Source organism: Oncorhynchus mykiss, chromosome 19 (assembly GCF_013265735.2).
Source record: "Oncorhynchus mykiss isolate Arlee chromosome 19, USDA_OmykA_1.1, whole genome shotgun sequence".
Classification (NCBI taxonomy): domain Eukaryota; kingdom Metazoa; phylum Chordata; class Actinopteri; order Salmoniformes; family Salmonidae; genus Oncorhynchus; species Oncorhynchus mykiss.
Window position 1 is genome coordinate 25645118 of NC_048583.1, and position 72089 is coordinate 25717206.

Here is a 72089-nt window from a genome sequence, read left to right on the forward strand (position 1 = left end):
ACAAACAATTTTGTTTACATATTTTATTACATTATAGCCATTGTACGTTGTAGGTACTAGATGTTGTACATACCATCTAAGTTGTAATTTTCTAGTACTTCTATTGTACAGAATGATCATATGGTTTATCACTGTATTTCATGAAGAAAAATCCATAACTGTTAACTGACATGAAGAAAGACTTTGAAGCATTGAGAACATACACATATTTTGTAAAGAAAGGAGAAAAACTGTTAGGCTAGAGATCTAATCGCAGATGTTTTTAAGTCGCATGAATATTTGACCACTTGAGGTGTCAATCAAATACAAGACGCCCAATCTTAAATGTACCAAGGCTTTCTTGTTCTTCTGGGTTATTTTAGTGTTATTTATATTTTGAAAAAATAAAGAGAAGCTATATTAAAGAAGAGTATAACGGATGGATGCGGAGACGCAGTTCCGACAACCTCCTGAAACCCAGTGTGATTCTTACCTCCAGGTCTGGACACTAACAATCATGTCAAATCATTCGCTTTTCATATTTGTTTTATATATTTTTGAATATAGTTTCCATATGTTTTTTGTATTTTTTTCACCCTGATTTATAATTCCCTTTAATTTATGAATATGTCCAGATTGTTCATGATCATTGACACTTTGATTTTTCTGTCATCTTTTGTTTCATTTTTTTGTTGTTGTTGAGGATTTAGATATCATTTTCTATGAGTTTTCATATTTTTTTCATACCCCCCCCCCCCCCCCCCCCAGGAATTGCATTGCAATAAAATGTTCTTCCCAAACGTGTTTTCAAGTCACTGCTTTTGAACTCTCTCGTTTTACCTCTCGAGGCCAAGTGTTAAGCTAAATGAGTAAGCTCAATAAATATGTGTGTACATTAGGGCTATGTTAGAGAGTTGGGACAATACATATTAGGGACCTTCTCCGTTCTTCTCATAAAACCTCATGTAACCCAAGAGGCCTTAGTCAGTTCTGTGTTTGTCAATTATAATTTAGTGTATCTACATTTCCTTTGTCTTAAATGCTGATTTGGGATTTTCAGGATACTACACCATCCCCCACAATGGAGTACACGTGTTACTGTTACAGTAATATTCCTAACCTCATACCATAATATACTGTTACCCAGGCATAACAAAAGTCAACTTTGAGGGGTATCTTATCTAATACTGGTTGAGTCATTTCGGGTTCCCTTTTAGCTCTTTGTAAACTTTGAAATCTGTCTGCCAGGAAGATTAGCACTTTGTACAGCGATTGATATTTCGAGTGATATTTCCCTAAAGCTATACAGTGCAGCAGCCTTGCTCCCATTTGTTTGTTCGCAGTTAACCCAAACTGGGATTGACGTCCGAGACACTTGATTTACATCCCAGACCTGATGTACGGTGTGTGCCAACAGTGAGAAATACCACTTGCCCTCCACGGGATTCTCAGACATGAATGGCCTTTTACTGTCTGTCTAGACCACTGCACCGAGAGAGAGAGAGAAAGAGAGTACTCTCAATTTCCTGTCTAAAGCTGATATACAGTATTTTATGACTCCTGGAGTAACTTTATCAGCGAATTGAGACTAAAGAGGGGCTCAATTTTTCAGAAATGCCTGTTATTCATTCAGTCCTTGGTGTGGGAATGACATTATGTTATGTGATGTACTTTTTCCCCTTACTCGCCTCACAGTATTACAGAGTTTAATATTGTGATTGGGTTGGGTTTTTCTCACTGATACCTTTGGTCCTTCCTTTAGAAGTTTCCAACAACATAAACTAGGGATTGATTTGGCACTAGATAGGGGTGACCACTTTCCATGTTACCTTATCCTACCTGATGTCAGTGATGTAAAGTACTTACGTAAAAATACTTTAAAGTACTACTTCAGTAGTTTTTGGGGTATCTGTACTCTACTATTTATATGTTTGACTATATTTACTTCACTACATTCCTAAAGAAAATTATGTATTTTTTTATGCCAAACATTTCCCTTGACACCCAAAAGTACGAGTTACAATTTGAATGCTTAGCAGTACAGGAAAAATGTCAAATTCACACTTATCAAGAGAGCGTCCTTGGTCATCTCTACTGCCTCTGATCTGGACTCACTAAACATAAATGCTTCCTTTGTAAATTATGTCTGAGTGTTGGAGTTGCCCCTAGCAGTCAAAAAAAAGTTAGAAAAAAAGAAATTGTGCTGTCTGGTTTGCTAAATATAAGGAATTTGATGTATAGCATTTACTTTTACTTTGTACTTTTACTCAAGTATGACAATTGAGTACCTTTTCCACCACTGTACTTACGTACATTTAAAATCTGATACCTTACACTTTTACTCAAGTAGTAATTTACTGGATTACTTTCACTTTTACTTGAGTCATTTTATATTAAGGTATCTTTACTTTTACTCAAGTATGACAATTGAGTACTTCTTCCATCTCTGTCTGATGTGAACTATCCTGGCTGTAACAACAACAAAGAAAGCATCAAAGTTGGGACAGAGAGACTGATAAACAGCTTCTATCTCCAGGCCATCAGACTGTTAAAGAGACATTACCAGCCGGCCTCTGCCCAGTACCCTGCCCTGAACCTTAGACACTGTCCCTAGCCTGCTACCACACGGTACTCTACCCTTCATCTTAGAGACTGCTGCCCTATGCACATAGAGTCATTGAACATTGGTAATTAAAAAAATGTTTACATACTGTTTTACTCACTTCATATGTATATACTGTATTCTAGTCATGGCTCATACTATATAACTACTGCTGTACACACCTTTTCTATTCACATACTGTCCATACTGTCTATACACACCATTCACATTCTTATATATTTATTTATATTCCGGACTCCGACATTGCTCATTCTGATATGTCTTAATTTATTGTTCTTTCTTTTAAAACTTTTTTTATGTATGTACACTGGGCAAAAGGGTTCCATGTCAGGGGATATCTTTACATGACATATTTTTGACATTCTACAGAATGCAGACCATTTCCAATGCATATTTGGGAGTTTTGTGGATTTGCACCATATCCTGACAGTCTGAATCCAGATGTGTCTTTTAGACATACAGTATATGATATTGGGATTACTCCGCATATCACACATGGACATTTCCTATGGACTCATTCAATGTCCTGAGATATGTGACATCCTATGTTCTCTCTTCATGTTGACAAATACTGACTGTATACAACAAATATCTGTGTTTTCTCAGCACATTCAAGATACTAAGCTATATTGATTCCAGATATGCTTCTTATGACTGAGGTACATATCTGGATCTTGATATGCTTTTTAATATGCTGAAAATAAGGACAATTTCTGAGGCATTTCTGAGTTTTCAGCACATGCTCAATAATTTGACAAATATGAAAAACATTTTTATTTCATGCACAATTCATTTTTTGGATTCCCTCCGGATATCATACATGGTATGGCCGGATATTGCCTCATTAGATATCCTGAGATAGGCATATGTGGACATCTTATTTTCTCTATATGATGACAAATATTAACAGCGTATATTATAGTATATTTTCACAGCACGTACAATGCATATGCTCTTGACTGAGGTTCATATCAGGATCTTGATATGCTAAATCAGGACCATTTCTGGAGCTTATTTGAGTACAATCTCAATCATTTGACAAATATGAAATCCATTTCATTCTTCAGACACTAGCTATTGTATTCTATGCAAGCTATAAGCACTGTAACTGGTAGCCTAGCAACAAGAATCACGTCTTTTCAGCTGTGGAGTTCCAACTGTCATTTTTTAATTTTGCACCGCAAATGAGTGTGTATATGTGTGGAGAAACAAAGAAGTGGGAAGCTGTGCAGAAAATACGTAAAAGAAGTTAACTCTAAAGTGAGTAGCTAGTTTGCAAAGTTTTATTTATCTTATTAACCAGACTCAAGCATGTTAGCTAATTTAGTTAGCAGCCAGTAAGGCTAGCTAGCTAGCTGGGCTTGATACGGGGTAAAAGCTAACTGGTAGCCTAGCCAGCTAACAAATAATTGCCTTCCCTTCAGGGAAAATCATTTTTTCCCCTTATCAAGCCTCAGGGTGACAGCTAACCTTTTGAAATGTTTAGTCGTATTTCGTATTACTGGTTAATATAAGGTATCTAGCTAACAAACTTAGCTAGCTAACTAACAACTTGGATAGCTAGCTAGCTTGTTCCAGTTAGTATTGTTGTCATGAATGAAGCAGGTAGAGTAACTATCTTGTGGTATGGTTATGTGAAATGACAATATTTTCTTGCAATATCAACACAATTTTGATAAATTACTTATGTATTTACAGTTTGAAGTGGATCACAGACCAACCACCGCCACATTGGGTCTGAACAGCAGCGGGTCCGCAACTGACGACCTGCATCCATCGTCAAGCACAAACAGGGCAGGCAGGGGAATTGAGGGTGTGCAACTTACATTTTCTATTCAATAAATAAAATACATTTTTAGCAAAGATTGGCCTACTTTTGCATCTTTACAGAAAACTTGTTTTGATTGGAGCTCTGGATTTGCTATGCTGCATTTTTTTAAACAGAAATATGTGCTTTGGAAATAGCAATTTGGATTAAATATGCATTGTTTTGCCTACTACTCAATATGGTACAAATGTATGCTCAGATTTTCCAACTTCATGTGAAGAAGCACAATGATTTTTGGCACTGGATATTTCATGATTTGGATTTAGCCCATTTTCGATCAGACATACACAGACCAAAGTATGTGGAGTGTGGACACCTGCTCATTGAACATCCCATTCCAAAATCATGGGCATTAATATGGAGTTGGTTCCCCCTTTGCTGCTATAACAGCCTCCACTCTTCTGGGAAGGCTTTCCACTACATGTTGGAACATTGCTGCGGGGACTGGCTTCCATTCAGCCACAAGAGCATTAGTGAGGTCGGGCACTGATGATGCACGATTAGGCCTGGCTTGCAGTTGGCGTTCCAAACAATCCCAAAAGTGTTCAATGGGGTTGAGTTCAGGGCTCTGTGCAGGCCAGTCAAGTTCTTCCACAACGATCACAACAAACCATTTCAGTATGGACCTCACTTTGTGCACAGGGCCACAAAGTTGGAAGCACAGAATTTTCTAGAATGTCATTGTATGCTGTAGTGTTATGATTTCCCTTCACTGGAACTAAGGGGCTTAGCCTGAACCATGAAAAACAGCCCCAAACAATTATTCCTTCTCCACCAAACTTTACAGTTGGCACTACGCATTGGGGCAGATGGCGTTCTCTTGGCATCCGCCAAACCCAGATTCCATCAGACTGCCAGATGGTGAAGCGTAATTCATCACTCCAGAGAACACGTTTCCACTGCTCCAATGATGGTGAGCTTTACACCACTCCAGCCGACGCTTGGCATTGCACATTGTGATCTTGGGCTTCCGAAGAACAGTTTAACATTGCTTCCAGTTTGGAACTCGGTAGTGAGCGTTGCAACCGAGAACGCGCTACACACTTCAGCACTCGGCAGTCCCATTCTGTGAGCTTGTGTGGCCTACCACTTCACAGCTGACGTTTCCACTTCACAATAACAGCACTTACAGCTGACCTTGGCAGCTCTAGCAGGGCAAAAATTATACAAATTGACCTGTTAGAAAGGTGGCTTCCTATGATGGTGCCACATTGAAAGTCACTGAGCTCTTCAGTAAGGCCATTCTACTGCCAATGTTTGTCTATAAGGATTGCATGACCGTGTGCTTGATTTTATACACCTGTCAGCAACTGTTATGGCTGAAATAGCCAAATCCACAAATTTGAAGGGGTGTTCACATACTTTTGTATGAAATGTTCTACCTTTCCCTGACTCAGTCTGTTATACATACATGTTTCAAGCAGACCATCATAATCCCTGTTCCTAAGAACGCCAAGGTGCTCATCACTTAGCGCACGACCCTGGGACTGAACACCTACCTATGCAACTGGATCCTGGAATTCCTGACGAGCCGCTCCCAGGTGGTGAGGGTGGGCAACAACACATCCACCACTCTGACCCTTAACACGGGCCCCTCAGGGGTTTGTGCTTAGTCCCCTCCTGTACTCCCTGTTCACCCACGACTGCATGGCAGCGCACAACTCCAACACCATCATTAAGTTCGCTAACGACACAACAGTGGTTGTCCTGATCACTGACGACAATGAGCCTATAGTGGAGCGTGTCGAAAGCTTCAAGTTCCTCTGTGTCCACATCACTAAGGTGTTATCATGGTCCACACACACCAACACAGTCGTGAAGAAGGCAGGAGGCTGAAATGACTCGGAATGGGCCCTCAAATCCTTAAAAAGTTCTACAGCTGCATTCCTTGTATTATTATTTTTCTTTTATTTCTCTTTGTTTCTCTCTGCATCATTGGGAAGATCCCATAAGTAGGCATTTCACTGTTAGTCTACACCTGTTGTTTAAGAAGCATGTGACAAATACAATTTCATTTGATTTTGATCAGAGAGGAAGTGGGAAATACTGATAGATTCGAAAGATGTCCCTAATATAAAGATATTTGTGAACGTATTTCTGTAGAGAGAGACACCTGTTTGCTTTAAGTGGGAGTCTTGATTAAAATGGAGAGGGTGTGTAGGAGCAGAGGAGGGGGTGAAAGAAAGGGTCACACGCTAGTCTTCAAACCCATTTTTCTTAAGACTCAGTGAAGCGTCAGAAAGACGCTCATTCTCCAAATGAGATGTCATTTTTTGTAGGTGCACATTCTGCTCTGACGTTAACATGAAAGCGAGGTAAGATTTACTCCTCCACACTGGCAGAGATGTTGACTGAGACAATGTCAACTCACAGAAGTCGTGCTGTGGCTTTTCTATAACTCTGTTGGTGTTTGTCAGTGTGTGTCGATGGACGTGTTTAACTTTTCTTGTGGTGACCAGAAGTCCCCACAAGAATACTAAACAAACAAACATTTGACCAACTGGGGACATTTTGTTGGTCCCCACAAGGTCAAATGCTATTTCTATGGGCTTAAGGTTAGTGGTAGTGTTAGGTTTAGAATTATGTTAAGGGTTAAGGCTAGGTTTTAGGGTTAAGGTTAGAGTAAGACGACGTGTTAAGTTTAGGGGTTAGGGAAAATAGGATTTTGAATGGGACTGAATTGTGTGTCCCCACAAGGTTAGCTGTAAAAGACTGTGTGTGTGTGTATTTGTGTGTGTGTAGGTTGCCAGGGATCCTGTGACAATGGTTACATTAGTCATTGCCTAAGCAGTAACTGTTTTCTAAAGCTTGATGTACAGATGAAGCCTTATTTTTCCAAGCTGATGAAATGCTCATAAAATACCGGAGAACAGGAGTGATTTTTTTGCAGGTATCTACATGCAAATGACCCATAACTTACTTGTACAATACACTTCCTTTTCAGCCCGCATTACCAGGTATTGACTAGGAATCTGTACACTAGTACAACAATGCTCATATTTTTCCTCACTAGGATCAATGGATTGATAGTATTTTCTTTTATTCAAAAGCTACCTACATTAGAAACGATCTAACAGACTCAAATCATCCATGTTCACTTTGCTTTTGCTTTCTCTTAAGGGAATGTGCTTTTACTGCAATCATATATACAGGTTCGAGTCGTCCCCTGTATCTCATTTTGTGAACACAGAGTATTGGCATTGAATGTCTTTCCAGTCATTCTCAATAGCGTCCCAATCTTTGCGAACACTCTAAGTAAAAATGTCTGTTATTTGGTTTACAACCATTACACCCATCCATTCTGGAACATGGGAGAGAGGGCTTAGCGGGAATCTCATGGGTGTGAATGTCAGTTACTGAATTGTTACGGTTACATGAGCCTGGCTCCGAGTCTATTCCGATAGGAACTGCGTTCCACATAATGACACCAATTTTTTTTCAAATGACTGCTGTAAATTGCCCATGTGCAATTGTAACTTGCAGTTTATTCCAACTTAAAATCAGGTCCCTCGCAGTGTGGGGTAAAACCTAAGCAATTCTATTAGTAGTCTCCTCTTTTTTGAAGAGCTATTGAGATGAAACTACAATGGTGAAATAACGATAACACTTTCATACTTTCGGACAGTCTTTCATAAGTCACCCTGGTTAGGGGAAATCTACTGTACAAAGTGTGTTGGGTTAGTGCTCTCTCACTCTTTCTCTCTATATCTCGCTCACACTCTCTCGCTCTCTTTCTCTCCAGGTATAAAGAGCAGAGGATTTCAAATTACATGGATGTTATTACATGGATGGCTGCCTTATTGAGCACCATTGACCGAGGGAAGGAGGGAGGCCTTTTCACAGGTGGAGACAAAGTTCATTAAAATTCCTCCAAGGCTGAGAATTCAATAATCCCCCTACCAGCTCCCGATGAGCTCGCTTGATTATGAACATTCATTAGAGTGTATTATCTCCCTCTCTTTTTCTCCATCTCTGGCTTTGTTTAGGGCTTTCTAGGCTTGGAGTAACCATCTTATCAGACACGTTGAAGGTTTTAGATGTGAAATCACAATACAGTATGCAGAATAAATTAATTTACAATCCTTTCCTTATAGTTACAGTATCTCTTGGGGTACGTTGAAGAGTGTTACATATAACCTACCTACATAGGCCATAGCCTGAACCTATGTTACCTTACATACATACCCAGAATTCTTTCTTTGGATGATCTGCCATTCATAACCATTGCTCACCAGCAATCCCTTGCAGAATGTACTTAGCAGTCAATTACTAGTCTATTACTGTGTAATTACAGAGGTTATGCCAATGAAATGTACTCTGCTGTCGGACCATACTGGGGAGGGCTGGATACACAGGTGGGGTCCATGGTGTGTAAAGAACAGATTTTGACACACTAACTGTGTCCAAATACCTGCACTTGCGTTCCAAATATTAGGCTTTGGATATGCAAAAATATTATGTTTTATAGTATGCAAAATTGTTATAATTGAGTAAGATGTTTCATCTGGTAGAATTTGCTGCATACTATTGAGGTACAGAATCTTCTTTTCAGGCAAACGTGCTTTTGACAACAGCTGATAATCAGGTAAGGCTGTACCAAAATGAAGGAATGGCGGGAAACAACGCATTGTTCATTATATGATGCATTCTCAGTATGGTTGGGCCTAGTATGTTAATATTGCTTAGTGCATACATTTTAATGATGGGGTGTGGTGCCGTCTGTAGATTATGAAGTGTGCCCAGCACTGGGATTGAACCTACGATGCTCAGCCGTAGCGCACGGTTTAGGCCTGTCCTCAACTCCATCCCCAACACCTTAGCTCAGTGGTTTCCAAACCTTTTTTGGTTACTGTACCACCTACTGAATTTTACTCTGCCCGGAGTACCCCTGAAGTTCCCACTCGTGCATTTTACCAGGAAGCCTATGGTCTCATGAGTCTTCTCAAGTATGCCTTGTGCGTAGGCCAAGTACCTCCAGGGGTCCTAGTATCCCTGGTTGGGAACCCCTGCCCTAGCTCATCACGAGCCTACTAGATCAGTGGTTCCCAACCAGGGGTACTAGGACCCCTGGGGGTACTATCTAAAGTGGATACTTGAGAAGACTCGAGATCATCTGGAAGCTAAAATGCACATGAGGGGGTTCTTCAGTTGTACTCCGAGCAGAGCAAAATTCTATTGGTGGTACAGTAACCAAAAAGGTTGGGAAACACTGTACTAGATGGTCAAAGGCACTCGCATTGCCCCTGGTGGACAGTTGGAAATTACCATGGAAAGAAAATGCCACAACTTCACCGTTACAAAATGTCTGGACAGCACATGAGGTTGGGTTTACTTCACTGTTCCATCCAGCCAATGCTGACTTGTTCACTGATGGCTGTTAATAATATGATTACAACAACACAGCAATTGCCCTGAGAGTAAGCAGAAATGCAAGTTGATTTGACACTCTATTGAAAGGAATTATGTATTTTGCTAGCTCATTTAAACTTGTCACACACATGGGTGCCACCACCCACCCACCACCACTTGCCAGGCAGATTGTGACAAATGCTTTTTTCCCCAGAGGAAATCATTTAAATCATGCAGAGACCAAGCACATCAACAACAACACAACAGCATGTCAACGCTGTAATGGTAATTAAATAGATTGGAAACATTAGATGTGCTCGTCTAGTGGGGTAAGACAAACGACTCTGACTTGTCAGGAAAGGCTGAGGAGCAATAATCACTCACACACATTTACACACACATACACAATCAATCAGTGTCATAATGACTCCCCAACTTGCAGTAAGTCGCTCTGGACTTGTCACTGAGTAAGTGTGGTACCGCATTGTAACAGTTATAGCCTAATAAGGTATAACATGTCATAGTTACCATTTGGCCCACATAAAAAAATATATTCCTTTAAAATTCAAGTATGCAAACATATAGTTAAAATAAACTATGTCTAAACAACTCAATGTTATATGCCCACTTTAAATTTTGAGTTTATATCCAATTAAATGAACCATTTAATTTATCAGTGCCTTGAATTTGTCCTCTGATGTGACATTACAATTCATGATAATATAAAGGTTTAATGATTGCCAAACAGACAATTATTGAGTTAAATCAGTAAGAATTTTCGGCATTTTCAAATAAGCGCAATAGAGATTGCATCGTCTGTGGATCTGTTGGTGCGGTATGCAAATTGGAGTGGGTCTAGGTTTTCTGGGATAATGGTGTTGATGTGAGCCATGACCAGCCTTTCAAAGCACTTCATGGCTATGGGTCAGTAGTCATTTAAGCAGGTTACCTTAGTGTTCTTGGGCACAGGTACTATAGTGGTCAGCTAAAAAAATGTGTTGTTATTACTGACTCAGACAGGGAAAACATGTTGGTATTACTCAGAAGTGAAGACACTTGGTCAGTGGTGTAGTACAATTTGATCTTAGTCCTGTATTGACGCTTTTCCTGTTTGATGGTTCGTCGGAGGACATAGCAGGATTTCTTATAAGCTTCTGGGTTAGTGTCCAGCTCCTTGAGAGCGGCAGCTCTAGCCTTTAGCTCAGTGCGGATGTTGCCTGTAATCCATGTCTTCTGGTTGGGGTATGTACGTACAGTCACTGTGGGGATGACTTCGATTGGTCAGCGCATGTTCACTGTACACGTCCTGGTAATCCGTCTGGCCCCACGGCCTTGTGAATGTTGACCTGTTTAAAGGTATTACTCACATCGGCTGCGGAGAGCGTGATCACACAGTCTCCCGGAACAGCTGCGGCTCTCATGCATGTTTCAGTGTTATTTGCCTCGAAGCAAGCATAGAAGTAGTTTAGCTCGTCTAGTAGGCTCGGGTCACTGGGCAGCTCTCGGCTGTGCTTCCCTTTGTCATCTGTAATGGTTTGCAAGCCCTGCCACATCTGACGAGCATCAAAGCCGTTGTAGTACAATTCGATCTTAGTCCTGTATTGACGCTTTTCCTGTTTGATGGTTCGTCGGAGGGCATAGCAGGATTTCTTATAAAATTCTGGGTTAGTGTGCCGCTCCTTGAAAGCGGCAGCTCTAGCTTTTAGCTCAGTGGGGATGTTGCCTGTAAATCCATGTCTTCTGGTTGGGGTATGTACGTACAGTCACTGTGGGGATGACTTCATCGATGCACTTATTGATGAAGCCAATGACTGATGTGGTACTCCTCAATGCCATCGGAGGAATATTCCAGTCTGTGCTAGCAAAACAGTCCTGTAGTTTAGCATCTGCTTCATCTGACCACTTTTAGTCACTAGTCACTGGTGCCTTCTACTTACATTTTTGCTTGTATAATCAGGAATAAGGAGGATAGAATTATGATCAGATTTGCCAAATGGAGGACGAGAGAGCTTTGTATGCACCTCTGTGTGTGGAGTAAAGGTGGTCCAGAGTTTTTTTCCCTCTGGTTGCACATTTAACATGCTGATAGAAATTTGGTAAAATGGATTTAAGTTTCCCTGCATTAAATTCTCTGGCTACTAGGATCACCGCCTCTGGGTGAGTGTTTTCATGTTTGCTTATGGCGGAATGCAGCTCCTTCAATGCTGTCTTAGTGCCATTCTCTGACTGGTGGTATGTAAACAGCTACAAACAATACAGATGAAAACTCTCTTGGTAGATAGTGTGGTCTACAGCTTATCATGAGATATTCCACCTCAGACGAGCAATAGTTCAAGACTTCCTTAGATATTGTGCACCAGCTGGGTTATTCGATCACCTACGAATTCTCAGAAGGCAGCCTGCCCTCTGGCCCCTTTTTCTCTGCCTCCTCTTCAAGCAAATCATGGGGATCTGGGCCTGTTCCTGAGAAAGCAGTATATAATTCGCGTTGGGCTCGTCAGACTCGTTACAGGAAAAAAGGGATTCTGCCAGTCCGTGGTGAGTAATCGCAGTCCTGAAGTCCAGAACTTTTTTTTCGGTCATAAGAGACGGTAGCGGCAACAAAAAAATTAATTACAAACACCGCAAATAAACAAACACGTAAAACGTCAGCCTTCTTCTCCGGCGCCATTGGGTAAGATTCATAGTCATTTCCCTAAACCTAAATAAAAATAAACTATTTTTCATATTATATAATCAGGAGTTGGAACCGGTTCAGGAAAAAGAACCGAAACAGAACCAAAAACCGTAACAGATTTTTTTTCAAGGTACAGAAACGGAACAGAGAAGGTAAGTGAACCACACTGTTCCAGAACAGAACCGTTATTTTAAAAGTATAGGATTCGGTTAATAACATTATTTTACATTCCAGGCATTTTTCTAGTCCTACAAAAAAATTCAACAAATCGCCTATGCTGAAAGTCCTCAAAGCCCTCATTCTGTCACTCAGAAACCTATTCCAGTGTCTGCCTGCAAGCTGAAAATCTTTACCAGTGTGTATGTGGTTAGGCTACCTGCCCCTCCCCCTTGCAAAGCAGAGGCTACTGTACTAACAATACTAGCTTGAGTCAGAAGATACGGAAACAGAGTTTTAAATTGGCTAGAGAAGAATGGATTAACTTTTAATACTAGTTAAGGATACTATAGGCCTAGTTTCACATTGGATTTATTAACTACAAAAGGTAAGAGATGTTTTTTAATTTTGGTGCCACTCTGCACACACAAGCTTGTTAGCTAGCTATCTCAAAGGACATTCCAAGTTCTTCCATAGAAACCATTCCTCCTAGGTATAATTCTGTGGACCTAATTCAGATTATACATGTCATAACAAGATGCCCAGTGCTTCAAGCCTCCTCCTCAACCCTCTCTTGTTTTCTCTCCACCCGCAAAATTTAAGTCGCATTTTGCGCCATAGGCTACACTTGTCTGTCCATCATGTATGTAAACAACTAGCTTGCCTGCTCCATCCGCACTGATTGGTGAAGTCATTTAATGAGCTAAATGTAAAAACCTGTTGTTGTCACGGGTTAAAACATTTGCAGAAAGGAGCTATATAAACCGTTACTTTTGGGGGGGTTCGAACTGGCTCAAAACCTTATTTTGCTGGTCAGAATAGTGGATTGGAATGCAAAGTGTATTCTTTTTTTCAAGGAACAGAAATGGAACAGGGAACGTAAGTGAACCATACTGTTCCACAACAGAACCGTTATTTTCTAAGCAATAGGATCCATTTAATAACGTTATTTTACGGCATTTTTTCTAGTCCTACAAAAAAAAGCAACAAAGCGTCTATGCAAAGCCCTCATTCTGTCACTCAGAAACCTATTCCAGTGTCTGCCTGCAAGCTGAAAATATTTGCCAGTGTGTGTGTGTTTAGGCTACCTGCCCCACAGTTATCCAAGTAACATTGGAGCAATCATTGAAACCATAAAATATTTAATGAGTCATTCACAGTTTCATTGTGCCAACCATGTGTACCAAGACTTGCATGGCTTAATCTTTGGGACTAGAATATGGCAGGATCAACCAGGTAGAGCAGGGGGGAACAGTCTCCAAAAGAAGCACGACTGATGAGGGCCCCTCCAACGAGTGAAACTGGTAGGGCAGACAGAGAGGGACCAAGGGGATGGATGGTCTAATGCACAGCCCCTTCTCATAATCTGCCTGCACCATCACTAGAGCCAGATAATAGAACCAGAACCTCCCCAGGCGGCAGAAACAGACCTAGAGGTCACTGGCGGAATGGTCATCTGCAAGGAGTGAGAACCAAGCGTGGTAGAATAAATAAATATTGCACTCAGAATCACTTAAAAGGATAAAAATTGCAACAGGATACAAATTGGTCTAATGCAAATGAGTTATTTGATTAAAAATAAAAAGTTCATTATAGAAGTTTATTAATTGGTTACGTTCCCCAGAGTGACAGCTATTTTCTCTTGTGTGACTCCATCTTAATTTCACACCAAGGTAACAAAGCTGTCTCCCCATTGGAAATCTCAAGCTGTATGGCCCATGTTGAACCTTATTGTCAACAGTAAGCCTTCCATATGTTTTCACCACTACATTGCTTTTTATACTTCAATTGTCAAAAAAACATTTATTATTTTCATATATACATTCAAAAGGTGTCCCACCAAAAGACTAAGAAACTGACCCATGGTTGGGCAATGGCAGAGAAGTGAAACATTTTGATAAATATTTCTGATACTTCCAATCTGATCAGGTCATGTGTTCCAGCCATGGCTCCTGTACTTCCTCATTGCAAGAGAACTCTTCACAGACTTTTGTCACACCAAGTTTGTTATTGCTTTTAGGGACAAAATGTAATCAATCAGAACTTTGGAAATGTAATGAATGGACTTGGGGACTATTGTTTCTTGAAATAAACTTCTGTGTTATTATTAAACGAGTAGGTGAAGGGAATTGTCTTCGATTTTTCATGAATTTTATTCAAGTCCAAAGTTCCACGACCTTACCTGGGACAGTCCGACATTGGACAATTGTCACGTTCGGTTCGAAATTGTAAGAAAACAAATGATACACTGCATGAATTTACTTATGGTCCAAGTTAAGAAACTAAGCTTTTGGTATTATATCACAATTTTAGCTCATTTAAGTTAAAGTTACATTTGTGTTTGCCATCATGGACAAAAAAAAATGGACGTCACGTCAACTACCCACAATCAGCTGTTTTAATGACTGCTCATGTATGATATGCATCTTGATGTATGACGTTGCAGAGGTATGAATGGAATTTTGGTCAAGAGAAGCTTTTGGCTGTTTGTTATGTTACATGTAATTTAGTAGGATAGGCTATGACATGAGTTCTCCATTGACCATGACCAAAACACAGAGAACCCATATAAACTCATTGTTATGACCTTATTATGACGTACAGGTCTTCAGTTTCATGACCACACAAATACAGAGAACCCGTTGATTATTATGAAAGTATTTACTTCATTAGGATAGCCAATTTGTATCCTGGATGCAGTTTATCACAGTGCCATCCGTTTTGTTACTAAAGCACCTTATACCACCCACCACTGCGACCTGTATGCTCTAGTCGGCTGGCCCTCGCTACATGTTCGTCGCCAGACTCACTGGCTCAAGGTCATCTACAAGTCTATGCTAGGTAAAGCTCTGCCTTATCTCAGTTCACTGGTCACGATGGCAACACCCACCCGTAGCACACGCTCCAGCAGGTGTAACTCACTGATCATCCCTAAAGCCAAAACCTAATTTGGCCGCCTTTCCTTCCAGTTCTCTGCTGCCTGCAACTGGAACGAATTGCAAAAATCTCTGAAGTTGGAGACTTTTATCTCCCTCACCAACTTTAAACATCTGCTATCTGAGCAGCTAACCGATCGCTGCAGCTGTACATAGTCCATTGGTATATAGCCCCAACCCCATACTGTTTTTATTTTATTTACTTTTCTGCTCTTTTGCACACCGGTGTCTCTACCTGCACATGTTCATCTGATCATTTATCACTCCAGTGTTAATCTGCTAAATTTTAATTATTCACTCCTATGGCCTATTTATTGCCTACCTCCTCATGCCCTTTGCACACAATGTATATACAGTGGGGCAAAAAAGTATTTAGTCAGCCACCAATTGTGCAAGTTCTCCCACTTAAAAAGATGAGAGAGGCCTGTCATTTTCATCATAGGTACACTTCAACTATGACAGACAAAATGAGAAAAAAAATCCAGAAAATCACATTGTAGGATTTTTAATGAATTTATTTGCAAATTATGGTGGAAAATAAGTATTTGGTCACCTACAAACAAGCAATATTTGTGGCTTTCACAGTCCTGTAACTTCTTCTTTAAGAGGCTCCTCTGTCCTCCACTCGTTACCTGTATTAATGGCAGCTGTTTGAACTTGTTATCAGTATAAAAGGCACCTGTCCACAACCTCAAACAGTTACACTCCAAACTCCACTATGGCCAAGACCAAAGAGCTGTCAAAGGACACCAGAAACAAAATTGTAGACCTGCACCAGGCTGGGAAGACTGAATCTGCAATAGGTAAGCAGCTTGGTTTGAAGAAATCAACTGTGGGAGCAGTTGAGATCTCAACCCCATAGAAAATCTTTGGAGGGAGTTGAAAGTCCGTGTTGCCCAGCAACAGCCCCAAAACATCACTGCTCTAGAGGAGATCTGCATGGAGGAATGGGCCAAAATACCAGCAACAGTGTGTGAAAACCTTGTGAGGGACTTACAGAAAACGTTTGACCTCTGTCATTGCCAACAAAGGGAAAATAACAAAGTATTGAGAAACTTTTGTTATTGACCAAATACTTATTTTCCAACATAATTTGCAAATAAATTCATTAAAAATCCTACAATGTAATTTTCTGATTTTTTTTTCTCATTTTGTCTGTCATAGTTGAAGTGTACCTATGATGAACATTACAGACCTCTCTCATCTTTTTAAGTGGGAAAACTTGCACAATTGGTGGCTGACTAAATACTTTTTTGCCCCACTGTAGATTCCTTTTTTTCCCTACTATGTTTTTGACTTGTTTATTGTTTACTCCATGTGTAACTCTGTGTTGTCTGTTCACACTGCTATGCTTTATCTTGGCCAGGTCGCAGTTGGAAATGAGAACTTGTTCTCAACTAGCCTACCTGGTTAAATAAAGGTGAAATAAAAACGTAAAAAATAAAACAGCCTTGGAAGCCCAGGCTTCTTACTTTTCCGTTTTAAAAGCCAGGGTATGGCAGAGTCAGGATGGAAACTAGTAAAACGCTGCCACTTAACAAATAAATCAAGTGTTTCACATGAAAGGAGTTCCAAAGAGAAGTTAGGCTACAAAAACTTTGTCCAACATGGTAGGCAAAAAGACATGAACAAAACAAGGAAAAAAACGAAACTGAAACGGAACAAAATCCCTCTCCTGAGGGGAAACGTCAAACGCGAGCCACCGTTTGCATTCTAACTTGAAATCAAAACTTGACGTTTGCCAGATTTCCAATTGTCGAGCAAACGACAGGATTTTGGAAGGCTGGCCACGCAAAACTGTTGTTAGGAAGACAGGAATACAATCATAGAAGTACTGTGGGAAATGCTTGCCTAGATATGGAGCAGGCTCTGAGTATATCCTGGGAGAGCAAGGGCCTGATAAAATATCTGCTTCATTATTTATACTGGAGATCAGCTGCTATTTCACCGGAATAATAACACACCACTGTCTCAGGCTGTGTGTGTGCGTGAGTATGTGTGCACTCCCTGTTCTGTCCTGTCTACATAATGAACCACACCATAGACACATCCTGTGAATCCAGCCCTCCCAGTGGTTTCCTAACCATCTCGTCTTGAAGCACCAAAACCCCCTGATTCAAGACACCAATCAGCACCTACATCCCTGAAAGACCCAACCAACCTATCAGCTTTCTACAACCTCTGGGAGCTCAGTTTGCTCAGTATGAGTGAAATTCAATAATTAGTTGGCAAACACATAAAAAATTATCATTGTTCAGGCAGACAATGTTGTTTGCTTTTTCTGCTGTTTCGCGAAGTACAAGATTGGAAGAACCTCCGGAAGCGCAGGAATATCATATGAAGTTACAGAGCAGCCCAGACAAGGCTAATTGATTAGCTTTCTCTGCAGAAAATCTATAGTCTCTATAATTGAAAAGTTAATCTGACATGGTACCATTAGCATCACAATGGACACACAGGTGTTTATTAGAGCTAGCTTATTAGCAATGGTTATCAATAGTGTAGATCATTATCAAGCCAGTCTAATAGAAAAACAAGGATGTTTTTCACGGTTTAGGACAATAGGCCTATATGTACTTAGGCCTGAATTCTAACTTAAAATGAATGTGTAATGTTTGTCATGGGAATTTGGCTTTTGGAATTCAAGTCTAAATGTATGTACAGTGCCTTCAGAAAGTATTTACACCCCTTGACCTTTTCCACATTTTCTTGTGTTGCTGCCTGAATTTAAAATGGGTTAAATTGAGATTGTGTCACTGGACTAAACACAATACGACATAATGTAAAAGTGGAATTGTGCTTTTATAAATATTTACTGTACAAATTTGAAAAACGTTTAAAGCTGAAAAGTCTTGGGTGAATAAATATTCAACCCCTTTGTTATGGCAAGCTTAAATACATTCAGGAGTAAAAGTCTGCTTATGTCACCATTGGCCTCATGGTGAAATCTCTGAGCAGTTTTCTTGCTCTCCGGCAACGGAGTTAGGAAATACGTCTGAATCTGTCTAGTGACTGGGTTTATTCATACGCCATCCAACTTGTAATTAATAACATGCTCAAAGGGTTATTCAATGTCTGCTTTTTATATTTTTACCCATCTACCAATAGGTGCACTTCTTTGTGGTTGAATCTGTGTTTTAATTCACTGCTCAACTGAGGGACCTTTCAGATAATTGTATGTATGGGGTACAGAGATCAGGTAGTCATTCAAAAATCATGTTAAACACTATTATTGCACACAGTGTGACGCCATGCAATTTATTATGTGACTTGTTCAAACCTCTTAGAGCTACCCCCCTACTTTTTTCAATTTCCGCCTGAAGACATACCCAAATCGACTGCCTGGAGCTCAGGCACAGAAAACACTCTGAAGTTTGTGTAAATGTGAATTGAATGTAGGAGAATATAATATAATAGATCTGGTTTAGATAATACAATGAAAAAAAAACATATGTTTTTTTTTTATTGTTGTATCATCATCTTTAAAATGAACAAGATAAAACAAACATTCAGATAGGACGATGGGGACAATTTCAGTGAAAAACATAAGAGGGCAACATGAGTGTGCTACATGACATTTATCATGAAGTCACAAAGGTGTTCCACACAAGTAGCCCAAATGTACCCAAGAGGCCAAATTGGTGAAGTTATACATTTTGAATGGAATAACTATATACAAAATACCAAAATGGTATTCTAACACCCCCCCCCCCCCAAAAGAACATTGAGAAAAAACATGAAAAGAAATATATACACATTTACAAAATAACACTTTCAATATTTGGAAGACCCTCAGTCCTCTTCACAATATTATGCTGCTGATGCCAGGTGCCATAGCACATCCATGCCTGCAGAAATACATTTAGGCAGGTGAACACCACTTGTGGCAGGAGCTGGATGAACCAGCTTCAGTGGGGGATGGACACCTTGGCACTGGGGGCTCCCATTCGGAGTCAGTGTCACTGTGAAAGAAAATGTTCAGTTAGAATAGTTTCACATATGAGCCCTGTATCAACAGGCATAATAAACAGATATATATATATATATATATATACAGTGCCTTGCAAAAGTATTCGGCCCCCTTGAACTTTGCGACCTTTTGCCACATTTCAGGCTTCAAACATAAAGATATAAAACTGTATTTTTTTGTGAAGAATCAACAACAAGTGGGACACAATCATGAAGTGGAACGACATTTATTGGATATTTCAAACTTTTTTAACAAATAAAAAACTGAAAAATTGGGCGTGCAAAATTATTCAGCCCCTTTACTTTCAGTGCAGCAAACTCTCTCCAGAAGTTCAGTGAGGATCTCTGAATGATCCAATGTTGACCTAAATGACTAATGATGATAAATACAATCCACCTGTGTGTAATCAAGTCTCCGTATAAATGCACCTGTACTGTGATAGTCTCAGAGGTCCGTTAAAAGCGCAGAGAGCATCATGAAGAACAAGGAACACACCAGGCAGGTTCGAGATACTGTTGTGAAGAAGTTTAAAGCCGGATTTGGATACAAAAAGATTTCCCAAGCTTTAAACATCCCAAGGAGCACTGTGCAAGCGATAATATTGAAATGGAAGGAGTATCAGACCACTGCAAATCTACCAAGACCTGGCCGTCCCTCTAAACTTTCAGCTCATACAAGGAGAAGACTGATCAGAGATGCAGCCAAGAGGCCCATGATCACTCTGGATGAACTGCAGAGATCTACAGCAGAGGTGGGAGACTCTGTCCATAGGACAACAATCAGTCGTATATTGCACAAATCTGGCCTTTAAGGAAGAGTGGCAAGAAGAAAGCCATTTCTTAAAGATATCCATAAAAAGTGTTGTTTAAAGTTTTCCACAAGCCACCTGGGAGACACACCAAACATGTGGAAGAAGGTGCTCTGGTCAGATGAAACCAAAATTGAACTTTTTGGCAACAATGCAAAACGTTATGTTTGGCGTAAAAGCAACACAGCTGAACACACCATCCCCACTGTCATGGTGGTGGCAGCATCATGGTTTGGGCCTGCTTTTCTTCAGCAGGGACAGGGAAGATGGTTACAATTGATGGGAAGATGGATGGAGCCAAATACAGGACCATTCTGGAAGAAAACCTGATGGAGTCTGCAAAAGACCTGAGACTGGGACGGAGATATGTCTTCCAACAAGACAATGATCCAAAACATAAAGCAAAATCTACAATGGAATGGTTCAAAAATAAACATATCCAGGTGTTAGAATGGCCAAGTCAAAGTCCAGACCTGAATCCAATCGAGAATCTGTGGAAAGAACTGAAAACTGCTGTTCACAAATGCTCTCCATCCAACCTCACTGAGCTCGAGCTGTTTTGCAAGGAGGAATGGGAAAAAAATTCAGTATCTCGATGTGCAAAACTGATAGAGACATACCCCAAGCGACTTACAGCTGTAATCGCAGCAAAAGGTGGCGCTACAAAGTATTAACTTAAGGGGGCTGAATAATTTTGCACGCCCAATTTTTCAGTTTTTGATTTGTTAAAAAAGTTTGAAATATCCAATAAATGTCGTTCCACCTCATGATTGTGTCCCACTTGTTGCTGATTCTTCATAAAAAAATACAGTTTTATATCTTTATGTTTGAAGCCTGAAATGTGGCAAAAGGTCACAAAGTTCAAGGAGGCCGAATACTTTCGCAAGGCACTGTAAATACAATATAGCAAGTAAAACACTGGAATAGTAGATTTGCAGTGGAAGAATGTGCAAAGTAGAAATAGAAATAATGGGGTGCAAAGGAGCAAAATAAATAAATACAGTAGTGGAAGAGGTAGTTGTTTGGGCTAAATTATAGATGGGCTATGTACAGGTGCAGTAATCTGTGATTCAGCCAGGCAGGTTTGGGACTCAGAGTCACAACTACATCTCTCTGCTTTAATTATTAGAGACATAAAAAATATACATTTGGACTCCATTTAACCTTGGGTTGCCCTGAATTCTAAAAGCAGAGTTACGTATTGACAATGCTATCTATGCATCATAAATACACAGAGATGTCCTCAACATCTGAAAAAGTAATGATTACAGTCTTCTTCTCAGGTTCAGCCTCAGGATTCTTTTCAATTGGCCCTCATTTGTTAAATCATCAATCAGAGTGTATCGTGTACACACCCTGGCACATTTTCTTTAACCTTGAGCATTTAAATACACATTTGGGCCAAATGGTGAAAACACAACCTGAGGCTGAACCATTACTACAGTATGTCTGTTCCTGAATGAGCACACAACACCCTCTAGCATCCTGTGTGTGAACTGCATGTCTGGGTGTAGAGGAGCTGGATCTGGAATGCAGGACATCTGTTGGACTTGGCAGTACTGTGGGAACTTGGAGCAGGAGAGTGCCAAAGACTGACTCACATACCCTCTGTCACGCACATACTGTATGCCTGCATGCAAGCATGCACGTGTGCAGACACACTTGCATTTAGGCATACACTGTATACACACACACACACACACACACACACACACACACACACACACACACACACACACACACACACACACACACACACACACACACACACACACACACACACAAACAAGTTTGTCCATTCGTCCGTCCGTCTGTCTGTCCTGTCTGTCGGTGGATTATTAAGCAGCATAGATCTCACTGTGTCTAGCAATCATTCCCCCATTCCCATCATCTTTCAGGCATAGACAGTCATTCAGAGAGTTTGAAAACGTATGGGACACAGACCAGAACACAATCTGCAGCATGCAGGGAGTACCTGCTCCAGTGTCCTTTCAATGATCTGGGTGAATGATACATTTATATACACTACTCGGGTGACAGATGTGAATTACATCTGTAACTCCTAACTCCATCATTTGTACTGTAATAACTCGCATTCCCAACTCCTCTGTTGACACCCATCCACTTACACACACAACCACATCCACACGCATGCACGCACACACACACACACACACACACACACACACACACACACACACACACACACACACACACACACACACACACACACACACACACACACCAGCATACACACACATAAACACATTGTGAGAATGCAAGCATACACACATGCAAAATGCTGCAGGCAGGGAGTACCTGCTTCAGTGTTCTTTCAATAAGTTAGAATACTATTAGAATAATAGTGAAGACATCAAAACTGTGAAATAACACACATAGAATCATGTAGTAACCAAAAAAGTGTTAAACAAATCAAAATATATTTTATATATAAGATTCTTCAACGTAGTCACCCGTTGCCTTGATGACAGCTTTGCACATTCTTGACATTCTCTCAACCAGCTTCCTGAGTTAGTCACCTGGAATGCATTTTTATTCGGTGTGCCTTGTTAAAAGTAAATTTGTGGAATTTCTTTCCTTCTTAATGCGCTTGAGCCAATCAGTTGTGTTGTGACGAGGCAGGGGTGGTATACAGATAGCCCTACTTGGTAAAAGACCAAGTTCATATTATGGTGAGAACAGCTCAAATAAGCAAAGAGAAACAACAGTCCATCATTATTTTAAGACATGAAGGTCAGTCAATGCGGATCATTTCAAGAACTTTCTTCAAGCACAGTCTCAAAAACCTTCAAATGCTATGTTGAAACTGGTTCTCATGAGGACCACCACTGTAAAGGAAGATCCAGAGTTACCTCTGCTGCAGAGGATAAGTTCATTAGAGTTACCAGCCTCAGACATTACAGCTCAAATAAATGCTTCACAGAGTTCAAGTAACAGACACATCTCAACATCAACTGTTCAGAAGAGACTGCATGAATCAGGCCTTTATGGTCGAATTGCTACAAAGAAACCACTCCTAAAAGACACCAATAAGAAGAGACTTGCTTGGGCCAAGAAACACGAGCAATGGACATTAGACCGGTGGAAATCTGTCCTTTGGTCTGATGAGTAAAAAAAAAAGTTTGATTCCAACCGCCGTGTCTGTGATTTGACGCATAGTTGGTGAACGGATGATCTCCGCATGTGTGGTTCCCTCTGTGAAGCATGTAGGAGAAGGTGTGATGGTGTGGGGGTGTTTTTCTGGTGATACTGTCAGTGATGTATTTAAAATTCAAGGCACACTTAACCAGCATGGCTACCAGAGCATTCTGCAGTGATACGCCATCCCATCGGATTTGCGCTTAGTGGGACAATCACTTGTTTTTCAACCGGACAATGACCCAACACACCTCCATGCTGTGTAAGGGCTATTTGACCAAGAAGGAGAGTGATGGAGCCCTGCATCAGATGACCTGGCCTTCACAATCACCCGACCTCAACCCAATTGAGATGGTTCGGGATGAGTGAAGGAAAATCAGCCAACAAGTGCTCAGCATACAGTATGTGGGAACCCCGTCAAGACTGATGGAAAAGCATTCCAGGTGAAGCTGGTTTGAGAGAATGCCAAGAGTGTGCAAAGCTGTCATCAACGCAAAGGGTGGCTACTTTGAAGAATCTGAAATCTAAAATATATTTAGATTTGTTTACACTTTTTTGGTATTTAAATGATTCGACATGTGTTGATGTCTTCACTATTATTCTACAATGTAGAAAATAGTAAAAAAAAAAAAAACATGAATGATTAGGTGTGTCCAAACTTTTGACTGGTACTGTATAAACATTTTTTTTTTTTTAATTGCACACACCTCTGACTAACTACAAAACTTTATAAGATAAGTCCCACTCTCCATTCAGACATGAAGACAAAGGAATTTTACCGAACATCCCAACTGTGTTTTTTATTGAATACATTCTATAGGTCGTTATCAATAAAATGTCAAACTGTGTATAGGTATTTATCAATAAACGTCACAATAAGGTACAGAGCACTCGATTGGCTTGTTGAGTGACAAGTGAGTGCAGTTTTCAAGGGATTGTTAAATAAATGTTAACTATCACCTCTTTAAGAGCATAGTCAGAACATAGTCAGAACATAGTCAGAACAACACATTGCAGAACAACACATAGCAGACTATTCCATGCCAAACAATTGCACACATGTAGCTCTATCATCAGAGTTATACAACAAGAAACTGCATGCTTTTCATGATCAGTAGACGTCAATTGTTCATGTCATTTCAGATACGTGATGGTAGCCTCACGATATCTCAGAATATTGGCCAACATTAATATGATATTTGCGTGATAGGCCTTATAAAATACAAGTGAACTATACTTGACAAGGATGAGAGAATTAGCTGAATTTCCCATCCTTTGTGGGCTCTGACTGTCAAGCAGCAGAAGGGAGCATTTGCTGATGTCCTGTCATCTGATCATGTTTACTTTGCAAGCTACCAGTAGAAACTTTGTACCGTTGGCTAAAAATAGTGGTAAGTAGACCTAACGTAGGCATATTTTTTTCTGCAACCAACATTAGTTGGTTAGTTAACATGATCCCCTTTTTGACAGTTGTTTTTAAGTGTGTTTAATCACGATTGCTGTGGACAGACATAGTAGGCCACATTGATTGATGTACCACATCAAATTGGCTAGCTAGACAATAACAGATCAAGTCAATATGGCTAGTCAACAAGCTAACTTTCAGGGGATAAACCTAAATGGCTATATACAAATATTGTTTGATTTGCTTGCCATCAAAAGTGGTGATGACAGCAGGCCGACTGACAACTGTTGTTGCTAATTGACTTTCCTGGTTAAATAGAGGTTAAATAAAATAATATCGTATAGGGAGAAGAGCAACATAATATTTGGTGTCTTTTTACATTCCAATTAAACACAGACTGACTTAAAGAACTAACTGTTCTCTATGTTTTTCCTTGTGAAACCGTTTAAAAGTAATTTTATGTTTTGACATTAATCATTGTGACAGTTATAGTGTTGTCTGTCAAGGGCTGGGCATGTTGCCGACTTAGCTCTGACTAGACAATGGGTTTCTATTGCCAGCTCTGGACAGACATGAATCAGCCTGAATCAAGGTTACTGTATCAATGCCAATGAAATTTAAACTTGTGTAATGTTTTTTTTATTTTAGCACTGTAGTTGGACATGGGGAAAATCAGAGGGGATACAGGCAGGAGAAAGATACAGGTTGAAGGGTTGGAGCAGTGATTAAACCCTGGTCTTTGGTAGGGAGAGGAGTATACAGGTTTCTAACCCGGGAGCATTACCACTAGATGACGGGCTCTGCACAAGCTTGTGTGGTCTTGGCCTAAATTCCAAAACACTAATTCCAAATGGACCAAATTGTCCTTATGAGTGTTCAGTGTCTGTCTGTCTGACATACATACAATTCATAAATGCTAAAATAATATTAATCATAAGTAACATGCAGCATAAATAATAAAATACATTTATGAATTCCCGGGACCCCCCACACATACAGTGCCTTCAAAAAGTATTCAGACCCCTTGACTTTTCCCAGATTTTGTTAGATTACAGCCTTATTCTAAAATTGATTTAATTGTTTTTTCCCCTCATCAATCCACACACAATACCTCATAATGACAAAACATAAGCAGGATTTTAGAGATGTTTGCTAATTTATCAGAAATAAAAAACTGAAATATCACCTTTACCACTTATTTTGGGGTGTCAGGTAGCCTAGTGGTTAGAGCGTTGGGCCAGTAACCTAAAGGTTGCTAGATTGAATCCCCGAGCTGACAAGAAAACATTTGTCGTTCTACCCCTGAACAAGGCAGTTAACCCACTGTTCCTAGGGCGTCATTGTAAATAAGAATTAGTTCTTAACTGACTTGCCTAGTTAAATAATACAAGTATTCAGACACTTTACTCTGTATTTTATTGAAGCGATTACAGCCTCAAGTCTTCTTGGGTACGACGCTACAAGCTTGGCACACTTGTATTTGGGGAGTTTCTCCCATTCTTTTCTGCAGATCTGTCAAGCTCTGTCTGGTTGGCGTCACTGCACAGCTAGTTTCAGGTCTCTCCAGAGATGTTCGATCAGGTTCAAGTCCGGGCTCTGGCTGTGAATTAGACATTCAGAAAGACATTCAGAGACTTGTTCCAAAGCCACTCCTGCGTTGTCTTGGCTGTGTGCTTAGGGTCGGTGTCCTGCTGGAAGGTGAACTTTCGCCCCAATCTGATGTCCTGAGCTTTCTGGAGCTGGTTTTCATTAAGGATTTCTCTGTACTTTGCTCCGTACATCTTTCCCTCGATCCTGAAAAGTCTCCCACTCCCTGTCGCTGAAAAACATCCCCACAGCATGATGCTTCCACCACCATGCTTCACCCGTAAAGATGGTGCCAGGTTTCCTCCAGACATGAAGCTTGGCATTCAGGTCAAAGAGTTCAATCTTGGTTTCATCAGATCAGAGAATGTTGTTTCTCATGGTCTGAGAGTCTTTAGATGCCTTTTGGCAAACTCCAAGCGGGCTGTCATGTGCCTTTTACTGACAGGTGTGTGCCTTTCCAGATCATGTCTAATCAATTTAATTTACCATAGGTGGACTCCAATCAAGTTGTAGAAACATCTCAAGGATGATCAATGGAAGCAGGATGCACCTGAGCTCAATTTAGAGTCTCATAGCAAAGGGTCTGAATACTTATGTCAATAAGGTAATTCTGTTTTTGCTTTGTCATTATGGTGTATTGTGTGTAGATTGTTGAATATTTTTTTTATTTAATCCATTTCAGATAAGGCTATAAAGTAACAAAATGTGGAAAAGGTCAAGGGGTATGAATACTTTCCGAAGGCACTGTAAAATGTTAATCTGTAGCTCAGTTGGTAGAGCATGGTGCTTGCAATGCCATGATAGTGTGTTCAATTCCTGGAACCACCCATATGTAAAATGCATGCACGCATTACTGTAAGAGATTTTGGATAAAAGTGTCTGCTAAACGGCATGTGTTATATTAAATTGTATGCATGTATGACTTACTGTAAGTCGCTTTGGATAAAAGCGGCTAGTAAATGGAATATATTATTATACATACATTTGAAATCTATGTCATCTAGATCTGAATTCCAAAACACAAATGTACGACCACATTGTCCTTATTTGTGTACAGTATGATAGTCACGTGATAAGTATAGCCAGGATGTCACTAGCGGTCCTCGTTTTTCCTCTAAGTCAGTCCTGACACTTACATACAGCTCTTAAATTACCACTGGACACCTTTACTGACTAAGGGCCGAGTTGCACCTGTTAATCTTTGAAGGTAGGTAATGAAGACATAAGAAAGCTATATCTATCTACGGAATACTTTTATCTCCACACTACTTCATGTCTTTTGCCTTTTGTGCTAGTCTAAAAAATAGCAGGTGCTAACGTTGCATCATTGCACAATAATCATTCAGGACCACGTCAAGCCTCTAACCCTGAATAAAGCCCCATTTATATCTGCCTCTTACATAAGTCCTTCATCCTGATCTTGTTCTGATCTTGCCCGTTTACACTTAAAAGATCTGATTAAAATCAGTTCACAATGCGTCTTTTAATCATCTACAACTGTCTAAAAATCTGGGCACAATCAGAATGAGGGCGAGACCAGACGTGGCTCCAATCTGCCATTCACTTATACAACATTTTCTGTAGCTAGTCTCTCTAGATATCCGGGTTGCCTCCCACAATTTTGAACACGTCTGTACTTAATACAACGTCAGTTGGGCATTGAGAAGTTGTCTGTCTGAAAAAGACCAACCCCAGATTTGTTTTTTTCTTATCAAAGTTGCCAAGAGTCCATCAAACCCTACTGTAGTCACTGCTGTTGCCTATGGTTGAGTTTACATGACTAAGATGTAGCTAGAGAAGTTAAAGTGTCCCTGAATGTTAGCCAGGTCGGGGAAAAAACAATGGTTTCAGTCCACTTGAATGACTCTCGTGTTCCAATGTCACGTGACACCATAAACACCGACTTGGCCCAGTAAAGGATAAATAGTGGGAAAGATTAGAGTTTCGATGATGATAAGAACCTCATACTGGTTACAGTGCCATTGGGGGGAAAAACATTTGTTACAGGTCTTAAAGTGGGCCATGAGGAAACTGCATGATTGGCTTTAGCTGAGTGTGTGTGTGTGTTTGTTTGTGTGTTTGTGTGTGTGTGCGCGCTTGCATGTGTGTGTGCATGTTTATGGAGAACGAAAAGCTTTAACTGAAAGAGAAAGGAATAGGGTCATGGGGAGATAATGGCACCATGCAGAGGTCTGCTCCTGTTTCCTCGCTCTCTGTCATGGAAATGAAGTTTTGGAGGTTTTCTGGCAGACCACCGTGTCCACTACGTACCCTCTTTAACCAGCCAACAACACACAACACACTACCTCGTTGTGCTGCCAGTTACAAAACCAGATCCCAGTCTATTGATGTTAAAAGTAGTTCAATGGCAGAGAAAGAACGTGTGATAAAACAAGGGACAAGCACAAGGTCCCATAGTGGAATGAGAAACCCAGTCTCCTTCCAAAGACGGACTCTATCCACTGTCCTAATGAGAATATCTATATTGGAGAAGAGCCTATGGGGTAAATAATCTAGGGTCATGACAAAAGCAAGACAACAATGGTGGGTCAAATGTATTACTTGTATTTTACAGATGCTCTTATTCAGATTGACTTACAGGAGCAATTAGGGTTAAGTGCCTTGTTTAGGGACACATGGAAGTTTTCAACTTGTCAGCTCAGGATTCGAACAAGCAATCTTTCAGTTGCTGGCCCAACGTGCTTATCCACTAGTGCCTGTCACGTTGACAATACAATGACTTACTACTATGACTCTAGGACGGTACGCTCTTATTTAAGAAATGTGGAATGAGCTAGGCTTCCGTTCTGGGACATTATTGCAAATTATTATTAAGGTAAGTGTTACGTTCCCCAGTTTCTGTGTTGTGGTTTGTGTATTTGTATGTATTTCAGGAAATGGCTTCCTGGAATCCCCCAAGCAGCTGATTGGTGGACTCCATGGCTAATTGGAGCTGACCCCGCCCCCTCGTCAGGATACAGCTGATTTCCATTAGACTCCTTCTCCAGCTACAAAAGCCAGTGTTCTGTTGTTCAGAAGGGGAGATGATTGCTGAGAGAAGAGGGTGTAACCAGTGTTGGTTGATGTTAGGAGATTAGGAAGATGAGTGTGTTGTTGGTGGTCTGTATAATTTGTTGGTGGTCTGTATAATTGTTGTGAAGTATTTTGTAGCGGTCCTGAGGAGGTATGTTTATGTCCAAAGGACTGTTTTGATTATTGACACTGTTTTGTTATTCTGTTTTTGTTCCCAGGGGGGAAGGAGAAGGTACCTTGGGAGTGCTTAGGCAAGAGGCCTGTGGGCATACATATACCCATAGTATATACTCTGTCTATGCACACTAGGCAAGACCTGGGTGGACCTTCCCCTGTATTTTGGTTAGTGCACCAGGTGGTGCTAGTTAGGTAAGGTAGGAGAGGGGGCTTTGATATTTACTTTATTTGCTTTGGTTTCGTCCAGCCCCTTTTCCCCAAAATTACCATGTGACGGAATAAATTCCCTGTAAACGGTAATTCTCTGCCTTTTGTCATCCTTCCTAGCACCTACAGTCCCATACCTTTTTCACTCCACAGGGAGTTGAGTTGTAGCAGGGTGTTGCGTTCCCTCTTCCTAGAGGCGTACGTAACTGTCATTCAGATACTGCAGTTTATGATTTGCGCTTTGATCCACAACCATGCAGGGTTGTGTCCTTCATGTTGACAATACGATTGACTACTTTACTGCAATTACGACAAATCAGGCCAGTTTGCGAGGGTTATTAAGGGAAGTGGTTCCCAGCACCTGTACGTGTTTATAATTTCAGGTTTGGTCCATAACCATTCAAGGTAGTGCCCTTCATGTTGACTTACTGATTTAATATTATTACGTCAAATCGAGTCAAGCTTCTTAGACCATAGATACAAGAAGCTTCTGTCCAAAACCGGTCTCCTGGTTGGCCTGAGCTGGGTTTCTGTACAGGATGTATACAAGGGTTGTTAAGGTTAGTTATTCAAGTAGTTCAAGGTATGTATGTGTTATATTTTTGATATGAGGTTTGGTTTAAAGGGGCAATCTGCGATTCAAAAAAAACAAAGCAGGCACCCCACCTGTTTTGGTAATAGCTGAGGGATAGGGCTGGAGAAGTGTAAACACTCTCAAACTCATAGACAGAGCAATGTATGCAAGGAGACCCCCAAAAACTCTAGTAATAACCATTTTTGGAGCTTAACTGTTTGTTACAATGAAACAAAACAGGCTTATTTTTTAAAAAATTTTATGGGTTACGACAGTTGAACTAAGCTACTGAGGCATTTCTAACTTATACTCTTCAACAGTCCATGGCTGTATACTGTAATTCATTTTAAAGATGAAAAAGAATTCACCAATCCTGGATTGCCCCTTTAAAATCAGATTTTTAAGGGGATTAGCGTCAAAAATACTCAGTGGTCACTCCACTAGGGGCCGTCTTGCTTTACACCCTATGGGTCAGGCCATTGGGTGATAGGCACGCGTGGGTTTAAATTATATTTTAAATCTTTCAAACACTTTGTTTTAGTTGGCCTGGCGTGCGGGTTTCCACTTTTGCTATTTCCTGCCAATAAGCTATTGGTTCCATTGTGCCAGACAAGACCAATCAAGTCCAACTAGACCACTGAATTGATTTCAAATATAATTTGAACCCAGGTCTTGCCAGGCCACGGTACTTTGTCCTATGACAATCGGTTGAGTGCAGGGATGCCTGACCGTATACACTCACTCAAAATGAAGGGAAGAATGTAAGAGGATTGTGATCCTGAATCATTAGAGAAAAGTGATGGCCATTTCTGACCATTCACACTCATTGTGACATTAACAGGTTCCCAAATCAGCTTGAATGTGTGTGCGTGTGTATCAGGATAATGAGGGGACCAGTTAAAGAGCAGTGCTGCTTTGGGTGTCTTGTATAAACCCAGTACACACACACACACACTCCAATGTGTTCTGCTCAGAGGGCCCTCATCCCGATGACCACAGCAACAGGTCCTGTTTCACACCACAGCAATGGACCAGCTGAAAACATACTCCCTCTTTCTTTCATTACTTCTCATTTTCCCCTTCCTCCATTCTCCTTTACCTCCTATTTTCTCCCCTCTTCCTCTTTACCTCTTCTCCTAGCCTCCTCTACATCTTTCCCCATTTCCTAACCTCCATTTCCTCCTCTGCCCTACCCCCCCCTTTCCCTTCCCTCTCTATCCACCTCTTCCTGATGTCTGTGCTATTCTGTGCAGTATTTGGCAGGCTAGCCAGACCACAGGTTCAGCCAGGAGGCTTGGTTTCACTCGAGCCCTACGGCCACGAGTAAACACATGTTATAACCTGTCATAGAGAGTGTGTTGAGAGTCACGCTCCTCTCGGAAATGAAAACACAGGCGCTCAGTCTCCAACACGTCTGTGGCTTCGCTATTGTGGACCATAACCAACGCTGTCGTGTTTGAGGTGTCTTTCACCCACTGTATGTGTGTCTCTTTGTTTTGCTTCGAGAAGGGTCGTCGGGTGCACAGGCACGCACATGCACGTTCACACGTACCGAGGGCGTTTTATATACACATCTCATTCCGAAATCATGGAGTTGGACCCCCCCTTTTGCTGCTATAACAGCATCCACTCTTCTGGGAAGGCTTTCCACTAGATGTTGGAACATTGCTGTGGGGACTTGCTTCCATTATGTCCACAAGAGCATTAGCGAGGTCGGGTACTGATGTTGGGCGATTAGGCCTGGCTCGCAGTCGTGTTCCAATTCACCCCAAAGGTGCTTGATGGGATTGAGGTCAGTGTTCTGTGCAGGCTAGTCAAGTTCTTCCATACCAATCTGAACAAACCATTTCTGTATGGACCTCACTTTGTGCACGGGGGCATTGTCATGCTGAAACAGGAAAGGGCCTTCCCCAAACTGTTGCCACAAAGTTGGAAGCACAGAATCGTCTAGAATGTATGCTGTAATTGTACCAGAGGCAGTTTGGAACTCAGTAGTGAGTGTTGCAACCGAGGTGAGACAATTTTTACGCGCTTCAGCACTCAGCGGTCCCGTTCTGTGAGCTTGTGTGGCCTACCACTTCACGGCTGAGCCGTTGTTGCTCCTAGATGTTTCCACTTCACAATAACAGCACTTACAGTTGACCAGGACAGCTCTAGCAGGGCAGAAATTTGACGAACTGACTTGTTGGAAAGTTGGCATCCTATGATGGTGCCATGTGGAAATTCAGAGCTCTTCTACTGCCAATGTTTGTCTATGGATATTGCATGGCTGTGTGCTCGATTTTATACACCTGTTAGCAACAGAAATCCAATAACAGCTCATTTTGAGTTTTCCCCTCCCCACTCAGACCAATCTTAGAAAGTCTTTGCAAAATTCTTGATTGAGAAATTGCTATTTGCTAAGAAGCTATTTTTGTTTCTTTTTGAAATGTTGAATTGAAAACACAGTAAGGTACTTAATTGTTACCCAGAAAGGATTTGATACTGAGATAAAAAAAAACAGCTGCATTGGACTTTTAAACTCCCTGAACAGTTCTTTCAGCGCCTCTCTCTCTCTCTCTCTCTCGCTCTCACCTACACTCCATCAGCACTCACACAGACAGAAATCACAGAGTAGCAAATCACAGTCAGCAGCAACAACTTTATTTGACTTTCCGTCCCTCCTCTACTCTCCTGTATTTTTTGAAAAGCAGCACTACACAGGATTGAGTATATGGATGAAGACGGGGGGGGGGGGGGGGGGGGGGGGATCAGTTTATGGACCGCTCCTAGAAATTGTTTGTGAATGTTGGATGGCTTGATGATGTTAAAAGACGTGTTGGTTTGAGTCTACGCCAGGGAGGTGAGGTCTGTCATCCGACCACAAACAGAGTCAGTAACCCTTTAGTCAGTGGTTTTCATTCTCACACCAGCCCCGTCTCGACCCAAACCAAATGTCTGTCTGCCTGTCTTTCAGTCACGTCACACCATACAGCTGACACACACCCCTTCCGAAACACCTTCTTAAGCCATCTAGACACCACCTGTCCTTATCGTGTCTCAACTCCTGCCACACACCTTAGAGCTCAGTGTACCACAACTTCATGGTGGACGAGGCACTTTGTTTATCTTGACAACTCAACCATGAGAGCACCAATTGTAAATGCAATGTTTGATGGTCTACACGTGGCACAAGTCTGGGCCGTCAAGATAAAATCAGTAACTCGTTAGCCATAAAGCTTTCGGGAAACTCACCTCAAGTCTTGGAGACATGGTCATCTCCCTCAACCCATTACATCTCCGTACACCCCTGCCTTATCGCTAACCAACATCGCTAACACAAACCCTCAACAGCAAATAGCCCTGGGATTACAGCTAGCTAGCTACGTATCCTTGGTAATAACTACAGGACACATTGCCGCCGTTTCTGGCTAACATGCTGTTGATGCTGTGCTTTGTTCTCCAGTTCACTTTCCTCCCTCTCTCCTTCTCTACCTCTCGCATCACCTGTCAGTTTTAAATCGACAACATGGAGGAGATCGATACGGCGCTAACCTCTGTTTTCTAGGTGGTGTGGTAACATGAAAGATGTACCAGGAAGTGTCTGAGTCTAGGTGGTTCTAAGCAGTCTACTCTACGTTGTTATGAATGGTGTTGTAACACCCCCTCATACACACAAAATGGGAGTATGACACAATGTCTTCTTAAATAAAAAGCGTTACATGTGCATCGGCATACAAAATATTACAAAACAAACATTAAAAACCATATAAATAAATTAATATCATATTTTATATATTTATATATCGTTGGGTACTTTTGCTTTCTACTCTGTTCAGTAATTTGGTTTTCATTTTGAAAGGTGCCAGGTTAGAAGTTAATGTGGACTGTAACTAGAGAACTTGTTCATGATTAGCAAACGGGGATGAAGGCATTGATAAAGCGTGTCAGCGGTTAACCTTTTCCAGTCTCTTCTTTCAGGCAACTTAGGTAGCAGAGCATCAGTCCATGCTCTTAAGTCTATTGGTTCTGTTCTGTTGTTTTCTACTGGAAAGTTGGTCTCCTTCCAGAAAGGAAGTTCATGAGATTTGGAACTTTGGAACCTTAGAACCTGTAACATGTTCTGTTCTGAGTGTTGACAGTCCAGTTTTGAAAGCACCTCACCTTCCTTTTATTCTCCTTTTATACAAAAATAAACATTCTTGTCCTCTTTTCCAGACGCGTTTAGTTGGTCATCTCTTCCTGTCTATCTGGTCCTATCTCTTGCCGTAGCTCTGTTCCAGATACTGCCTCACATCCTTCAGGTTGTAGAAAAAGGGTCCCTTCCCTCCAAGGTAGGCGATCTTCCTCCTCTGCACGATGCACACCCTCTCGTTGGACACACCGTAGGCCACGTTAGCATTGTTGTCCATGCAGTCGGCCACCAGCTGGCACTGAGATGGCAGACTGAAGGACTCAATCAGCTTCTTGGCCGCCACCACCCTTTCTTCCAGTGATCGGTGCTTCCTGACCTCGAAGGAGCGCGGGCCCATGGCGGGCGCCACCCACCCGTCCGAGGGGTGTGCCTCGTCGATGTAGACCAGCAGGAAGTCGGCCACGTCTGAGAACTCCTCCACCAGCCGCCGGAAGGCGGGCAGGTGGCTGATGAAGGGGGGTCAGGTGGCCGAGCCGAAGTTCACCACAAGAGGGCGGTCCGACGACTCGAAGTCCAGCAGGCGGCACTCGTCCCCGAGATGAGGGCCCGTGGTGCTGGTCAAGCTGCTTCGCCGCCGGATGCTACCAGGAACCTTGACCACTTTGGAGTTGGGTGCCTCAAAACCCAGTTTAACCTGCATGGGAGAGGAGGGAGGAAGAGAGAAAGAGAGGTTGGTTAGCAACTGTTTGTATTGAGATGAACAGTCTTTCTAAAATAATAGAAAGGCTTGGTTTTGACTGTCAATGTGTAGACCAGGCACAATAATATATACTGTACATTCATACATACACACACACTCGTACACACATGTACACACATGCCCACAACCATGCACACCCACACACACACCCACAAAACACTAAATAATGCTTGACATGTTGTGAGGTGTCAAGTGCTAGACAGGACGTAATGGAAACTTGCACATTGAACTCACTGAGAATAACAAGCGCACAAAGCTGTCAATCAGGGCGAGCCTCAAGAATGAGTGTGTGTGTGTGTTAGTTGTGCGTGGGTCAGCTGTTTGTTCACCTGCACCCTTTAAATTATTGCATCTGAGCTCCTAGAGTGTGAGGCTTTTCTTTTTCAAGTGTTCACCTGCACCCGCCCGCAATTGCTAATTACCCATCCGCAACCGCCTGACTAAGCCTTCAGAAAGTTTTCACACCCCTTGACTTTTTCCACAATTTGTTTTGTTACAAGGTGGGATTAAAATGGATTTAATTGTACATTTTTGTCAATGATCTACACAAAATACTCTGTAATGTCAAAGTGGGAAAAAAATTCTAACATTTGTAAAAGAAAGAACATGAAAAATAAAACACTAATGTATCTCGATTACATAAGCATTCAACCCTCTAGAATCACGTTTGGCAGCAATTACAGCTGTGCGTCTTTCTGGGTAACTCTCTAAGAGCTTTTCAAACCTGGATTGTACAATATTTGCATATTATTCTTCTTCAATCTCCAAGCAGTTGACCGTTGCTAGACAGCATTTTAAAGTCTTGCCATCAATTTTAAAGGCTATTTAAGTCAAAACTGTAATTAAGTCAGGAACATACAATGTCATCATAGTAATCAACTCCAGTGTATTTTTGGCTTTGTGTTTTAGGCTATTATCCCGCTGAAAGGATTCATTTGTCTCCAAGTGTCTGTTGGAAATTCCTCTAGGATTTTGAATGTGTTTTCTGGGAAGATTTCAGTTCGGCTTGGATGCATATTTTATGTGTTTGAAATACTATCAGCTTTTATGATGCTGATAAATATAGCACCAATACAGACGGTATCCAACGGTACATTTGCATTCTGTCAAGATGCTGAAAGAAAGAAATAATATTTCTCCACCCCTCTTCTCGAGTGAAAATGTTGCCTACATTTGGTGTATAATTTAACTGCAAGAAATGCTTGAGATTATATTCAGGCTATATGAGAGGTTATAGACCTACAGTCAGTGTCCAGATTTCAGTTCCCATTTAACCCATCTGAACAGTAGGCTAAAGTACACTTGACGTGCCATGGGCCTATTTGAAGTCCCCATCTTGTGACGGTTGAATTCGTATCGCGCCTCACAATCACTGCCATCAGCTTTTACAACTTCACCAAATCTTTCCCAAAGATGACTTTTCTGACCCTCCCTTCTCTTTTACTTTCAGCTCCATCTCAAAGCTTTTCTCTTATTGAACTAAACTCTGACATTGTCCTTTTTCCCTCCTTGGATGGACATTAACATTTTCTGCCTTTCCCCAAAAGCATTTAGTGATTGGCGTGTAGGCTATGCTGACTGCAACGGGCACGCGCGTGCGTATGTGTGCGTCCATCCGCCCCAGACACAATCAGGACACGCAGGTTGGAAGATCATAACCAACTTTGAACCATTAAGTTGGGTTGCAGGTCAAAACATATTTAAAACATTCACGGGCATTTAGCTAGCTGACTTGCTGTTGCTCGCTATTTTGTCTTGGGATATTAACACTGGGTTGTTATTTTACAGGATATGTACAAGGTCCTTTTTTTTTGATGGATCTTTGTCGAATTTCGACCCATTTTGAGTCACAGAAATTCTGTTGTTCTTTACTCCGACAATTAATGCACAGATAAAAGGGGAAGCCTAGTTCATTTCTAGAAATCTCTCCTTGTTCAGTCTTCTTCTCTGGATTTGATATAATGGTTGACAACCAACTTTCAAGTGCATTATCGCAGTGTGTGTGTGTGTGTGTGTGTGTGTGTGTGTGTGTGTGTGTGTGTGTGTGTGTGTGTGTGTGTGTGTGTGTGTGTGTGTGTGTGTGTGTGTGTGTGTGTGTGTGTGTGTGTGTGTGTGTGTGTGTGTGTGTGTGTGTGTGTGTGTGTGTGTGTGTGTGTGTGTGTGTGTGTGTGTGTGTGTGTGTGTGTGTGTGTGTGTACATTATCCAAGCCAAGAGTCATTCATCAAAGTGAAATGGCGAGTGCTGGACAGAAGTGCTTGCCTCCCCATGATCTCAATCCCCACTCGAACACCGCAAACTTGCCTCCCCATGACAGCTCTAGAACATTGTAAATCTTCCTAAATGTTTTTCGTAGGTCATTGTGGAGCCAACGTCCGTTCTAGGTATTTTACATCAGTAAGTGATTAGATGTATTGAATTGACCAGTACACATGATAAGACTTCCCCAAGTCCCTTTCATACCTGGTCAGTCAGCAGCCTAAGAGTTGAAAAGAGTGTGAGTGCTGTTGTGGTAAGAGCCTTTTGACACTAACATTGTAATACTCTGTAACAGCCCCGACGCTGATTAGGCATGACTCATGAGAGTTCAGGAAAAGGTAGAACAGTTCAGTGTTTAGTAGGAGTTGGTGACGTAGACACAGCACAACAGGAGAGAGAGGGAAGAAGGGGAGAGAGAGAGAAGGAGAGGAGGAAGAGAGGTGGAAACATAGAGGAGAGAGAGGGATGCCAGAGTAAGAAAGAGCCAGGGACTGAACGACAGAGGCAGGGAGAAGGGAAGAAAGAGGGCAATGAGAGAGGGAAAACCCACCCACATATCTGCGGGGACTGCGGGTTATGTGTCAACTTGTGTGCATGCGCGTGTGTGTGTGCGTGCGTGCATTAACCATGCCAAGAGTCATTCATCAAATTGGTTATAGAGAGTGCTGTCCAGAAATGCTTGCCTCCCCATCTCAATCCCCACTAGAACACAGCAAACTTTCCTCCCCATGACAGATTTTCTTAGGTCATTGTGGAGGCAACGTCCGTTCTAGGTATTTTACATCAGTAAGTGATTAGATGTAATGAATCGACCAGTACACATGATAAGACTTCCCCAAGTCCCTTTCATACCTCGGTCAGTCAGTTGAAAAGAGTGTGAGTGCTGTTGTGGTAAGAGCCTTTTGACACTAACATTGTAATACTCTGTAACAGCCCCGACGCTGATTAGGCATGACTCATGAGAGTTCAGGAAAAGGTAGAACAGTTCAGTGTTTAGTAGGAGTTGGTGACGTAGACACAGCACAACAGGAGAGAGAGGGAAGAAGGGGAGAGAGAGAGAAGGAAAGGAGGAAGAGAGGTGGAAACATAGAGGAGAGAGAGGGATGCCAGAGTAAGAAAGAGCCAGGGACTGAATGACAGAGGCAGGGAGAAGGGGAAGAAAGAGGGCATGAGAAAGGGGAAAAGAAGGAGTGAGAGAGAGAGAGGCTGGAAGAAAGGAGAAAGGAGGGAGAAAAAGAGAGGAGGAACATAACAATAATACAACAGAGGATCAAATTATCAAGAAGGGGGCAGAAGGGAGAGGTGGGGGAATCCTCTACCAAATTACCCAAAACTAGACGACCGCATTCTTCAGTAACTAACTTCATGCACGTGTTTCATGCATATAAAACGTGTAAATCCATACTGTACTACCTGGCTAGCAAAATGCCTATGTGTCAGATGATCTGTGTTAAAGTTTACATGTGCACCTGGCTACCTGCCTGATGCCTAGTGTCTGGTTAGGACTGACACAACGATGTCTGTTTGGCTTGAGAGTTAAAATGTAACATTTAGGAGAAGCCAGACCTCTGAATTTCCAAGTAACTGAGGGTGAATGGCCCTCTGGGTTTTGACTGTCTGGGGGCCAAAGTTCATCACTTTTTAGATCAGATAACCTACATTTGATTTGATATTAACATGCTGATTTAAACAAGGTGACCCATGGACATGGTCTCAGATGGCAAGATAAGAATTCAGCAATGCAGAAATAGTATAATTGTCCTTTCAGAATGAATGAATGAATGAATGAATGAATAAAACAATAATATACACTGCTTTTGAAATGGCAAGAGTTACAGAGAAGCATGCCTAGCTAGATCGTTTTTTGTGCTGCAGCCTGGTTTCATAGACTAGGCATAACATAGTAAATATAAATCCTTGACACTGAAATTTGTATGATATGTTATGTTTGGCATGGTTACATAAGACTGATGGTTACTTAAGACAAAAATTAAAGTAAGGTGGTTGGTCAGGGTGGAGGGGTGGGCTCGTAATGTGAACATCTAGGAACCTAATGGTTGCTAGTTTGAATCTCATCATAGACAACTTTAGCATTTTAGACAATTAGCTACTTTTCAACTACTTACTACTTTTTAGCTACTTTGCAACTACTTAGCTTGTTAGCTAACACCTACTCTAACCATAACCATTTAACCTAACTCCTAAACTTGACACTAACCTTAACCCTAACCACTAACCCTTAGCATGGCTAACATTAGACAGCAAGCTAACATTAGCCACCTAGCTGGAATTCGTAACATATATACTAAGTTTTGCAAATTCGTAACATATTGTACGTTAAGCAAATTTGTAACATATTGTATCTTTGACTGACTTTTCTAGTTAAATAAAGGTTAAATAAAAAAATTGAATAGAACTGGGTGATGGACATCCACAAATTAATACCATACAAAACGTGACATATACTGAAATAAGTTTTGACAGATTTACATACAGAATTATACAAAATGCTCTGAGACCAGGTTGTGTGCTGTTGTGGTTTTGAACAACTTTTATGCATGATGCCATTCTGACTCTTTTAGAGAACACTATTTTGCCGCCACACTGCCCAAGACCTGTGGGTGTGTTGTGCACAGGTATACCACAATACAACTTCCTACAACTCATAGTAAAACCACAAACTCTAACTAAAACGTAGCCTGCAGTGACTTTATATATATGACAATACAACATGGTTCATTACCTGTTTATATGCATCCAGCAGGAAGCTGTTCCATATGGACCGGAGCCCTGCCGAGGTCAGCATGCGCTGCCACTCTCCCCCGCCGCTGCCCGAGCAGCTCAGTAAGGACACTAGGCGCTTCACCAGCACCACCGAGTCGTAGAGCGCGAGGAACAAACAGTTGGAGAAGAAACCGGGCAGGATCTGGAGAGTGACCAGTAGGTCCACGCTGCCAGCGCCCATTTTATTTTAGGTTTCTGTCCCCAGACTAAAAGCGACTCCAGAGGCAGCGCAGCTCTGTCTCGGTTTTAGCTGCCTTTCAAACACATTCCGCGCCGGCTGGTGTGCTCCTCTGCTGTCCCCTGCTCGCTTTCTAACCGGTTCACACACTTGCATAAATATGTCTCTGTCCCGTCTATGGAAGGTGCGCGGTCTTTATTATGATGCTCGCATTTCAATGGAGTGCGATCTGACTTGACTTGGACCGCACAAATGAATTGACACACGGGGATAAAGAGAGACAGGAGAGGGGCTCAAGGAGCGTATCTGAGGGTTGAGAGCTGGGCTCCGCTGGTGCCAAAAGTGCTATAAGGGTTATTTCTTCGCCCTTTGCAATTGCTTCTGTGCTCCGACGAGAATCCCTCTCCGATGTAACAGTCTTTTTTTTATACCGTAAACCATTCGCCTCCGTGATATAGCTCCAGGCTTATCTTGTGGCAAGATCATGACGTCACGACGATGGCTCTCCATCTCTCGTGCGCGCGTCGGGGATAGCACTTCGGGGTAATATAACACGTGGAAACGGAGACGGTTGGCCAACCCTACAAGGAACTTTTCCAAAACAATCATACAGAAAATTGTCTTCTTTAGATGTAATGACTTTCCATCCTAGACTTGAGCATGCAAAATAAATGGTTTATGTAGTCATCAAATCAAACGTGATACAGTATAAAGCACATTTCTTAAAACAAAATGCAGTTCAAAGTGGTTAAGTTTATTTATAAAGCACATTTCTTACAAAAAATAATGCAGTTCAAAGTGTTCAGTTTATTTATAAAGCACATTTCTTACAAAAAATAATGCAGTTCAAAGTGGTTCAGTTTATTAATAAAGCACATTTCTTACAAAAAAGAATGCAGTTCAAAGTGGTTCAGTTTATTTATGAAGCACATTTCTTACAAAAAATAATGCAGTTCAAAGTGGTTGTAACTAGCAGTGCAGTCATAACGTGATTTTTATATATTTTATATTTCCACACTATGAGGTTGGAATAATACTGTGAAATGGTGAAAATTATGATAATGCCTTTTTAGTGTATGAGATGTTAGAACTGGAATAATACTGTGAAATGGTGAAAATTATGATAATGCCTTTTTAGTGTATGAGATGTTAGAACTGGAATAATACTGTGAAATTGTGAAAATTATGATAATGCCTTTTTAGTGTGTGAGATGTTTGAAAAGACACCTGAAATATCAGTCTCTTTTGGTGGAATGGAGTTTTGGCCTTCTATGGTGACATCACCATGCAGTAAATTAGAAAGAAAGAGACAGAAATAGAGTTCCAAGCCTTTCTGCCAATAACAGCAAACGTTCACTTTTCCCTTCCCTACTCGGACCAGATCTCTATGTGAGTGGAGTTGAGCTGTTGGAAATCCCACACATTGTTTACAGAGTGGTCTTTGCACACTGCTCTGGCTCAACATCTCCCCCCCCCCCCCCCCCCCCCCTCCACTAAACATCTCTCAGGGCTCACATCATAGGATGTAGGCTGTTAAACAAGGACCTAGTGATCATGTGCGGCTAATGTGTTAAAAAAAACAAATAGCTTTTTCTCTAATCTCTTGATGATCAGATACTTCCCTTACTTCACTGACTCTAATTGCCTCACCTTTTACAGTCGATAGACAACTTCAGCACTGCCGCAAATTTAGACTCCTCTTTTTTAACAAAATATTTTCGAATCCGCTCCACACTCCAGACAAATTAAGCATGCTCAGCTCCTTGCCCCAGCCCAGATCAGCTCCACTTAGCTCACATCCTCTGACTCAGACCATTCCCAGACAGTCCGAGCAAAATTCTTGCTCGACAAATTGTCTTCTTAGCAAATTGTCTTTGCTAAGAAGCTATTTTTGTTTATTTTTGACCATTTTAATTCAAAACAATCACAGTAAAGTACTTAAAGGGGCAATCATCTGTTGCTACATCCATTTTTCAGACGTATATGTACCCATTGATTCTTGAAGAATATAACTTATAAATGCCTCATGAGCTTAGTTCAACTATCATATCACATTAGAACCAAACATGTTAAACTTGTTAAATTCAATATTTGTAAACAAAGAAAATGTAAATGAACACTATATATCTTCATAACATGGTTAACACTATGAGTTTGATTCACACTCCAACACTCAGACATAATTTACAAACGAAGCATGTGTGTTTAGTGAGTCCGCCGATCAGAAGCAGTAAGGATGACCAGGGATGTTCTCTTGATAAGTGCGTGAATTGGACCGTTTTCCTGTCCTTGCAAGCACTCAAATGTAATGAGTACTTTTGGGTGTCAGGAAAAATGTATGGAGTAAAAAGTACATTATTTTCTTTAGGAATAGAAAGTAAAAGTAGTCAAAAATATAAATAGTAATGTAAAGTACAGATACCCCCAAAAATGACATAGTACTTTAAAATATTTGTACTTAAGTACTTTACACCACTAGTAACAATTAAGTATTTTTCTGTGATTGCTTTTAATTCAAATGGTCAAAAGAGGCAAAATAGGTTCTTAGCAAAGAGCAATTTCTCAATCAAGAATTTGACTAGAACTGTCTGGGTGTGGTTTGAGTGGGGAGGGGAAAACTGAACTAGCTGTTAATGTCAGAGGTTTGGAACTCTCTTATTGGTCAATTGACTATTTTACTGCCCTTTTTTCAAACAGCTCTTACATTAAAAGGGCATTATCATAATTGTTACACTTTCAAAGTATTATTCCAACCTTATAGTGTGGGAATGTGTATAAAACACAGGAAGTCACATTTATGACTGCTCTGGGCCTTTAAGAAAATAAAAACAAACCAATGCTTAGTTTTGCAAACCCCAGTGTTTTTAAGAACCCAAGTAAAGTTACTGTACATATATATATTCAATATAATATTGTTTTCCATAGACTGTCTCTGGCAGTCTCTATGGGGGTGCCACAGGGTTAAATTCTCAGGCCGACTCTTTTCTCTGTATATATCAATGATGTTGCTCTTGCTGCGGGCGATTCCCTGATCCACCTCTACGTAGACGACACCATTCTATATACTTCCGGCCCGTCCTTGGACACTGTGCTATCTAACCTCCAAACAAGCTTCAATGCCATACAACACTCCTTTCGTGGCCTCCAACTGCTCTTAAATGCTAGTAAAACCAAATGCATGCTTTTCAACCGTTCGCTGCCTGCACCCGCACGCTTGACCAGCATCACCACCCTGGATGGTTCCAACCTTGAATATGTGGACATCTATAAGTACCTAGGTGTCTGGCTAGACTGTAAACTCTAGCACGCGCACCAGCAGGTGTATCTCACTGATCATCCCCAAAGCCAACACCTCATTTGGCCGCCTTTCATTCCAGTTCTCTGCTGCCTGTGACTGGAATGAATTGCAAAAATCGCTGAAGTTGGAGACGTTTATCTCCCTCACCAACTTCAAACATCTGCTATCTGAGCAGCTAACCGATCGCTGCAGCTGTACATAGTCTATCGGTAAATAGCCCACCCATTTTTACCTACCTCATCCCCATACTGTTTTTATTTATTTATTTACTTTTCTGCTCTTTTGCACACCAATATCTCTACCTGTACATGACCATCTGATCATTTATCACTCCAGTGTTAATCTGCAAAATCTGTAATTATTCGCCTACCTCCTCATGCCTTTTGCACACAATGTATATAGACTCTCTTTTTTTTCTACTGTGTTATTGACTTGTTAATTGTTTACTCCATGTGTAACTCTGTGTTGTCTGCTCACACTGCTATGCTTTATCTTGGCCAGGTCGCAGTTGCAATTGAGAACTTGTTCTCAACTAGCCTACCTGGTTAAATAAAGGTGAAATCAAAATAAAATAAAAATACATAAATAAAACTTTTAACAGCTCATCTCAGCTAGAGTGGACAAAAGCGTTAACAGACTTGGATTTGTTTTCTAGGAAAGAGTAAATCACCTTATGGCTGTGGCCTGTCAAAATGAACACCTGGTTATAATCTGATAGGGATGGAGAGTAAGGGGGGAGTCGGAGAGAAAGAACAAGAGAGACCAGGTAAAGGGGGCAGAGAGAGATAGGTCAAGACAGTGGTAGAGAGAGGGTGCGGAGGGAGAGATAGAAGGGGGGATCTCAGTGCGATCTCTAAGAAATGCCTGGGGTGACGTTGGTAAACAGGTTTGATGTGATTTTCACTGGACATCTGCCATGTGGGACATTCAGACCTTTGATGAACTCATTATGTACACCTCAGGACTCACTCACTGCTTTAAAGCGTCAGTCAGCAGTTGAAACAATAACCAAGCGTACTCCCCACCCCTATTTTGATAAAAAGCTGAGGGATAGGGTTGGAGAAATGTAAGCACTCTCAAATTCCTAGACAGCTATGGATGCAAGAATTGACCATTCATTATAGTTCTTACCATGTTTTGAGAATATCTTTACATTTAATTTGTTTACAAACATTGCCGTGAAACAAACTTATATTTTGGGTTCTGATGGGCTACGACAGTTGAACTAAGCACATTTTAAAGTTATTTTCTTCAAGACTCAATGGGTATGCAGTATATCCTTAATTTATAAGTACAAAAATGGATGTAGCAACTAATGATTCCAACTTAAACTGCTTTATAACCACAGGCAGGGGAATCCGTAACGGTATCTCGATAATCCATCCTCTCTCTCTCATCTCCCTACCGTCATCTGCACTGTACATAAGTCCATCCAAATCTGTGTAAATGAAGGAAACTACATAGGGAAAGGACTTTGAGGACGTCACTTGAGACCAAAGGTGGGTGAATCTTACCCTGTGCCCGCGATGGTTTGTGTGGGTGCTGGGTAACATTGGCCAGCACTGTTTTAGACTTTTGAGATGCACACTAAAGGGGCAATCTGCAGTTGTTTCATAATAATACTTTTTTGGAACTTTACAGAGCGCTTAAGAGGTGACGCAATATCCAAACACTTCAGTTTGACAACAGTTTTACCTTACGTCAAACATGGTGTCGATTAAAATTAATAGCCAGGCAGTTTTATAGGATGGAGCGGCAGGTAGCCTAGTGGTTAGCGCGTTGGGCCAGTAACCGAAAGGTCGCTAGATTGAATCCCCAAACTGATGTCGTGTCTTTGGCTATGCCGGCTTAAGTAAATAAAACATTGAAATGATAAATATTACTATATATAGTTTATGGTAAAAATCTAAATAATAATAATTTCTCCGTAATTAATCTTACCTTATTGAGTAAATGGCTGGTAAATTGGATACGTTGTAGTAATGTCGTTGTGTGGTAGATGGGATACTCTGTCTGTTCCTTCCTATCCTGCGTTTGCAGCTGCTGTTGCTACCTCAACGGCTAGGAGGTATCACTTCTGTAGTGAATAAGAGTTCAAAGTTCATACCATTCGCAACCAAAGCTCACGCTGATGTTGGCTTTGTTCTGTAGTTATTATCTGAACCATTCTGACATTGGACCGTCGTCCTCAAATCCTCGGAACAGGAGGTTATGTTGTCGTCAAGGCTTTATATAGGAAGGAAGAGGAGGGCATGTTTGAAAAGTTTTATAGCCCATGTCCCTTCCCAGGGGCGGGCCGCTGATTGAGCAGAGCCCTACCTTATGAAAACCCAAATCTCACATTTTAGAAGCTAAAATCACATTTCATCCCATCACAAATAATTTCATAATCAAACATTTAACTTGAACAACAATTCCATGTGAATCCGATAACTCTGATGTGTAGACTTTCCACTGTAGAGTTGATGTAATCTTATCATTGATGATAATGTCTCAGATGACAACCGAACTGACATCATATTCATTAAGTACCACCGCATATGTTCAATTTGTCGGATTACCAGAATATAGTTCATTTCCCCCCACCTTCTGATGTTCCCAGAATCTCTATGTAAACCAAGGGTTTTGCAAATGTAACATAAGGGTAGGGTAGGGTAGAGAGAGGAAAAAGGGGGGAAGAGGTATTTATGACTGTCATAAACCTATCCCCAGGCTAACGTCATGACACTGACAAGGTAAAAATCTGTCATTCTGCCCCTGAACAAGGCAGTTAACTCACTGTTCCTAGGCCATCGTTGTAAATAAGAATGTGTTCTTAACTGAATTGCCTAGTTAATTAAAGGTCAAATTAAAATAGGAGTTAGTGTGTTATAAAGAGGTGATGTCTTTGCTAAACAACAACGTTTCCTAAAATTATAGCATGGGGTTATAGGGCATATATAGGGCATACAGCATAAACAGTGTATGTATGTGTATATATATAGTAGGATACTCCAGCAGGAGTCGGAGCTGGAGCCAGATTGTCACGTTCTGACCTTAGTTTCTTTTTTTGTCTTTGTGTTAGGTTGGTCAGGGAGTGAGTTGGGGTGGGTTGTCTATGTTCTTTTTTCTATGTTATATTTTCTACGTGTTTGGCCTAGTATGGATCTCAATCAGAGGCAGGTGTTGTTCGTTGTCTCTGATTGAGAAGCATACTTAGGTAGCCTTTTCCCACCTGTGTTTTGTGGGTGATTATTTTCTGTTTCGGTTTTTTCACGTTGTTATTTTGTATTTCAGTGTTCAGTAATAAAACATCATGAACACATACCACGCTGCGCATTGGTCTGATATTTCATACTCGTCGTCAGACGACGAAGACAACCTTTACACAGATAAATAGAGTGTGCTCCATCTAACCAGTTCTTCCAGGTAAAACATATATTATTAATGGGACTTCCTGGAAAATAAAGGTTAAAAAACATAAAACCAAACAACTTTATTAATTCAATCAAACTCTGAGGATTATGTTTCAGTGGCTGTCAATAGCTGATCAAATGGAGTGAGCATTTGGGTCATTAGTTGTGGTTGTAGCTGACTGAGGTTAGGTTAGCGTTACAGGTTGGGGTTAGGGACAGGGTTAAGGACTGTAAAACACAAGATCCGGACATCACTGTGCCTGTAGGCTTCACAGTTATTACGTATCAAATAAATAGTGGGAGTTTCAGGGAAGGTGATGCATGGGCGGATTGGCCATTTTGCAATTCATTGGGGTAGGCTGGTTTGAAATTGAATAAATGTTTTTATTTTTTTACACGGCCGGCAGCCCATGAGCCGGTCTTTTTAAAATACTTTTGCGCAAATTCTCTGTTGTCATAATAATCTACACTCCCGGTCAAAAGTTTCAGAACACCAACTCATTCAAGGGTTTGTCTTTATTTTTTCTGTTTTCTACATTGTAGAATAACTATGAAAACATCAAAACTATGAAATAACACATATGGAATCATGTAGTAACCAAAAAGGTGATAAACAAATCAAAATAGCCTAAACATTGATAAAACAATTAAAATACAGACATTTGTCCCTCTGTTTTGTCCGAGTTTAAAAGTAGAACATTTCCAGCCATCCACTTTCTTATGTCTGAACACAGGCTTCCAGCGAGGGCAATTTTGGGGCTTCACCATGTTTCATCGAAATGTACAGCTGTCTGTCATCCGCATAGCAGTGAAAGTTAACATTATGTTTCCCAATGACATCACCAAAAGATAAAATATATAGTGAAAACAATAGTGGTCCTAAAACGGAACATTGAGGAACACCAAAATTTACAGTTGATTTGCCAGAGGACAAATCATACACAGAGACAAACTGATATCTTTCCGACAGATAAGATCTAAACCAGGCCAGAACTTGTCCATGTAGACCAATTTGGGTTTCCAATCTCTCCAAAAGAATGTGGTGATCGATGATATCAAAAGCAGCACAAGGAGCACGACGACAGATGCAGAGCCTCGGTCTGACGCCATTAAAAGGTCATTTACCACCTTCACAAGTCCAGTCTCAGTGCTATGATGGGGTCTAAAACCAGACTGAAGCGTTTCGTATACATTGTTTGTCTTCAGGAAGGCAGTGAATTGCAACAACTTTTTCCCCCAAAAATTGAAAGGAATGGGAGATTCGATATAGGCCGATAGTTTTTTATACTTTCTGGGTCAAAGATTGGCTTTTTAAGAGAGGCTTTATTTCTGCCACTTTTAGTACACATCCGGTGGATAGAGAGTCGTTTATTATGTTCAACATAGGAAGGCCAAGCACAGGAAGCAGTTCTTTCAGAATAGGGTCCAGAATGCAGCTTGAAGATTTAGAGGCCATGATTATTTTCATCATTGTGTCAAGAGATATATTAATAAAACACTTGTCTCTCCGTTCATCCTTGGTCCTGGCAGAGTTGTGCAGACTCAGGACAACTGAGCTTTGGAGGAATACGCAGATTTAAAGAGGAGTCCGTAATTTGCTTTCTAATGATCATGATCTTTTCCTCAAAGAAGTTCATGAGGTAATCAGAGCTGAAGTGAAAGCCATCCTCTCTTGGGGAATGCTGATCTTTAGTTAGCTTTGCGACAGTATCAAAAATACATTTTGGATTGTTCTTATTTTCCTCAATTAACCTTTCTGATCTCCCCATCCCGGATCCGGGATCGTGAATACAGACTCAAGCTCATTACCATAACGCAACGTTAACTATTCATGAAAATCGCAAATGAAATGAAATAAATATGCTAGCTCTCAAGCCTAGCCTTTTGTTAACAACACTGTCATCTCAGATTTTCAAAATATGCTTCTCAACCATTGCAAAACAAGCATTTGTGTAACAGTATTGATGGCTAACGTAGCATTTAGCATTAGCATTCAGCTGGCAACATTTACACAAAAAAACAGAAAAGCATTCAAATAAAATCATTTACCTTTGAAGAACTTCAGATGTTTTCAATGAGGAGACTCTCAGATAGCAAATGTTCAGTTTTTCCTGAAAGATAATTTGTTTAGGACAAATCGCTCCGTTTTCTGCGTCACGTTTAGCTATGAAAAAACCCCTGTATCCAGGATTGTGTAAATCTATCAGCAAGCTCATTAGCATAACACAACGTTAACTATTTATGAAAATCGCAAATGAAATGAAATAAATATGCCATCTCTCAAGCTTAGCCTTTTGTAAACAACACTGTCATCTCAGATTTTCAAAATATGCTTCTCAACCATAGGAAAACAATCATTTGTGTAAAAGTAGCTAGCTAGCGTTAGCATTTCGCGTTAGCATTTAGCGTTAGCATTAGCGTTAGCATCCAGCACGCAACATTAACAAAAACATAAAAGCCTTCAAATAAAATCATTTACCTTTGAAGAACTTCTGATGTTTTCAATGAGGATACTCTCAGTTAGATAGCAGATGCTCAGTTTTTCTAAAAAGATTCCTTGTGTATTAGAAATAGCTCCGTTTTATACATCACATTTGGCTACCAAAAAAAATCCGAAAATTCAGTCCTCAAAACGCGAACTTTTTTCCAAATTAACTCCATAATATCGACTGAAAACATGGCAAACGTTGTTTAGAATCAATCATCAAGGTGTTTTTCACATATCTCTTCATTGATACATCGTTCTCGGACACATGCTTTCTCCCCTGAATCAAATGGTAAAGTAGAAGCAGCTGGCAATTGCGCACCGAATTCGACGCAGGACACCAGGCGGACACTTGGAAAATGTAGTCTCTTATGGTCAATCTTCCAATGATATGCCTACAAATACGTCACAATGCTGCTAAGACCTTGGGCGAACGACAGAAAGTGTAGGCTCATTCGTTGCGCAATCACAGCCATATAAGGAGAGAATGGAAAACAGAGCTTCAGAAATTCTGCTAATTCCTGGGTGATGCATCATCTTGGTTTCGCCTGTAGAATGAGTTCTGGGGCACTTACAGACAAAATCTTTGCAGATTCTGAAACTTCAGAGTGTTTTCTTTCCAAAACTGTCAAGAATATGCATAGTCGAGCATCTTTTCGTGACAAAATATCGCGCTTAAAACGGGAACGTTTTTTATCCAAAAATGAAATAGCGCCCCTAGAGCTCTAACAGGTTTTAAGTTGGAAAAATAGGTTGATTGAGCAGCAGTGAGGGCTCTTCGATACTGCACGGTACCGTCTTTCCAAGCTAGTAGGAAGACCTCCAGTTTGGTGTGGCGCCATTTCCGTTCCAATTTTCTGGAAGCTTGCTTCAGAGCTCGGGTATTTTCTGTATACCAGGGAGCTAGTTTATTATGACAAATGTTTTTTGTTTTTAGGGGTGCGACTGCATCTAGGGTATTGCGCAAGGATAAATTGAGTTCCTCAGTTAGTTGGTTAACTGATTTTTGTACTCTGACGTCCTTGTTTAGGCGGAGGGAGTCTGGAAGCGCATCTAGGAATCTTTGTGTTGTCGGAGAATTTGTAGCATGACTTTTGATGATCCTTGGTTGGTGTCTGAGCAGATTATTTGTTGCGATTGCAAACGTAATAAAACGGTGGTCCGATAGTCCAGCATTATGAGAAAAAAACATTAAGACCCACAACATTTATTCCATGCGACAAAACTAGGTCCAGAGTATGACAGTAGGTCCAGAGACATGTTGGACAAAACCCACTGAGTTGATGATGGCTCCGAAAGCCTTTTGGAGTGGGCCTGTGGACTTTTCCATGTGAATATTAAAGTCACCAAACATTTTAATATTATCTGCCAAGACTACAAGGTCTGATAGGAATTTAGGGAACTCAGTGAGGAATGCTGTATATGGCCCAGGAGGCCTGTAAACAGTAACTAAAAAAAGTGATTGAGTAGGTTGCATAGATTTCATGAATATAAACTTTTTGTAAATTGAAATTTGCTATCATTAATGTAAACAACACCCCCACCTTTGTGGGATGTGCGGGGGATATGGTCACTAGTGTAACCAGGGGGTGAGGCCTCATTTAACACAGTAAATTCATCAGGCTTAAGCCATGTTTCTGTCAGGCCAATCACATCAAGATTATGATCAGTGATTAGCACTATAAGTGCCTTGGAAGTGAGGGATCTATCATTAGGTAGCCCTATTTTGAGACACCCCTCAGCCAGGCTTGGTCCTGTTTGTGGGTGAGTCCCAGAAAGAGGGCCAATTATCTACAAATTCTATCTTTTGGGAGGGGCAGGAAACAGTTTTTCAACCAGCGATTGAGTTGTGAGACTCTGCTGTAGAGCTCATCACTCCTCCTAACTGGGAAGAGGCCAGAGACAAGTACTCGATGCCAACACATCTTTCTAGCTGATTTACACGCTGAAGCTATGTTGTGCTTGGTGCCATCGTTGGTGCCGATGTGGATAACAATATCCCTATACTCTCTACACTCGCCAGTTTTAGCTTTAGCCAGCACCATCTTCAGATTAGCCTTAACGTCGGTAGCCCTGCCCCCTGGTAAACAGTGTATGATCTCTGGATGAATCGTTTTAAGTCGAATACTGCGGGTAATGGAGTTGCCAATGACTAGGTATTCAATTTGTCAGAGCTAATGGTGGGAGGCTTTGGAGTCTCAGACCCCGTAACGGGAGGAGTAGAGACCAGAGAAGGCTCGACCTCTGACTCCGACTCGCTGCTTAATGGGGAGAACTGGTTGAAAGTTTCTGTCGGATGAATGACCGACACCGGTTGAGCATTCCTACAGCATTTCCCTCCAGAAGCCATGAGAAAGTTGTCCGGCTGCGGGGACTGTGCCAGGGGATTTATACTACTATCTGTACTTACTGGTGGCTCAGACGCTGTTTCATCCTTTCCTACACTGAAATTACCCTTGCCTAACGATTGTGTCTGAAGCTGGGCTTGATGTATTTTGAAAGATGAGACGTTCAAGATTATAATAAATACTGTTTTTATATCAAAAACCAAAACCAAAAATGTGCATTTCACATTTCCATATCATACAACTCATGTCATATACAGTGCCAATGTTTATGATCAATACATTTGATGTAGAGTTACAAGTTGACATGGTGTAATACCCTGGGTTGTTCTGAACCGAATTAGCTTATATTTGTTTGTCTATTGTGAGGAAAATCTGCCACAGAACAGGCACCTGAATGCAGTCATGACACCTTTCTAAGCGCACCAAAATTACGATCTGTTTCTCTGAATTGCCTAGTGAAAGGCTAACACTGTAGCTTTCAAATGTTGCCCACCTGTCCCTGACCCATACACCATTCGCCCATTTAGACTACATGGCAATTTAAAGTTTGTATATTTTAGAGACCCAATACGTAATAACACTTAATGAAGTTCTACATGATTGACGATTGAGAAAACTTGAATCATCGGCATTCATTGATACTTTTGTCTCTAATCCATACATTTTTTGACTCTATGTTATCATTAGATCTGATTTTTAAATCTAACAGTTCAATTGCCATAATAAATAGATATGGTGACAAAGCATAACCTTGTTTAAGCCTCTTGACAGTTCGAATTCCTCATAGAAGTAACCTTGATTTGTATTATTTTGCATAATGGATTGTTGTACATGACTTTTACACATTTTATGAGAGATTGTCCAAAATGTTTTAAAAATACAGGCACTTCTAGACATACTGTATAAAAGCCTTTCTCAAAATCTGCTATAAAGATTATACTGTACCTGGTTTCCCTGCATTCGCATAGTTAAAAATGTTTTCTAGGTGTCTAATGTTGTCTCCAATATATCTTCCTTTTGTGAATTCTGTCTGATTGTAAGGAGTAATGTCCAGCAGCACCTTTTCAATTCTTCAAGCAATACATTTTGCCAATATTTTTTGCGTTGCAACATTGAAGGGTGAGTGGCCTCCATTTTCTTTTAAGCGATTGGGTCTATGTATTGCTCCCTGGCTTCAGTAGAAGAGAGATCAGTTCCTCTTTTTGTGTGTTTATTTATGTACAAGTAATTAAAACACGATAGTACTGTATTGGATAAAGCAATCAATTAATCACATTTATTTATAAAGCCCTTTTTATATCAGTAGATATCATGAAGTGCTTGTACAGAAACCCAGCCTAAAATACCAAAGAGCAAGCAATGCAAATGTAGAGGCACGGTGGCTAGGAAAACTCCGTAGAAAGGCCTAGAGAGGAACCAAGGTCTGAGGGGTGGCCAGTCCTGTTCTGGCTGTGCCGGTGGAGATTATAAGAGTACATGGCCATTAAGGTTAGATCATTCTTCAAGATGTTCAAACATTAATAGATGACCAGCAGGGTCAAATAATAAACACAGTGGTTAAAGAGGGTGCAACAGTTCAGCACCTCAGGAGTAAAAGTCAGTTGGCTTTTCATAGCCGAGCATTCAGAGGTCGAGACAGCAGGTGCGGGGGAGAGAGAGAGAGAGGGGGTCGAGACAGCAGGTGCGGGGGAGAGAGAGAGAGAGGGTCGAGACAGCAGGTGCGGGGGAGAGAGAGAGAGAGAGGGTCGAAATAGCAGGTCCGGTATAAGGTAGCAGGTCCGGTGAACAGGTCAGGGTTCCAAAGCTGCAGGGAATACAACAGAAACTGTATCAGCAGCACGACAAAGTAGCACATCTGCTGAACAGGACAGGGTTCCATAGCCAGTTAGAACAGCAGAAACCGGATCAGCAGCATGACCAAGTGGACTTGGGATGGGGACAGCCAGGAGTCGTGAGGCCAGGTAGTCCTGAGGAATGGTCCTAGGACTCAGGTCCTCTGGGAGGGGAGAGAGAGAGAGATCAAAGAGTAAGGAGCATACTTAAGATTACACCAGATAAGAGAGGAGAAATACACCAGATATAACAGATTGACCCTAGCCCCCCGGCATATAGACTATTGCAGCATAGATAATGGGGACTGAGACAGGGGGATCCGAAGACACTGTGGCCCTGTCCGACGATATCCCCGGACAGGGCCAACCAGGCAGGATATAACCCCACCTACTTTGCCAAAGCAGCCCACAAAGATCTCCCCCACCACATGGGTGCAGGACTGGACAGGAAATGACGTCAGTGACTCAACCCACTCAAGTTGAGTATAGCGGGGGGAAAGTCTCTGGCAAGACATGATGCACTACTCTATAGGGTCAGAGGCAGATAATCCAAGTGGCGAGAGGGGAGCCGGCCAGTCAAAGACAGCAAGGGCGGTTTGTCACTGCAGTGCCTTACCATTCACCTTCACAACCCTCAATCATATGAATAGATGACTCTTCAGTAAAGACTTAAATGTTGAGACCGAATTTACTTCTCTCACACGGATCGGCAGACCATTCCATAAAAATGTAGTTCTATAGGAAAAAGCCCAGCATCCATCGTTTTGCATAGAAATTCTAGGAACAATAAGCAGGTCTTGTGACCATAGTGTAGGTAGGTATAGCAAGACCAAATCGGAGAGATAGGTGGGAGCAAGTCCATGTAATGCTTGTAGGTTAACAATAAAACCTTGAAATCAGCCCTAGCCTTAACAGGAGGGTCCAGAGTAACGCGTAAGTAACACAAAGACCGACTCAGAGCCTTGGTCTGATGCCATTAAAAAGGTAATTTACCACCTTCCCGAGTGTGGTCTCAGTACCATGATGGTCTAAAACCAGACTGGAGCGTTTGGTATATGTTATTTGTCTTCGGGAAGGAAGTGAGTTGCTGAGCAACAGCTTTCAAAATATTTTGAGAGGAATGGGAGATTCGATATAGGCCTATAGTTTTTTGGGGATCTTTCAGTAGTTCATGAAAAGTTTGATATATCTCTATTGGAATACCATCGAGGCCAGGATTTTCCCCGTCTGAACGATTTTTTTTGTATCACAGATATAGTGTCAAGAAAAAGTATGTGAACCCCTTGGAAATACCTGGATTTCTGCATAAATTGGTCATAAAATTTGATCTGATCTTCATCTAGGTCACAACGGACAAACAGTCTGCTTAAACTAATATCACAAACAATTATACGTTTTCATGTCTTTATTGAACACACCGTGTAAACATTCACAGTGCAGGGGGGGAAAGTATGTGAACCCTTGGATTTAATAACTGGTTGACCCTCCTTTGGCATCAATAACCTCAACCAAACAATTTGTGTAGACCTGTACGTCGGTCAGACCTGCAAGTCGGTCAGGAGGAATTTTGGACCATGTTTTGTAAAGGTTTATACAGCACAGCATGATGACAGCATTTTATAAACTGCAGAGGGGTTTCTTGCTATTATTTTGTAGGTTTCCTATACCATTATCTTCTCTGTAGAATGCATTTATTAAACCTCTCTTGTACAGTATATTCAAATCTAGACTTGCAGTACTTGAACAAGGATGAACAAAACTGTTTCAGTTCAGCAATATTCTTGGGATGTCTGGTGTGAACTGCTCTCTTGAAGTCATACCACAGCATCTCAATCGGGTTGAGGTCAGGACTCTGACCGGGCCACTCCAGAAGGTGTATTTTCTTCTGTTGAAGCCATTCTGTTGTTGATTTACTTCTGTGTTTTGGGTCGTTGTCCTGTTACATCACCCAACTTCTGTTGAGCTTCAATTGGCGAACAGATAGCCTGACATTCTCCTGCAAAATGTCTTGATAAACTTTGGAATTAATTTATCCATCGATGATAGTAAGCTGTCCAGGCCCTGAGGCAGCAAAGCAGCCCCAAACCATGATGTTTCCTCCACCATACTTTACAGTTGGGATGAGGTTTTGATGTTGGTGTGCTGTGCCTTTTTTTCTCCACACATAGTGTTGTGTGTTCCTTCCAATCAACACAACTGTAGTTTCATCTGTCCACAGAATATTTTGCCAGTAGTGCTGTGAAACATCCAGATGCACTTTTACAAACGTTTGGACAACAGTAGCTTCTTGCATGGTGTCCTCCCATGAACACCATTATTGTTTAGTGTTTTACGTATCGTAGACTCGTCAACAGAGATGTTACTATGTTCCAGAGATTTCTGTAAATCTTTAGCTGACACTCGAATTCTTCTTAAGCTCATTGAGCATTCTGCGCTGTGCTCTTGCAGTCATCTTTGCAGGACGGCCACTTCTAGGGAGAGTAGAAACAGTGCTGAACTTTCTCCATTTACAGACAATTTGTCTGACAATTTGTTGAACATCAAGGCTTTTAGAGATACTTTTGTAACCCTTTCCAGCTTTATACATGCCAACAATTCTTCTGGGATCTCTTTTGTTCGAGGCATGGTTCACTTCAATGCTTCTTGTGAATAGCAAACTCAAATTCAAGTTCAAGTGTTTTTTATAGGGCAAGGCAGCTCTAATCAACATCTCCAATCTTGTCTCATTGATTGGATTCCAGGTTAGCGGACTCCTGACTCCAATTAGCTTTTGGAGAAGTCATTAGCCTCGGGTTTCACATTATTTTTCCAACTGTACAATCTGAATGTTTTCAGTATAGTCATGAAAAACGTGTTATTAGTTCTTAGAGCTGAAATCCCATTAACGGGATCGATATGACAACAGCCAGTGAAAGTGCAGGGCACCAAATTCAAAACAACAGAAATCTCATAATTAAAATTCCTCAAACATACAAGTATCTTATACCATTTTAAAGGTAATCTTGTTGTTAATCCCACCACAGTGTCCGGCTTTACAGCGAAAGCACCACAAACGATTATGTTAGGTCAGAGCCAAGTCACAGAAAAACACAGCCATTTTTCCAGCCAAAGAGTGAAAAATCAGAAATAGAGATAGAATTAATCACTAACCTTTGATGATCTTCATCAGATGACACTCATAGGACTTCATGTCACACAATACATGTATGTTTTGTTCGATAAAGTTCATATTTATATAAAAAACATCTCAGTATACATTGGCGCATTATGTTCAGAAGTTCCAAAACATCTGGTGATTTTGCAGAGAGCCACATCAATTTACAGAAATACGCATAATAAATGTTGATGAAAATACAAGTGTTATACATGGAACATTATTGAAGATTTATGTTAAAAACATCCTAAAGATTGATTCTATACATCGTTTGACATGTTTCTACAGACTGTAACGGAACTTTTTGACATTTCGTCTGCAACTAGTGAACGCACTTCGTGAGTTTTGATTTGTTTACCAAACAAGCTATTTGGACATAATTGATGGACATTATTGAACAAATCAAACATTTATTGTGGAACTGGGATTCCTCGGAGTGCATTCTGATGAAGATCATCAAAGGTAAGTGAATATTTATAATGTTATTTCTGACTTCTGTTGACTGCACAATATGACAGATATATTTTTGGCTTGTAGGGTCTCTGAGCACCGTACTCAGATTATTGCATGGTTTGCTTTTTCCGTAAAGCTTTTTTGAAATCTGACACAGCGGTTGCATTAAGGAGAAGTTTATCTATTTTTCCATCCGGAGAATTCCTTTATCTTTAGAAAAGCAAATGGAACGGGCGCAACCTCTCATGTGAATGCGCGTGACCAGCTCGTGGCTGCTGGCAGACCTCTGACTCATTCCCCTCTCATTCAGCCCCCCTTCACAGTAGAAGCCTCAAACAAGTTTCTAAAGACGGTTGACATCTAGTGGAAGCCTTAGGAAATGCAACATGACCAATATCCCACTGCATCTTCAATAGGGGCTGAGTTGAAAATCGACCGACCTCAGATTTCCCACATCCTGATTGGATTTTGTCTCAGGTTTTTGCCTGCCATATGAGATCTGTTATACTTACAGACATCATTCAAACAGTTTTAGAAACTTCAGAGTGTTTTCTATCCAAATATACTAATAATATGCATATATTAGCAACTGGGACTGAGGAGCAGGCAGTTTACTCTGGGCACATCTGGGCACCTTATTCATCCAAGCTACTAAATACTGCCCCCAGCCATAAGAAGTTTTAAGCACACTATGTTTGTCTATTGTTGTGACTTAGATGAAGATCAGATCAAATTTGATGACCAATTTATACAGCAATCCAGTTAATTCCAAAGGGTTCACATAATTTTTCTTGTCATTGTAGTAGTTTAACATGGCTTTTTGCGAGAAGGATATCACAAAACAAATTTTCAAGTGAGGTTGGAGGAACGTAACAAGAGAACATTTGTTTGGTGAGATAAGGATTTCTCCATCATTTGTAACAATTTTGTGTAGGTTATTTTTGTCGCATTTCTATATTGAAGGTTTAGGAAAAACATGTTGCAGTTTTCGCCGTTTGTCACGCCCTGACCTACTTTGGTTAGGTCAGGGTGTGACGACGGTGGTACAGTGCCTTGCGAAAGTATTCGGCCCCCTTGAACTTTGCGACCTTTTGCCACATTTCAGGCTTCAAACATAAAGATATAAAACTGTATTTTTTTGTGAAGAATCAACAACAAGTGGGACACAATCATGAAGTGGAACGACATTTATTGGATATTTCAAACTTTTTTAACAAATCAAAAACTGAAAAATTGGGCGTGCAAAATTATTCAGCCCCTTTACTTTCAGTGCAGCAAACTCTCTCCAGAAGTTCAGTGAGGATCTCTGAATGATCCAATGTTGACCTAAATGACTAATGATGATAAATACAATCCACCTGTGTGTAATCAAGTCTCCGTATAAATGCACCTGCACTGTGATAGTCTCAGAGGTCCGTTAAAAGCGCAGAGAGCATCATGAAGAACAAGGAACACACCAGGCAGGTCCGAGATACTGTTGTGAAGAAGTTTAAAGCCGGATTTGGATACAAAAAGATTTCCCAAGCTTTAAACAGCCCAAGGAGCACTGTGCAAACGATAAAATTGAAATGGAAGGAGTGTCAGACCACTGCAAATCCACCAAGACCTGGCCGTCCCTCTAAACTTTCAGCTCATACAAGGAGAAGACTGATCAGAGATGCAGCCAAGAGGCCCATGATCACTCTGGATGAACTGCAGAGATCTACAGCTGAGGTGGGAGACTCTGTCCATAGGACAACAATCAGTCGTATATTGCACAAATATGGCCTTTATGGAAGAGAGGCAAGAAGAAAGCCATTTCTTAAAGATATCCATGAAAAGTGTTGTTTCAAGTTTGCCACAAGCCACATGGGAGACACACCAAACATGTGGAAGAAGGTGCTCTGGTCAGATGAAACCAAAATGGAACTTTTTGGCAACAATGCAAAACGTTATGTTTGGCGTAAAAGCAAAACAGCTGAACACACCATCCCCACTGTCAAACATGGTGGTGGCAGCATCATGGTTTGGGCCTGCTTTTCTTCAGCAGGGACAGGGAAGATGGTTAAAATTGATGGGAAGATGGATGGAGCCAAATACAGGACCATTCTGGAGGAAAACCTGATGGAGTCTGCAAAAGACCTGAGACTGGGACGGAGATTTGTCTTCCAACAAGACAATGATCCAAAACATAAAGCAACATCTACAATGGAATGGTTCAAAAATAAACATATCCAGGTGTTAGAATGGCCAAGTCAAAGTCCAGACCTGAATCCAATCGAGAATCTGTGGAAAGAACTGAAAACTGCTGTTCACAAATGCTCTCCATCCAACCTCACTGAGCTCGAGCTGTTTTCAAAGGAGGAATGGGAAAAAATGTCAGTCTCTCGATGTGCAAAACTGATAGAGACATACCGCAAGCGACTTACAGCTGTAATCGCAGCAAAAGGTGGCGCTACAAAGTATTAACTTAAGGGGGCTGAATAATTTTGCACGCCCAATTTTTCAGTTTTTGATTTGTTAAAAAAGTTTGAAATATCCAATAAATGTCGTTCCACTTCATGATTGTGTCCCACTTGTTGTTGATTCTTCACAAAAAAATACAGTTTTATATCTTTATGTTTGAAGCCTGAAATGTGGCAAAAGGTCGCAAAGTTCAAGGGGGCCGAATACTTTCGCAAGGCACTGTATGTGTGTTTTTGTCTTGTCTAGGGTTTTTGTAATTCTATGGGGTTTTGGTATGTCTAGGTATATGTAGGTCTATGGTGGCCTGAATTGGTTCCCAATCAGAGACAGCTGTTTATCGTTGTCTCTGATTGGGGATAGTATTTAGGTTGCCATTTGTCATTTTGGTTTTGTGTGTTATTGTCTATGTGTAGTTGCATGTCAGCACTCGTGTTTATAACTTCAGGTTCGTTTCGTTATTTCGTTATTGTGTTCTTCAAGTGTTGTTCAAGTGTTCTTCATTTGAATAAAAGAAGAATGAATTCATCTCACGCTGCGCCTTGATCTCATCGTTATGACGAATGTGACAGAAAAACCCACCAAGCCAGGACCAAGCAGCGTGAAAAGGAGGAACAGAGCTTAATGGGGAAATGGACCTGGGAGGAGATATTAGATGGAGCAGGACCCTGGACGCAGCCGGGGGAGTATCGCTGTCCTAAAGGAGGAGATAGAGGCAGCGAAAGCGGAACAGCGATACTACGAGGAGAAATACCGTAGAATAGAGGAACGGCGACGAGATGAAGGTACACGGCTAGCACGGAAGCCCGAGAGGCAGCCCCAAGAAAGAAACAAAATGGGGGGCACACGAGGAGATTGCATGAGTCAGGTCGGAGACCTGAGCCAACTCCTCGTGCTTACCGTGGGGAGCCTGAAACTGGTCAGGCACCGTGTTATGCAGAGATGCTCACGGTGTCTCCAGTGCGCTATTCTAGCCTGGTTCCCTCTATTCCAGCTCCTCACATTTGCCGGGCTAGAATGGGCATCCAGCCAGGACGTATTGAGCCAGCTCTTTGTTCTGGATCTCCAATGTGTCTCCACGGTCCAGTGTATCCTGTGTCTCCTCCCTGCACTCGCCCTGAGGTGCGTGTCACCAGACCAGTACCACCAGTGCCAACATCACGCACCAGGCTTCCTGTGCGCCTCCAGAGCCCAGTACGTCCTGTTCCTCATTCCCGCACTCGCCCTGAGGTGTGTGTTCCCAGCCCGGTACCGGCACCACGCACCAGGCCTACAGTGCGCCTCGGCAGTCCAGTACGCCCTGTTCCTCCATCCCGCACTCGCCCTGAGGTGCATGTCCCCAGCCCGGTGTGTCCCCAGCGTGTCCACAGCCCAGTGCGCCTCGGCAGTCCAGAGCGTCCGGCGGCAGTACCCAGTCCAGAGCGTCAATTTAGGTTTCCATTTTGGTTTTGTGGGTTATTGTCTATGTGTAGTTACATGTCTTTTTGTTATTTTGTTAGTTTAAGTGTTATTCAAGTGTCCTTCGTTTTAATAAAAGAAGAATGTATTCATCTCACTCTGCGCCTTGGTCTCATCGTTATGATGAACGTGACACCGTTATCCAATTTGCTCCGTTTTTTTTAGATAAATGAAACCCAATCTTTCCTGAATAAGGTCCTCAACCTCTTTTGTTTTGCGTCTAGATTTTTTTTTAATTCACTGCTTCTGTGTTACATTTATCAACGTCATTGATGTGTAATGTTAGATTTTCTATGTCTGCTGCAAGTCTTTTCTCTGTTGACCAATACTGTTTCTGTTTTTGGAGTGGCCTCTAAAGGCCCATTTAAAGGCATCCCTTCTCGCACTCTCCCTCTCCTCCCCTCTGTTCTGGGTCAAACCAACTTAACAACACTAACAAGTCTTGAAGAAGTCAAATTCAGCTCTATTCCTCCCTCAGCAGTCCAGCAGGGATCTCTAGCCAAATTGGCTATGTTCACTGTACGGGTGAGAGAACACTGGAGAGAAAGGGTTCTTAGAAACAGATCTGCCAAGTCATTTCAGTTCCCAAAAAGCAACTCCAGGACGGATTACTACAATGACTGTTAATGCACCACACTGACAATGTTGATTAGCTCCCCCCGCCCTCTCTCCATCACTTTATCCGAATGTCAGCAACACAGTTATCAGTCATAACTAATAGACTCTATGCCACGAGGAATATTTGCATTATCACACTTCATCAGAAATACATTAAAAAAGAGTATGATCTAAGTGTCTGCGGAGTGTTCATTAAGAGATGTTACTTGGCCTGTCATTGCATACATAATTTATGTTTTGAATGAAGACACATTATTATGGGATTTAGGTTTTGTAGTAAATTAGGGGGCTAAAGTCAGATTATTCTGAAGACCCTCTATGGGCCAAAATGGCTGCGCCATCTGTAACAATAATGATGGGTAAGGATGAGAGTATAATATACAATGCTTTAAGATGATGTAATATTCCATCATGATTCATTATGCTTACTCAGGTACTGTACAGTAATCTCCTGGTGCATGAGACACAGCTCCGCTGCCCATGAATGTGTAAATGCTTATAAAGTATGTACCACTGGAGACTGACAGAGTAAGTATGTATCGTACGCACCCATTAAGGCAATAATTCTGCTTGTCCCTCCAGAGCTGTTTTTATTAAAGGAATGGGCACCCTTCCCACTCGTCTCAGTTACTTTAGACTGTGAGTAGAGGGCACAGGTTATACAGGAGAATATGTGTCAAAATCAGCAGTGGGATGGATTCGTATCCATGCCGACACAGGAAATGTGTGCAATGGGTTTGAGGGAAGGAGACATCACCGCATGATGCTGTATGATCAAGTGAGCCACCTTTGATACAGGTACAAATGTTTGCCCAATGCCCACTGATACATATAAAGTCAACATGGTTTATTGTCATACTTGTCTTTCTAACACAAAATGAATGGTTCTTTGTTGACAGAAGCGTAGGTTAGGTTCAGTGACTAATACACTATGCAAACACAGGTATGTGGACATTACCTTTGCATAGTAGACATAACAACGATGTACACACTACAGTCTTACAAGGAGATGCTGTCTGCATAGATAGAAGGTAAACAAAGGAACATACCCCTCGATACATACATAACACATGCACGCACGCATACACGCACACCAGAATGCTTTCCTGAAATATTTACTCTAATCCCGAAGTTGTATAAGAGCTAGGTTAAATTCTACATACAATAAGCTCCAAAAATGCAAACTTGGCATTTGGATATGGCCATGTTTATCTAACTTGATTTTGGATGGATACAGTGTTAGAAACAGCAGGTGAGAGTGATGTTTCAGTACAGGGGTCTTCACTACAGGGGCTGGTCAGGGGCTACTGAATGACCTTTGTCTAACCTGGGCAGCACTGACCAACATCGTCTCATTAGAATATGTCAAAATAGGGACATTTAACCATTCATCATACACACACACACACACACACACACACACACACACACACACACACACACACACACACACACACACACACACACACACACACACACACACACACACACACACACACACACACACACACACACACACACACACACACACACATTTTCCAAAGTTGTGGCAAAATGGCTTAAGCATCACAAAGTCAAGGTATTGGGGGTATTGGAGGTCATCACAAAGGCCTGACCTCAATCCTAAAGAACATTTGTTGGTAGAACTGAAAAAGCGTGCGCGAGCAAGGAGACCTACAAACCTGACTCAGTTACACCAGCTCTGTCAGGAGGAATGGGCCAAAATACACCCAACTTATTGTGGGAAGCTTGTGGAAGGCTACCCGAAACATATGACCCAAGTTAAACAATTTAAAGGCAATGCTACCAAATTCTAATTGAGTGTATGTGAACTTCTGACCCACTGGGAATGTGATGAAAGAAATAAAAGCTGAAATAAATCACTCTCTACTATTATTCTGACATTTCACATTCTTAAAATAAAGTGGTGATCCTAACTGACCAAAGACAGGGAATTTTTAATAGGATTAAATGTCAGGAATTGTGAAAAACTGAGTTGAAATGTATTTGGCTAAGGTGTATGTAAACTTCCGACTTCCACTGTATATACAATATTCCATTCAGCAGACGCTTTAATCCAAAGTGATTTACAGTTACATTTTATGTACGTATCAGAACTCAGGATAAGACCCAAATGCAGACAGCTAGAGTCACAGATGCTTACTGACCCTAACAGGGGGCAGGCAAAGGCAGGCAGAGGTCCGTAATCCAGGGCAGAGTGAATAAGGTACAGAACAGCAGGCAGGCTCGGGTTCAGGACAAGCAGAATGGTCAGAACTGGGTAAACTAGGAAACAGAACATGAGAAAGCAGGGAGACGGGAAAATGCGCTGGTAAGACCTGACAAGACGAACTGGCAACAGAAACAGAGAACACATGAATAAATACACTGGGGAAAATGAGGAAATGGGCAACACCTGGAGGGGGGTGGAGACAAGCACAAAGACAGGTGAAACAGACCAGGGTGTGACAGTATGGGTGGTCCGGGAATTGAACCAGCTATAATGGCATTGCAAGCGCCAAAGCTCTGGAACAATAGTATTTTAAGTGGGGGGATAAAGAAGGGGGAGAAGAACACACAACACACACACAGACACAGCACCTAGGGGTCTAAGGTAATGAGTGTGCTTTGCAACTGAGTAACTCTGAGTGAATGACACAACAGTATCCAAACATATGACAGCATCCATCCAAACAGAGGAAAAGTTATTGTTTCAGAAGTAGATAAAAAGAGGTAGAGTATGGCTATATGGAAACTAGTTACAAGTTTCCACTTATCAAACCAATCAAGTATGTTGCATGGGTGGGGTTGACTGGCAGTTGACAGGTACTGGTGGCAGTGTACTTTGGCTCAGGAGGACATGCACTGAACGTGGTCTGGCCCTCCATTCTCTTCATCAGAGGAATCTGGAGAGCTCCACGATTCATCAGTGTCTGAAACGTAGAAAGGGAGAAAGAGAATGAAAGACAGCAAGAAAGTGTCTGTTCAACCTCAACACAAATGTCATTGTAGCTACTACTGGGGAGAGAGAGAGAGAGATGTACTGTTTTGATTACAGAAATAGAGATGACACATGGAGTGTGGGTTATTGTGTGCTCCACTCACCCTCAGGGGCTGTCTTTTTCTCATGTGCCTCACGAGGAACCACAGCAGCTGTGTGTGTACTGGTCTCAAAGGCAAACGCTGTCCTCGTCACGCTTACACGTTCTTCTTCATCACCTGAACAACTACTACAGTCACATTAAAACTTACAGCTTTGGTATGCAGTATCCAAACGGTGGTATGCAGTATCTATATGCAGTGGGATATTTTTGGGGGATATTGGTGATATGTTGAGGTTTGTATGAGTAGAAGTACCATACATCTTTCAGGCTCTTGAATCCTGTGGGGTTCTCGGCAGAGGGGGACCACAGTTAAACGTCATGATCCAGACCACTGGTGGGATCATGACGACCATTGGGAGGTGAAGGTGGTGCTCCGGCAAATGAACCTGTGGCAGATTGAGATTAGTGAGTGAGAATGAAACTGAAACGGATACTGTCGGGTTTTGTTTGAGGGGGTCATCCTATTTTCTCAATCAGCAAAGCCCTTTTTTATTGTCATACATCTTAACACCCACCATCCCTCTCTCTCCCTCACCAGTCCTCCTCTGTCTCCCTCCATGAACTGGACGATGAGAGCAGAGACCTTGTCCCACATGTAGATGTATCCACAGTCGCTATCGCTGACCACAAACACAAAAGTAACCCCCTTCAATGTGAGAAGGAGAAACAGAGAGGGAGAAATAGGAGGAAAAGAGACAGGGAAAGAGAGAGTAGTACACTGGAATTCTAAGTTATAACATGGTAGTACACTATTGTTCATGTTTCTTATAACTGACTAGTTCATAATCATTCCTTCCGCTTTTTTGTCCCAGTACCTCTAGCGTTGTTGCGATGGCACTTGTAATCTGCACCGTAACAGCTCTGAACAGACAGGCAGACGGACAGCTACAGACAGACATGTCACTGATGGGAAGGACAGACATGAGGAAAGTTCTAAGAGTAAGAGTCAGAGCGATTAGGACATGAATAAAACTGTGCTTGACTCCTTGTGTTTTGCCTGTGCCATCGTAGCTGTAGTGTACACTAAGCAGGTCATGTTTGTTTTGGACCTGCTGGACAACAGGTGAGATGGATAGAGCCTCTTCAGCACGCCGTCATTATAGTTTCCATTGCTCTTCCTCTGATCATATATCCTACAGAGGAAGAAGGAGAGGAGAGGTAAGCGAGAGATTGCAAGAATGCACTTTCTAATTCTGCCTTATAACACACCTGTGAGAGGGTTTGGAGTCTCAGCTGACATACTGATCTCTCCCATCCACAGCAAAGTGAAGAACAATAAGCAGTACAAAACAAACCTAATGTAAACTAGGCTACTACAGTCAGCCGACTAGAATACTTGGTGTTATTGGGAAATGTGTCAGTATTCAAGCAATTAGGCTAATCAAGCATCATAGCAACTGAGTCAAATTTGGCTATATCAGCAATGTGAGGCTTACTAGACTGATGATGGAACATTCCTGTGGGGACTTGTTTCCATTCAGCCACAAGAGCATTAGTGAGGTCATCCCTTCAAGCCTTATTCAGCCCTGCCTTACAGAGGTAATCTCAAAACACAAAGCCCCTATTGTGGAGTTACAAACAGACTATCTGCAAAGAAAATCGTATTGGACTCGCGGCAGCGCCGTAATGCTGGCTAGCGTATTAGCTCGAGTTGGTCCTACCCCCACACCAAAGCTAGTTAGCGTTGCTAGCTAACGACTCAGAATAATGACCATACTGGATGTGTCAGTTGCCAACGACTGACATAGAAAAATCGCTGAATTGGATTAAAGAAGATGAACAGCTGATTGACTCTTTGCTTGAGTCAAGAGCCTGCAGCTGTGAGACATACTTTGATCCCGCTAGAAGAGCCTTGGCCATTACCGGGAGCTATACTCAAGCACCCGGTCTGCTCCACTCCCTCTTCTCTGCCTCAGGAGCCATGGATTACTGTACGGAAACCCAAAAAGCTTGGCAGGAAAACGCCACGGCCAAGTGATGCCTTGGAACTGGGAAACAGATACCGGGTATTGGAATTGGAGATTTCTGCGTCTGGCCCCAAAGGAACAAACAACTCCACCCGGGAGCAAGTTCGACCCCTGCCGTCTTAACAATTTACAACGGAACAGACCTACAACTAGCCCCAAACAACTTTCTAGGAGGAAGATAACTCAAGAGAGACGCAACTTTAAAAATGTACCAAGCAGCAGTCCCACTGTCCTTATTGTGGGCTCATCCATGATCCAAAATGTTTATATTAGGAAAGCAGAGACCATCTGTTATGCGGGTGCCCGGATCCAGGACATTGACTGTATGATCCCGCTAGTCATCAGTGAACACCCGACTGCTTCAGCTATCACTGTCCGTGTAGGGTCAAATGATATTAAACTACAGTAATCTGAGCAATTTAAAAAGGACTTTAAATCACTGATTCATACTCTACTTAAATCAGGTAAACAATGCATTATTTCAGGTCCACTCCTGTCTCCACGCTCTACAGATAATAATTTCAATCGTATACGCCAGCTACACATCTGGCTTAAAGGTTATTGTTGTTCAATACGCATACACTATGTGGACAATTTTACAGCTTTTCTACATCAACCAAGTGTATTTCTCCGGGATGGGGATTACATCTGAATAAGTGTGGTACAAGCATTCTCTCCTCAACACTGGCTCTCACTTCAGCCTCATACAGAGCATGTGAGAATTGACAATATATAGCCATGGGGGTCGATACTCGGGATTGGTCGATTCCACGTCAGACTATACTCATTGCTCCCCCCACAGCTTTAAATAGCTCTACAGGTGCTGCTAACATGGATTAAACTTTTGATGGACTTTATGTTATTGTTACACTACTGTCAAGGTACCATGTTGCCACTTTCTCGTACAGGCAGAGGGGTATTGTTTGAAGTAATCTCGTCTCCATCCAACTCAGGCCTGTCAGTAGCTACACGAGGAAGCGTCGCTCGTCTAATATTACCTTGAATGCTCCATCAGATATGAGCTCTCAAAACAGTGGCCTTGGAATTATTCATTTGAATGCTTGATCCAAAAGTTTGATTTTATTGAAACACTGGTCTCACAATCACATGCTGACATATTGATTATATCTGAATCCTGGCTCTGTGTCTCTGTTCCAGACTCAGATGTTCTGTTAGCTGGGTATAATGTCGACAGAGCAGACAGAGTGGGTAGAGGTGGAGGTATTGCCATATATGCTAAACGCAACCTAGATGTCACTGTGTCCATTTCAACTTCTGTTCTGAAACAGTATGAAGGCTTAGTTCTAAATGTGGTCCTTGGTCATTATGCACTATTAACGCTAGCGGGAGTTTATCGCTCACCCTCAGCTCCGGTATCTGGTCTATGCAAATTGTTTGAGTTAATGTAGAATTATGCAAACTCTGAATTATTGATTGTCGGAGATCTCAATCAGGACAGGCTGATGACAGCATCGCTTAAATTAAAAGACATTTGTAATGAACTAAATCTTACTCAACTAATAACTATACTTACTCATCCTAATACAAAAGACCCCAAAACATCTACATTAATAGACCTTATCTTAACAAATACACCTCACAAATATATAGCTATTTGCAAATGACATCGGTGACCACTACCCTATTGCATGTATCAGAGATACTAGGCTAAAAAACCCTGACCCCCGTATAATTCTAAAGATACATTTCTTTATCTGTGACCTTTATTACTCACAGCTTTTATCCGTAAACTGCATAATTGTCACTATGTCTCTATTTTGGTTTGGTCAGGGTGTGATTTGGGTGGGCATTCTATGTTCTTTACTTCTAGGTTTTGTGTTTCTATGTTTTGGCCGGGTATGGTTCTCAATCAGGGACAGCTGTCTATCGTTGTCTCTGATTGGGAATCATACTTAGGCAGCCTGTTTTGCCATCTTAGGATGTGGGATGTTGTTTTTTATTCGCTCTGTGTAGCCTTCAGAACGGGACGGTCGTTGTTCTTTTTGTTGTTTAGTGTTCAGTTGGAATAAAGTATGAACACTTACCACGATGCACCTCGATCCACTTCTTCCGACGAGCATTATGGACCCAGTTTTAGCATTCTCTTTATTTTCATTAATTTTTACCTACATGGCTGATAAACATGCCCTGTTAAATTGACTTAGGGTAAAAAAAATCAAACTAATCCTTGGTTCAAATCCTCTGATTTGAAAATCCTTTTCCTGCAAAAGAATCAAGCATGGCCTTTGCGAGGAAAACTGGTGAAACAGCTGATAGGCTGATTTTTAGGCAATTGAGAAAAATGGACCAGAGGAATAAAAAAGGCTAAATCTAGGTGTTACAGAGACTGCTGGTGATCCCTCTAAATTCTGGAAAACTGTTAACTCACTTAAACGGGGAAACTCCTCGACTTCCCTGCCAAAGCAAATTACATCGGAATATGGGATCATCAGTGACCGAACTGAAATTTGTGATGTTTTTTATAAGCTCTTTATTTCTGCTGGTTTTCTTTTGAAAGAAAAAATGGCCGACAGCCACTCGGCCTTCAGCTGATGTGGAAAACAATAAGCCTGTCACACCCTGATCAGTTTCACATGTCCTCGTTATTGTCTCCACCCCCTCCAGGTGTAGCTTGTTTTCCCAGTGTATTTATTCCTGTGTTTCCTGTCGCTCTGTGCCAGTTTGCCAAGTCAACCAGCGTGTTTTTCCTGTACTCCTTTTGCTGTTCTCTTTTTGATAGTCCTCCCGGTTTTGTCCCCTGCATGACTCTGGACTTCTTTCCCACCTGCCTGATCATCCTGCCTGGCCTGACCTTGATTCTGCCTGCCCTTTGGTACCTTTTGAACTGGTTTTGACCCTTTTGCCTGTCCATGACCATTCTCTTGAATTCTCATGTTGTATGTTTTACCTAAGTACTTTACACCCAAGAAAGCTAAGGTAACTGATCTAAATGACTATCGAGAGACTAGTCGAGAGACTAGTCAAGGATCATATCACCTCCACCCTACCTGATACCCTAGACCCACTCCAATTTGCTTACCGCCCCAATAGATCCACTGATGATGCAATCGCCATCACACTGCCCTATCTCATCTGGACAAGAGGAATACCTACGTAAGAGTTATGTTCATTGACTACAGCTCAGCATTTAACACCATAGTACCCTTGAAACTCGTCATTAAGCTCGAGACCCTGGGTCTCGACCCTGCCCCGTGCAACTGGGTCATGGACTTTCTGACGGGCAGCCCCCAGGTGGTGAAGGTAGGAAACATCTCCACCCCGCTGATCCGCAACACTGGGGCCCCACAAGGGTGCGTTCTCAGCCCTCTCCTGTACTCTCTGTTCACCCATGACTGCGTGGCCATGCATGCTTCCAAGTCAATCATCAAATTTGCAGATGACACCATGTATATACTGTATTCTATTCCATACCATCTACTGCATCTTGCCCATGCCGCACTGCCATCACTCATCCATATATTTATTTGAACATATTCTTATTCATCCCTTTACATTTGTGTGTGTATAAGGTAGTTGTTGTATTTGATAGATTACAAATTAAATTTGATTAAATTTGCTAGATGTTACTGCATTGTCGGAACTAGAAGCACAAGCATTTCGCTACACTCGCAATAACATCTGCTAACCATGTGTATGTAACCAATAAAATTGGATTTTAATCTGTTTTAATTTACACACTGTCATTTTTATTGTCTAAGTATGCCTCTATATAAAGAAATCGTTTACTTAACAGAATAATTATTGTTCTTGCCAGTTGGCAGCCAATGGCTAGCAGTTTCTTTTTGGCAATAAAAACAGGTGATTGCCATACTTTGAGTAACAAATCAAACAACATTTGTAAACAATGCATGGTAATTATTGGTAGCCTCATAAACAATTCATTTAGACACCGTGTTTATTTGAAACAGGCCTTTATTTGCAAAAATGTTTGCTGTTGCCCCACTATTAAAAAATCTTAAATGTAATGTGATCCCCCAAAGTAATTATTTACCATGAGTGCCATAAACAATAACTAGTAATGCTGCATACTCCAAAAAAGGTTAGAATCTCACCTTTCTGTTAAAAATACTATTCACTTTTGAGGATACAAGCATTATTTTATATGACGTATTTCCAATCCATCCAAACTGTATGAATAACGCTTGAAATGACATATTTTTGTAAATATAGTAGAATCAATTTATAAAAAGACCCTTATAAACTGTAAAAAATATATTTAGTGTTAGAGAAAATGTGCATATTTTCTAAAGGTCACTCTCGATCAAAACATCTGCCCATATCGCTGAGTAGTTGAGTATCTGAAGCATCAGCATTTGTGGGTTCGATTACAGGCTCAAAATGGCCAGAAACAAATAACTTCCTTCTGAAACTCATGTCTATTCTTGTTCTGAGAAATGATGTCTATTCCATGCGAGAAATTGCCAAGAAACTGAAGATCTCGTAGAACGTTGTGTACTACTCCCTTCACAGAACAGAGCAAACTGGCCCTAACCAGAATAGAACAAAGAGTGGGAGGCCCTGGTGCACAACTGAGCAAGAGAACAAGTGTTTGAAAAACAGACTCCTCACAAGTCCTCAACTGGCAGCTTCATTAAATAGTGCACTCAAAACACTAGTCTCAAAGTCATATCTCAGACTGGCCAATAAAAAGAAAATAGTAAGACTGGCAAGAGAACACAGACACTGGACAGAGGAACTCTGCCTAGAAGGCCAGCATCCCAAAGTCAGGTTTTCTAATGATCAATTAACCTTTTAAAATTATAAACTTGGATTAGCTAACACAACGTGCCATTGGAACACAGGAGTGATGGTTGCTGATGATGGGCCTCTATACGCCTATGTAGATATTCCATAAAAAAATTCTGCAGTTTCCAGCTACAATAGTCATTTACAACATTAACAATGTCTACACTGTATTTCTGATCAATTTGATGTTATTTTAATGGACAAAAC

General features: G+C 41.4%; 2 protein-coding genes across 14 annotated transcripts in view; one reads left to right on the forward strand and one right to left on the reverse strand.

The window, feature by feature from the left end:
- nrxn3a (neurexin 3a) overlaps positions 1-455 on the forward strand; it is a 427764-nt gene extending 427309 nt beyond the window's left edge. For all 13 annotated transcript variants that reach the window (XM_036954492.1, XM_036954493.1, XM_036954494.1 and 10 more), the window contains one exon: positions 1-455. This exon is cut by the window's left edge. The gene's annotated coding sequence lies outside the window, so the exon portion shown is untranslated.
- A 32634-nt stretch (positions 456-33089) lies between these two features.
- Positions 33090-40602, reverse strand: dio2 (iodothyronine deiodinase 2). Its single transcript, NM_001124268.1, is given in 2 exon segments — positions 33090-35276; positions 40343-40602. Coding segments are annotated over 2 exon segments (795 nt in total). The 5' UTR covers positions 40565-40602; the 3' UTR covers positions 33090-34703.
- Between the last annotated feature and the right edge of the window lie 31487 nt (positions 40603-72089).